This window comes from Mirounga leonina, unplaced genomic scaffold (assembly GCF_011800145.1).
Source record: "Mirounga leonina isolate KUSES-001 unplaced genomic scaffold, KU_Mleo_1.0 Mir_151, whole genome shotgun sequence".
NCBI lineage: Eukaryota > Metazoa > Chordata > Mammalia > Carnivora > Phocidae > Mirounga > Mirounga leonina.
The window spans coordinates 108,674,291-108,744,371 of record NW_023270377.1 but is presented as its reverse complement, the minus strand read 5'-3'; the positions used below and the strand labels follow the sequence as shown (position 1 = coordinate 108,744,371).

The window sequence follows — 70,081 nt, the reverse complement described above, 5'->3', positions numbered from 1 at the left end:
AGATTCTCTTTGACTGCCATTAGGAAGTTTTTCTTTGTTGGGTGCCTGGGTGGCTCAGTTAGTTAAGCATCTGCCTTCGGCTCAGGTCATGATCCCTAAGTCCAGGGACTGAGTCCCACATTGGGCTCCCTGCTCAGCAGGGAGTCTGCTTCTCCCTCTGCCCTTCACCCCACTATAGTGCTCTCTCTCTCTCACTCTCAAATAAATAAATAAATTTTTTTAAAAAGGAGTTTTTCTTTGTCTTTCATTTTCACAAGTTTAATTATGATGTGTCAACATAAATTTCTTTGACATTATCATATTTGGGGTTCACTCAGTTTCTTGAATGGGTAGGTTTATTCATTTTGCCAAATACAGTATGTTTCAGCCGTTATTTCTCCAAATACTCTTTCAGTCCCTCCCTCTTCAGCTGGACTCCAGTGATACATGACACATATGTTGGATCTTTTGTCATCATTCCACAGGTCGCTGAGGCTTTGATTTTGATTTTGTTTTTGTGTTTTTGGTTTTGTTTTCAGTCTATTTTCTCTCCCTGGTTTAGACTGGGTCAATTCTGTTGTTCTGCTGTCAAGTTCATGGATTTCCTATTTTCTGTTACCTCCACTCTACTATTGAGCCCATTAAAAGGGCTTTTTCAAATTTCCATTATTATATTTTTCAGGTATGGTTTTTATAACTTCTATTTGCTAAGATTTTCTATTTTTTAATTTGTTTCCAGAGAATCTATTATTACTTGTAGAAGCATTTTCATCATGGCTACTTTAAAACCCTTGCCAGAGGGGCACCTGGGTGTCTCAGTTGGTTAAGCATCTGATTCTTGATTTCGGCTCAGGTCATAATCTCAGGGTCATGAGATCAAGCCCTGCATGGGGCTCCATGTTGAGTGTGGAGTCTGCTTGAGATTCTCCCTCTCCCTCTCCCACTGACCCTCTCCTGTCTCTCTCTCTCTCTCTCTAAAATAAATAAATCTTAAGAAATAAAAATAATTAAAAAAATAAAATAAAACCCTTGTCAGATCATTCCAACATCTGATTCATCTTTGTGTTGGAATTAATTAATTTTCTTCTCATTTTCAAGTTGTAATCTCCCTGGTTCTTGGTATAATGCATGATTTATTATTGTATCCTTGACTATTAGGAGACATCGTGTACGATTAAACATTTAATTTTAGCAGACAGTTGCCAGTTTAGGTTCAGCATGCAGGTCCTGGCCTACTTTTGTGGTCTGTGTTTCCAATGAGAATATAATTTTCAGAACTTATGGCACTATTTTGATCTGCTTGGTTGGTCTAGTGCTGCTGGGGTTCCCGCTGATCCCTGCTGGTGCTTAAGGGACAGATGAGATTGCCTCAGGCCCAGCCAACTGATGCTCCTAGGTAGTGGAGGGATTCTCCATCCCACAGTGATGAAGGGACTTCCTAGGCTGGGCACTAGTGGGGGTAGGGTACCCCTTGCTGGTGCCACTGTTTCTGGGTAGGGGAGGGGAGTGTCAGGCCCAGGAGGGACAGAGAGCACTTCCCTTGGCCACTTATTGTTATCGGACCTCCTGGCTGAGCTTTCTGACTCACCTGTTTTCAGCATCACTGCCAGGGGAAAGAATGAGCCCACCAGGCCTCCTTACATTGCTAGCTTGAGGGCTGGGGTCCCTTCTTCTGTCAGGAGAGTTCATGAGCAGCCCTGCCGCTGTCTCAAACCAGCTTGCCTTCCTCCTCCACCTTCCAGAGTCCTCCTTTACTTGTGTCTGTGCCATTTCCAAGGTCTGTAGCTATACTTAGCAGGGAGGAGAAACGCATCTCTACCACTTTGTCCAGACCAGAAGCTGAGACATTGTTTTTTATTTCTCCATCTGCTCTGGTCTGCCTGAGAGCACCATCCCAATGTGCAACAGACAAAACCTGATTTCGCCCATCCAGTCACTCCCTTCCAATCCAATGACTGTTAAGCCTTCATTTCTTAGCTTTTGTTTGTGAAAAGTTTAAATTCACACAGAAGTAGAGAGAGTAGCATAATGACCTGCACCTGCTCTTCCCCAGCATCTACAATTAGCAGCCCATGCCCATCATGCCTCATATGCACCCCTTCATCCCTGGGGCACTTTTTAAAAGATTTTATTTATTTATTTGAGAGGGGTAAGAGAGAGAGAGAGCACAAGCAGGGGAGAGGGGCAGAGGGAGACGGAGAAGCAGACACCACACTGAGCAGGGCCCGACGCAGCGCTTAATCCCAGGACTCTGGGATCATGACCTGAGCCAAAGGCAGATGCTTAACTGACAGCCACTCAGGTGCCCACCATTAGGGCATTTTAAAGTAAATTCTGTAAGTGCCTCAGTTTGTGTCTCTAACCAAGAGCGATCCTCAAACCCTCTCTTCAGACACCCTGGTCTCTACTTGCACGGCTCAAATAAACATTTGGTCTTTCAGAATTCAAAATTCTTCAAGAGACCCCAGAGAAAGAGGGCAGGCAAGATTCACAGGCTGCAAGCTAGCTGTCGGGCATGTCAGCCGCTGCCCCGCGTGGGGAGGCTGGTCGAGCCTACTGGGCAAGCGTGGGCAGAGGCCGTGCTGCAGGCCCCAGTCCTGGCCATCACAGGAATAGCCTGCCCCCAGTGGTCCACGGGGAGCCACCCTGCCCAGCCTAGAGCCCAGTCAGGTTCTACATCCCTATTTGAAGCATCAGGAGCCTCAAAGCCCCATCTCGGCCACAAAGAAACCAAGTTTGCTCAGGAAAAGAAACAGCCCGTGCACCCTCCTGAGCATGCAGCCCACCGTATTTTATCCTGCTGGGGCTTCTCCCTGTTGGCACAGGCAGCCCAGCATAGCAGACTACACCCAGCAGTTCCGAAGGGACTAGGCCCTTACAGACACCTCTGTATTCAAGAACAGCTGCTCCCATCTTGAAAATGTTAAAAGATAAAAGATTTAGAAAATCCTTGTCTCTCAACAATGCCTGCCTTTCAAGCCTACTGGCCAGGTGCAAAGTCAGAAAGCTTCAATGTGGCATTCTGAAACTGAATATTCACTCTTGCAAGCCCAAACCGCCTGAGGCAAAGGATGCCTCCAGCAGAAGAGGGAAAAGGCAGGACCAAGAGATGCAAATGAGATGAATGTATTAACATATTTCAAGAACTGCTGTCCTGGTAAAGCTGTGATGAAGACTATCTTAGGAACACAAGCAGGAGGGTCCCAGGTGGGAATACAGAAGTCCCAAACCCTGCCAGACCAAGGAGAGTCAGGCCAGCCCGGAAGAACCGGAGAGAACCTGGTTCTCAGGTTCCCAAGGACTGAGTTGTCCAGAAGTGGGACAGTGAAGAGTCCCCTCAGCCAAGACTCTTGCCAGGCAGGGGACAGTGTAACCTTGGCCAAGCCACTTATACTTGCTCAGCCTCAGTTTCCACATCTGTGAAACGGGCGAATGATGCCCTTAGGGGAGCTGAAAGAACCAAATAAATTACAGCACAGAGGAGACCAGCAGAGGGCCTGGCCCACAGGAGGATCTAAGCTGCTGGTATTTAATACACTAATACAGTGCTCACCCCAGGTCAGCAGTATCATTAGCCCTTTATATACGTCAGCTCACTTGTCCTTACAACCCTATAAAGTAGGTCCTATTATTATCCTCTTCTTATGGATGAGGAATTCGAGGCTCAGAGAGGTTAAGTAATTTACCCTGGGCCACACAGCTGGGTAGACAGAGCAGGGATGTGAACACAGTACCCCTTAGCTCCTAACAGCCCCACTTGACTCTGTTTTTATACTGTTGAGGCTGAGATTCTCCTCCTTGAGCCCCCAGCCCAGATGAGCCTCTAGGGACCAGCAGGATGGGGGGGAAGGTGGGTCCCAATCCCCAGTGACCCCAAAGATAAAGTCAGAAACCAAACACCTCCCGGGAGGCCCTCACCCCCAAAGATAAAGTCAGGAGCCAAATACGTCCCAGGAGGCCCTCGCCCAGTCCCGGGGGTGGGGGGCACCAGGACACCGAAGGCAAGTGTCACCGTGCAAGCACTCTTCCCCAGTTTTCCCCACCGGAGCTGTAGCCTCTCCCGGCCTGGCAGGCCTCAGCGCTGGAGATGGACGCTTCTGTTCACCCTCCATTCATGCCTCCTCTCACGGCTGGCTCTGTGGCCTTGGAGAGTGACCTGGCCAGAGCCTGGCTAGGCCTGTGTCTAATTCCCACAAAAAGCTCCTCTTTAAAGGAGGGCAGTAAAAAGAGGGGAAAGAGAGAGAAATGAACAACAAGAACACAAAGGAAGGTGGTCAGTGCACAGCTGGGAGAAAGTGCCATGGCCAGCCAGGTCCACCACTGCTGGCACTGGGGGGCCGAGGGACAGCGCCGTCCAAGGCCTGGTCTCCGGGACAGACAGCCCCCTCCCCACAGTGCCACTGGGGCGGGTGGGCCACCCAAGTGGCCTCTCTGAAACCTGCGCCCTCTCCATAAAGCCACCAGTACCCCCTGCTTCTGAGCACACGTTCAGGGCCCTGACCCCACCAAAGGCCATGTGGCTCTGCCCAGGAAAGCAGCTTCTGTCAGAAAAATCAACTGACTTGTCTGCCAACTTTCATCTATCAGGATGGCAAATCTTTAATAACAGTCAAGATGAATCGAGTTAAAAAGAGCCAAGCCAGATAAGGGAGAGAGCAGGCTGCTATCTTCCAGCAAAGGGCCTCCGCAGCCGAGCAGGAAGAACACACAGGGTGAGTTTTGGAGGAGGTGCTGGGGCAGGCCTCCTCAGTGAGGGGGCCCAGTGGAACGCGGGAGGCAGAAAGAGAGGCACATGCTGTCCCTCACATAACATTCGGGTGAAGCTGCCTGGAGAGTGCTGACTCTCCGTACCTCCGCATTGCAAGGCATCAGGGCCTCTGCACGGATCTCCTTCACCCCATGTCCCGTCCCACATGGCTGAGGGGAGCCAGCGTGCAGGGCAGAGGCATCGAGCACCCAAGGTCCTGGTGGCTCATCTCAGCCTACATCACTTAACCCTCAAAGGGCCACTAGCCCCCTGGGAGTATTCCTAGTAGTACATCTTTCCAAAGTGCCCCCACTGCCCTCCCGGCGGCCCCTCCACCCCAGCTGGGTTGGGCAGAAAACACAATAGCACAAATCAGGGATGAGGTCCCACTGGGAGCTAGACTCTACACTGTCACACCTCTTACTTTTCACGCCACCCCTCCCTGTGACACAGGCTTTACCAGGCTTGACTTTGCTCTGGAATTTCTAAAGGTGTGTCCCTCTAGGAGAAGTTCCAAGTGTAAGAATGAGGACGATGCCCTCAGGATAACATTATGCCCATGCACAGCTCACTGAGCTGGCAGAACCTGCCCCTGCCTGGTTCAGGCACTGCCCTCTCAATAACCCCAATAGCAGGAATGCACCCAAGGAAGACGGGGGCTTCCCTGCTCCCTCGGTGATCCAGGTGGGGAGGGAGACCCAGAACAGGGCCTCCACTGCTGGACAAGGAGTCCACACCAGGCAACGGGCCAAGCAGACCCCTGCGCCACCCACTCACCCACTATCAGTCCTCCTGACACAGGAGGCCTGGTGTGAGTGGTTGGCCAGGGTAGACAGTCTGGGCAGGGCAGGGGCTGTGGAAGGGCCACAGCTAGATCACAAACCTCTGCTCTTGGGGGCAGGTAGAAGATCAGGGCTATGTTGTGTCCATCTAAATTGCTCAGCTTCTCATTAATCTATTGATACTCCCACCTTCTTCCCCAAAGGGCTTAAGGAGACCTTCAAATCCAGCAGAAGAGCGCATGAAGTGAGGAGGAGCTGCAAAGGCTCCTGCAGGATCCTGCTCAGGGCTGGCTGTGTTCTGCCATCCCACCACTGCCCACTGGCAAACTGGGCCACCGGGCTCAGGACAGGCACGGAGAATTAGAGACAGCTGCTCTAGGGCGCCCCTCCACAGTGCAATGCCTGGCCTGCCCAGGCCCTTCTGAAGTTCAGGGGGAGATGGGGGCAGACATGGAAGACATTTCTGGAAGACATGGTCAGGTCTCTGTGTGGGGCTGGGGTGGGAGGAACGGGGTACCTCCCAGAGCCGATGGTACTAGCCAGTGGTACTACAGGACAGGGACCTGGTCACAGGGGCGGGTCTGCTGTGAGGAGGGCGGGCTTCCTGCAGGAGGAGACCTCAGACAGGTGGGTAGGACAGGAGGAGACCGGGGCAGCGGGTACAGAGTGGGGGGGAAGACAGGAGGCACCAAGGGGCAAGCGTGGACAGCTCAGGAAAAATGGGCCTCCACAGGGGAGGGCGCCCAGGTTAAACCAGAGTGGCCACCAGTCGCCTGGCTCAGGGCCCTGGCGCCCCGCGCCCCCAGGTCCCCCTGGGCCAGCCACTGAGGTCAGCGCAGGCCGCTTGCGGCCCCACGGCCGGCCCCTCGGGCGGGTCTAATAGCAGGCGACGCTGTCCGCCGCGATCCAAAGTCCCCTTTAAAAGTTTGTCCCTAAACAAAACCCCTCTCTCCGCCCCGCCGTGGGAATAGGAGCCATCCCCGGAGGAGGCTCTGAGGACAGGCGCGGCTACCCTCCTCCACCCCTTCGGAAACAACAATGGGCGACCGGACGAAAGAGAACGAGGGAATCAAGTGTGGAAAATCCCCCAGTCTTGCAATGTCAACTGCTGGGCCCCCGGCCCGCCCGCGGCCGCTGTGCTGCCCCCGCGCGCCCTTCCACGGGACTGCACGCCCGGGAGGGAGGAGCGTCGCGGGTTGATCTCCTGGTTCTCAGATTCTGAGGACGCGTGGCGCGTAGGGAGGGAAAGCTTGCGTTTGGGTTCTGAGGCTATTTTATATTCAAAAGAAATTCCATTTCACTACCAAAGCCGAAATCGTATCGCGGCTTACACTTTCCCGGAGCAGAAGTACAGTGACTTGTTTTTATTTGATCATCGCTTCCTACCACTAGCCGTGTTCTTTTCTTCTTCTTCAACATTAAGTCAGAGATCATACATTAAAGAATTTATGAAGTGGATATTCAGAGAACAAAGATAGTCACAGCAGAAGAGCTGCAATTGCTTTTCTCTGAACTCTGAAAATACTCAGGGCTGGGCGCTGCCTCCTGCAAACAATTATCCTTCCTATATTCACATGCAATCTTAGGACTGTGGGAAACCTTTCGCTTACCCACCAGTCAAAAAGTGAGAAAACGCAGACAGCAAGGGAAGAGGACCTACTGAGTGTCAGGCCCTCAGCTGGGGGACCTCACTTGAAATCCACAACTGCCTTTTAATGTGTGTGTTTCTGCCAATTTGTCAGGGATGACACGGAGGGTTCAACATTCGTGGTATTTTGAGGAAGCCCCCAGCCTGCAAGGGTTAGCCAGAGTCTGCATTCCATCCTGGTCCCAAATGTTGACTGACTTTTAGGATCAGTGGCTCATCTGACTTGACTTTGAGATATGAGAAAATCACTACAGCCGTGGGGTCTCACAGTGCAAGAGCAGCGCTTAAATCAAAGGGGAAAACTGAGTACAATCCTGGAGGCAACTAGGAAAATTTTCTTCTTCCTAAGAGAATTCTAGGAATAAAAGATTTCCTGCCTAAATGGGGGGTTCCCTATCAGCTCTCCTGGCAAGTACAAAGCTGGATTAAATAGCCTCCCTGGGGGAAGCACCTGGGCCTCAGTTTCCCCATTGGGACAGTGAGATTGTCCCAAGATGAGACCCTAGGCCAGGCACAGATGGGTTCAGTGGCCTTTCAGTAAAACTTCAGCTCTCTCTTGAACACTCTCCACCCACATCCCTATCTGGCAGCAGAGACTCATTGGGAGCTGAGGAGTGGCTCTTCTAGACCCTCTCACTGCCCCCATTCAGCCTTGGCATCTGGTCTGGGGGAGCTGAGATGAGTACAGGAGTGAATAAGGGCTGGACTCTGAAGCCAGACAGCCCAGGATCAGAATTTTGACTATTATAAGAGTGAGAGGAGCTTGGCCCACCCTGTGGCCTCCCTGCTGGGCCCAGAATTTCAGGCCTCAAGTGATGAGGGTGCCCTTGGGGCAGGCTTTTGCTCAAGCTTTATCCACCCTGCTGTTGTGGGTCAAACAAAAGTAGCGCCCGGAGAGAGGAGACCACCAGTCGGCCATGTGACCCTCTGTTCACCCTTCTGAACCTCAGTTTTCTATTCTGTGAAATGGGTATTACAGTCTACTCCACAGGCTTGCCAATGGGATTGGAAATGACACACCTACAGGGCCTAGTACCCAGTAGTTGTGGATAAAGAGCAGCCTCAATTATGATTTACTACTTGGTAGAGGATTGTCACCTGGGTAAGGCTGCCTAGTGGTTGGACCCAGGGCGGTTCTGCCCTCCATGGCTGAGCTGCTGCCTTTAGGCCCATGAAGGGAGACTCCTCAGGCCCCAGCCAAAAAAAAGGGGGGGGGAGGGGTATCAAGTAACTACAGGCAGAGGCAGGTACCTCCAGGCATACCACTGTGCCAGCCCTCACTCCTGGCAAAAATGAATCATTACTGGAAGGTCGGGCCAAAATGCCCCCTGTGGCCTCCCTGGGCCACAGTCAGTTAAAGCAGCTTCAGTGTGGGCAGGGGCTTTGGGCCCCTGGGTCACACCCGGATTCCCCAGCTCACCCCCAGCAGCTCTACGTCACTCTGCATTGTGTTCAGGGTGCTGCACGGGGCTGTCCAGAGCTGATGTTCCTTCAGCTCCTCTTGAAAACTAAATGCTCCCCTCTTTGTCGGGTTTTGGGGTGTTGGTGGTTATGTTTCCAGTTCTCTGGGTTTGCTTCCAAGAGGGCTTTCTGGTGTGATTTATTTTTTAAAAGTTAATTGCGGTATAATTGACACAATAAGCCCTTATCACCCCTCTCCTCCCATCCCCCCGCCCGGGCATGCTTTCAGGACCCCCACAGAAGAAAACCAGGGGAGCCCCCTGCAGGGCCTGATGGGAGCATTTGAGCCCATCCCAAGTGCTATTCTGGCAGGTCATTTCACCTCTTCATGAAGGTGCCACAGCCTCTGAACACAGTCAAGGGCCAGGGCCCTGCGCTTGGAGCGTGGCCTACCCTTTGGGGTTTCCGCAAGGGCCAGGTGGGGGGCCTTCTGCTGAGCAGCCGGCACCTGGCCCAAGCTGGAAGGCGTAAGCAGGCGGTGGGCGACAGGGCACGGAAGCCCGAAGCACCCACGACGGCGCCACCAAAAACAGCACAGGCCCAGGGCTGCCAGACCCTCTGACCGACCTACCAAAGCTCGAAGTTGGAAATTTTTTGTGGACTTCCGCGATTTTAAATATTGGCCCAACTCTTTATAACTTTTTCATTGGGGTTATAATAAACATGGAAAAGAAAAATGCATACTGGCTCCTTTCAAAGAAGGTGGACTGCGTAAAGCTGGGCCCAAGGCCTCTGCGGACACCTCAGTATCTCTCCAAGGGGAGCTCCGGATCCTTGTCCCAAAGCCGTGGGGCAGAGGCATACCGATCGCGGCCGCGCGCCCCGGGCTCTGCGCCCCCAGCCCTCCCTTCTCTTCCCCTCGCCCGGGCCCCACCGCCCCCAGATCCCACCAATCGCAGCCCGCTCCTTTCGCATTTGGAACTTCAGAGCGCCCAGCGTGCAAGCTCAGTAGCTTTCCTCCGGAGAAGCGCGGAAGTGGGTATTCCATCAGCAGCCGGGACTTGGGGGGAGGGGGACCCAGGCGCCAGGGGTGCTGGTTGCTGCGCTCCCCGAGCTCTAGCCCAGAAGGGCCGCCGGCACCCCTGTTCCCCAGTTCCCCAGTCGCTCCCCTCCCCGACTCTCGGACAGAAACCAGTTTCCAGTCGGCAGCGGCCCGCCTCGGAGCGCTCTGGCCGCGGCCAGGGACCCGGGTCCTGGAGCCCAGCACCCGCCTGAGGCCCCGCGAGCTCCAGGGGGCGGAGCCGAGGATCGGCGCGGGCGGCGACGGCAAGAGGCGCCACGGGGGCGGGCCGGGGGCGGGCCGGGGCGGGGCGGCGGCGGACTGCGGAGACGCGGCGGCGCGCGGGGCGGCGCAGAGCGTTCTCGGCGCGGAGCGGAGTGGCCGGCATCGGGCCGCAGGGGGCGCGGGCCGGGGCCGGGGCCGCAGCGGAGCCGGAACCGAGCCCGGGGTCGGGCCCGGGGAGCCGGGGCCGGGCGGAGAGCAGCCATGGCGCCGCGCAGGGCCGGGGCCCGCGCCGCTGCGGGCGGCCTGGGCGCCGAGTAGCCGGGTCGGGCCGGAGCGCGGGCAGCGGCGGCGACGGAGGCAGCTGCGCCCGCGCCCCCCGCCCTCCCAGGCCCCGCGCCCCGCGCCCGGGCCGCCGGCGATGGTGACACATGCGGCGGCGGCGCGCCGGCGGCAGGACCATGGTTGAGCGCGCCAGCAAGTTCGTGCTGGTGGTGGCAGGCTCAGCGTGCTTCATGCTCATCCTGTACCAGTACGCGGGCCCGGGGCTGAGCCTGGGCGCGCCCGGCGGCCGCGCGCCGCCCGACGACCTGGACCTCTTCCCCACGCCCGACCCGCACTACGAGAAGAAGTATTACTTCCCTGTGCGCGAGCTGGAGCGCTCGCTGCGGTTCGACATGAAGGGCGACGATGTGATCGTTTTCCTGCACATCCAGAAGACCGGTGGCACCACCTTCGGCCGCCACCTCGTGCAGAACGTGCGCCTCGAGGTGCCCTGCGACTGCCGGCCCGGCCAGAAGAAGTGCACCTGCTACCGGCCCAACCGCCGCGAGACCTGGCTCTTCTCCCGCTTCTCTACGGGCTGGAGCTGCGGGCTGCACGCCGACTGGACCGAGCTCACCAACTGCGTGCCCGGCGTGCTGGACCGTCGCGACCCCGCCGCGTTGCGCACGCCCAGGTGAGCGCCCGGAGCGACGCGGTCCCAGCTAGAGGCTGCTGCCCCAGCCGTGCTCCCGCCGGGCTCCCCTGGGCCCGCTCTACCCTCCTTGCCCTCCCTGCTCCCCTCTCCTGTACTCTTGGGGCCCCCACTCGCCGCAGCCGCTCTGGACCCCCTCCCGACCTGCTGGGCGCCCGGAGCTCTCAGTTCCTCCGCTGCGGCCCGTTGTCCCCCTGCCCTCTATTCTCACCTTCTCCTCCTCCTCGCCTTTCTACTTTTCCCCCTCCACCACCCCCGCCCCCCAGGCTGCGCAGTGCCTGGGCTTCCCTTGGGTCACAGCCCACTGCCCTGGGGCCGTCACTTGCCTTGCGTCGCGGGCCAGTGTAAAATCTGGCCCGCCCCAGCTGTGGGTCCAGGCTAGCCTGGTGTCTTCGGGCGCGAAAGTGGGTTCTTTGGCGTGTGTAGCCCACCTGGAGTGTTCGCTTACCTTGGCCGCTCACACACCCGAAGCGGAAGTGAGAGAAGTGAAGTGCCTCTCCCCCTGCACCTGTGAGGCCCCCAGCCCCCCAGCCTGCCTGGAGAGGGCTGGGGAGGAGCTGCCAGGGAGGGGGGTGGGCTCTGCCTGCCGGTGTGTGCAGGTAGAACAAAGGCATGAGTGTGACCTGGGGCTGGGGGCGGGGAGGAAGCAATGCTGCCTGCCCTCACCAGTTGGGCCAGAACCGGTTGCAAGCTCCCTCCGAAAGAGGAGCAAAAGCAGACCAACGGCTAGATTGGGGGAGCTGAGTTGGTCAGGGGTACCTATTCAACCAGACACTTTCCTTGGGGGCCCCCCATTTCTGTGGAGGTTGGAGGCACAGGGCTGACCTGTGTGGGGGGCAGCTCTCCTGGGAGGCACTTTGTAACCACAACCTCAGAGGGCAGGCTGGGTTTCCAGTGCTTAAAAGTTGGATTCTTTTCTCCTGTTCATATTGGTGCTCTGGGGGCCTTCTCCCCATGATATCTGGGCTGGGACGAGCCAGGAGTGAGGTCTTCTTGCCTGTCCTTTGTTTATATTCTATATTTGTCTTAGGACTGCACTTACAGCCAGGCTGGGGGTGGGGGAGCTTATGTGAGCTGTGTAGCTGTGTTTGTTGGCATTCTTCTGGGTCAAGAGGGGGCAGGGTCTCTGGTGTGTTTGGGGGATAAAGGTTGAGGATCTGGCCAGTCCACAGTGAAATGTGGTCCATGGCATTGCTCCTCTGCTCAGCTCTTCAGTTCTCCTGTGGTCTTTCCCTGACTGTCGGGAAATTAGGGTCGTGGAGCTGGGGACAGAGGTCATCTTACTTTCCCTTGGCTGCCCCACCCCCTGCCCCCAGATGGCAGCTCGAGCCTGCAAGGTGATGTTCCAGGTCTCTTAAGTCCCCACTGGTAACAGATCTACCACCCCAAAGCCCTTGAAGCCTTGCTTCCTGTCCAGCACTTGGTCTGCTCTGCATGGGTGCGCTTTCCTGGTGTAGCACCCACCTCCCACGCCTTTGCCCCTCTGGCCAGCCACTCTATGCTAGACTAAGCCAGGTCTGGAGTTTGCAGCTGCTGGCCTACCAGGACTGTAGTCCCCCAGACCTGGGCACGGACCAACCCAAATAGGCCCGGGTGGGCACCTCCCTGCCTTTAGTAGTGGGGATGGGGGTAGGCACCATCCTGTCTGCCAGAGGGAATTAGCGTGGGAGACTCCCAGAGGGGACAGTGTGCAGAATTTGTTCTGGGGGCTGCCAAGACTGGGACACTCTCTGCAGCCTATTTCCTGAGGCTGTTTCCCTTTGGGTCACCAGGATGAAGGGCCCCCTGACCTCCATTCTCTGGAGTTTGTCCACCAGAGAAGGAGGCCCAGCCACCCTTGCAGACAAGAGCCCGGAGACCAAGTGGAGCAGACAGAGCCCCCAGGTGCTGCACGAGGGAGGCCCAGCACCCCCTCCTCAGGGTGGGTGTGTGTAGCAAGAATAGAAAATGCCGTGCCTAGTCAGCCAGATGCCTCTTGCTATGGTGGGCTGCCATCCCCTCTGCCTGGAAGTTGCTGAGCTCAGCAGCATGCAGGCCAGGTGGAGGAGGGGTTTCCAGGGTCCTCAGGAGGCCCTTCCTCTCCTGTCCACTTTGGGAGTGGGCTGTGCCATGAGGCAGGGGACAGAGCTTCATCTTCCTGTGCTGTTCTCCCCCGCCCCCTTCATTTCTGTTCCAGGTGCTAGGTAGATTGCTTTTTTAATGAGCTTCCCTGAGAGGCCAGGGTAATCTTGGCTTTGTGTGTTTATAAGCCTATCAGACTGAGGTTCACCTGCTGAGTGTTCCCCTAATCTGGGGCTGGACCAGGGTGCTTTGAAGGTCAGGATGCAGTTCTCCCACCTGCCCCAGGGACCCAGCACCTCTCTGGATGAATATTGTCAGTGGCCAGATTCCATGGGATGCCTGGTTTCGGGAGCTCCAGATGTTACCCTCGCTCTCCTTCCAGCAGACCAGGGCTTGCCCTGCCCCATGGCCCTGTGGGTGCTGGAGTGACCACCTGGCTGGGTAACTGCGGAGGGGATGGGCCTGGCTCCAAGAGCCACCCTGACAGGACCCTGGGGGTCTGGGCTTAGGGTGAGGACCTTTCCTACCTCCCTGGTCCCCTGGGCCAAGCATGTTGCAGGGTGTGAATGAATGCTTCCCTGCCATAAGGAGTGCTTCTAGAAACTCCACCAAGCCTCTCCCACTCCTGGTGCTAGTGACTCAGTGGATTGGGGGTTTCCACAGCTCCAGAACCTCCCTATCACACGGCATCAGCTTTGGGGGTTCTAAGCTGGGCAGGTGTTGAGGTCACAAACCTCAAGATGAGGAGACGTACTTTCCTGGAATACAGTTTTGCAGCTTCTAGCAGTGGTTAGTACTTCCTAAGTTGAAAGAGAGAAAAAGGTGCGTGAGCAAAGCATCAGTAGGTCCCTGTTATGGACTGTGTCCATTGAGGGGGCTGTCACACCTGCTAGCACCAGCCAGTGTGCTTGAAAGTCTCCCAGGAAGGACTGACCTTGGAGTAGGCAGCAGGCAGGTGGCCGGCCAGCTGTTGCCAAGGGCCACTTCGGTTAGTGTCTCTGCACCCCATGCTCCGTGTCACTTCATAGACTCAGAATGGCGCTCTTAACGGCCAGAATGTCTCTCCTTCCTCTCCCCATTTGCCTGAAGGGGACAGAAGAGAAGACACGGATCTGGCCTGGGTGGCCCTGGAAATGTCTCTGAAATTGTGTAGCCTTCATTTGGAGCCACCAGGGGCATTTGGGTCCCCAGTATGGCTTCCGGGAGCCCCTGTGGGCTCCCAGCATCTGTGATACTGCTGTGTAGGAGCCCTAGAATCGATGGCCTTTACCCTCCCAGTCCCCAGCCTCTTTTCTGGTCATGTATCCTCCGCTATCCTGAGTTCCTCTGTGTTCCAGAAATCTGCCAGTGCTCTCGGCTGAGCCTTTGCTACCTTCTGCCCCGGCATGCTGTCCTCTCCTCCCACTCCTCTGCTGGCTCCTCCTCTGCCTCAGCCTCAGCCCTGCTGCCCCTTCCTCCAGGAAGCCTTCCCTGGCAGCACCCTGTTGCCTTAGATGCCCTTGGCCCTCCTGACATGTCCACAGCATGTTGGCACTGGCCGGATGCTGAGTGGGTACTGCCCACATGTTGGCACCAACTAGAATGTTCTTTTCCTGGCCTCACACCCTCTCCAGGAGCTGTGCCCCTCCATGAGTCCTCTAGTGAATGAGATTCGAGTCAGCCTTGAGTGCAGTGCTGGGCCCAGCCAGGTTGGGCAGACTTAAGATTGGGGCATTTTTATAACAATTCTTTTTGCAGCACTCAACAATTTCCAACTTGCCTTCACAATTACTCTCTTACGTGTGATCAAGGGACAAAGCCCGCATTTGCTTACACTGAGGCAGATGTTACCTAGAGCATGTGACTGGAACCCATGAATGGGGCCCAGCCACCTAAGGGACCTGGATGGAGTGTCACCATGGCCTGAATCGCTTAGGGAAGCCTTGCGTGGAGATGAGGGGACTGTGAGGTCAAGATGTTCAGAATTAGATTTTCATTCATACCCAAAACAAAACACATCTTTTTAGGCAAATGCACAAGAAGGCAAACTTTCAAATAGCTTACTGACAATTATGTTAAATGGTGCTCTGGCTTGTGGAATTAGCTAATTCATGCTTTCTTTAAAGCACCAAAGACTTGCAAGACCAGGGCTTCCTGTCCTTCTAGGCCCCTCACTTGTAAAACCTGGGGCGACGCAGAGAAGGCTGGACCACTGTGCTATAGTGGGGCTGGCTCTGATCTGGGGACTGACTGCTCCCCGGTCAGAGAGCCTTTCCCAGGGGGCACAGCTCCTACCCCTGGGGCCTGTGAGGCTCCTTGTCTTTTTCTTTCTTTCTCAGTTGGTGGTGTGAGAGATTTAGCTGCTGTACTTGGGGAGTGGCAGGCGGTCAGCAGAGGCCTGGCTTTGTCATCCTTAAGGGACCCTGAGTCTTTTTCTTTCACATCTTACCCTCTTGTTGTTGTTGTGATGATTATGTGATAATTGGGAGGAAAACATAAAAGAGAAAAGAAAACTGACTATTCCTCACACATGCTTTTTTTTTTTTTTTACTATAATTGAAACCTAATGTGAATTCTCCATAAATGTTGTTACTTCTTATTAAAAACTTAATGTTTTAGTAGCTGCAGACGACCCCCCCGGGTGCGTTGTTAGTTCTGCTGTGCTGTTGAACGTGCAGATTTCCCGTTTCTGGCTCCTGTAAGTAATGCTGGAGTGGATGTCCTTGTGTGTAAATGTTTTGCCTAGCTCTCATTTCCTTTGTAAGTTCCTAGGAGTGGAATTTCTGGGTTGAAAGGTCTGAAGGTTTAAATACTGTCAGTGTAAGTGTGAAGTTACTTTTCAGAAAGTCTGTGCCTTACCATGTTGCCACGTGTGGTATTTGAGTGCCTGTTTAGTATTGAATGGTGTTGTGGGTTTGAAAAGAGTCTACTTTCTTAAATCAGCAAAATACGTTTCTCTGTGGTTTTTATCAAAAAGTCCTGCTTGAAAAAAAAAAAAAAAAAAAAAAGTCCTGCTTGGTGCAAGCACTGTCAGGGCTGGTCTAAACTTCAGGCGGTTTGGGAGCATCCAGGCCCAGTCACCCCAGTACCTGCTCATCTGGTCACGGATATCTGCTTTTCGGCCCTGCCCAGAGAGCCAGGTGCAGCTCTGCCATTTGGGGTCTGAAGGAAAGGGGTGGTGGGCTATGGGGGACCCAAATCTGAGTAAGCCAGGGTGCAGGCGGGAGGCTGGCTCTTCTCCCCCAAGCACTCAGTGGGTACTTGGAATGGGTCATCTCATTTGGCTCCACCACCCCAACGATGCAGGCGTATGACGATTGTCCCAGTTTCCCATATGAGGAAGTCAAGGCCCAGAAAAGTTGGGGAACTTGCAGAGTGTCTCAGCTTGGAGAGTCTGTCCTGAAGCCTGTGTGCCCCACCAGCCCTCTGCTGCACCAGCTCCCCCCGCCCCCAGCCGGGAAGACTGTCTGTGGGTGAGAACAATAGCCAACCGTTCAGGCAGACCAGCCAGGTTCAGCACATGCAGCTTCCAAGACCCTGGGCAGACCGGGACAATTTCACGTGCAGGCCTGTGTCACTGCTTTACTGGGAAACATCTGGCGGCCTTCACCGGAGTAGCAGTAAGACAAGAATCAGGCCACATCCTCCTGGCTCTGGCAAGGTAGTGCCTGCAGGGTTTGCCGATGTGTGCGCTTCTGGCTGCCATCTGCGGCAGCGAGCAGGGGCCTCCAGCGCTGTCTGGCCGGTGCCCCCCCCCCCCCCCATGCTGCCACTCCCATGTGATCGGCTTGTCCCCAGGTGGTCCTGAGGGCCTGCAGCCACCAGCCCACCACCTGGCCCTGTAGGAGGGGCTGTGTGATTCCGGCTGGGACACGATTCCGCTGGTCTGTGGAGAGTTCGAGAAACGGGAAGGGCACTCAGGCTCTCTCCTGAGAAGGTGGTTTCTGAGTACTTCTCAGCAATTGTTTATAACCACGTGGATCCTTCTTATTGGCAACCCTGCTCCCCTTTTCCTTGAGGCCTGTAGCTCAGCCTCACTTGCCGGCACTCACAGATGAGGAGATGTGTCTACAGGAACGTTTCTGTCTCTCCAGACCCTTGTTCTTGCCTCTTCCAGAACTCCATTGGCTCTTTTTCTTCCTGTTAAGATTTTGCTCTCTGTTTGGGTTGCCAGGGCCCCTGGGGTGAGATGCGGTCCCAGCTACAAAGATACAGAGGCCCAGGCACTGGTGTCTAGGCTGTCCCGGAATGTAGGCCTGTCACTTTCGGGCTGTGGTCTGATTTCTCTGTTCTCCCAAGGTTCCCGGTGTAGCTGTGTCCCAAGTCCCTAGCTTGCAGGGCTGGTTATTCTGGAAGTGTGGCGTGCACATAGACACACACCGGAGAGTTAGCATGCTGATCCCAGGCCGCCCACCCACCATGGGCAGCTGTTAGAGGACATCAGGACCAGCCAGGTGGCGGTGGGCGTAGGCTGCCCAGCCACTGAAGACCACACACATCCTGCCCCAGCCTGGGCCTGGGGCCTGTTTTCCTCGACGGGGGAGCAGAAAGCAGCCGCGGCAGCCCATCTCTCCCACGTCACCCGCTGCCCCTGGCCAGGCTCCAGCCAGCTCTGGGTGCTAGGAGCTCTGCTTTGGAGGCACAGCCCTGAAGGTCAGCGAGCATCCCTTCCCTGCAGTGCTGTCTGCTTCTGCCTCACTTGAGGCTCCCTCCAGAGCGCCTGGACCGCTTGCAGGCCCCACCCCCACCCCAGCTGCTGGTCCTTCATTCGTTTAACCAACCATCCTGGGTCTGGGGCCTCTGTTCACCAGGGCTGCCTGTGGGCACTGACATGCCCAAGTTCCACAGGAGCTCATGGGCCGTCTCTATGTAGACGGGGCTCTGAGGCCCCAGTGAGGACAGAGAGACAGGTGGGACTCGACTTTGGGTTCCATCCAGAGGGTCCAGGCAGCAGCTCGGGGCCTCCACAAGGAAGCAGAGAAGGAGAGAGGAACCCCCTGGGCAGCCTTTCTCACCTTAGGTCTGAGCCTGTTTCCCCATCTCAAAAGTGGGGTATGGAGTTTGTCATTTGGTTCTCTAGAGGAACCAGTGACTCGTTATCCATGACTTCCGGGACTGCGTAGTTCTTCCAGCCCCAGATTGTGTTTGGGTCTTAAAGGAGCCGCTCTCTAACCCCTTAGAATTCTGTGATCTGAGGAGGAGCACAGGCCTCATGGCCCAGGAGCGGGGCCCAGGCCCTCGGGTGTAAAGCGGGCTGTCAGTGGCTTGCCACGGCCCAGCGGGAGGCTGGCTGTGGGGACGGGGCGGGGGCTTCAGTGAGAGGCAGCCCCCGACAGCTGTGCATCTGGCCTGGCTCTGAGGGCCGCACGTGGCCCGCACAGCTGCCTCCGTGTCTTTTCACAGGGAACGTCAAAAGGCCCAACGGGGGGTGGGGGGGGAAATCACAGCAAATTAGTAATTGTCTAGAAAGATAGTAACTAGAGAGATTAAAAGTCTGGAGCTAATTGTTTATAAAGCTGTAGAGTTGAAGGGGGTCAGTGGGCAGGCAGGAGCTGGGGACTCTGGTGTCTCTGGAGACGGCCCCGATGCACCAGGGTGGACATTTGAACGTCTGAGCTCTTGAGTCACAGCCGTCTGGGACTGGATATGCCTGGAACTCTCTGAGCCTTGTTGCCCTTGCCTGCCTGGGTGTAGCAGGAGGCGTTGGACAAGCCAGACCCCAGCAGGTAGCCAGCTCCATAAGCTTCTCTCTGCCCACCGGGGCCTGGAGGGACAAAGGCCATCCACAGGCAGCCCAGCAGCGAAGAAGCCAGCAGGAGGAAACGGCTCAAAGCAGGTGGGAGAGCAGGAACAGCGGGTGGTCAGGGTGGACAGCAGAGCAAGGGTGGGGGCCCAGGCTTGGAGCCGGACCCAGCTGGGTCGAATCCTGACTCTGCCAGTCACAAGCTCTGTGACCTCGGTTTCCCCATCTGTAAAATGGGCACACTGATAGTGCCTGCCTCAGAGTTGGAACTGTGCCTGGTGCTGGAGACTTTTTTGCAAGAGGCCACAGTGCATCCCCTCTCTGTGTGGACAGGGAAGGGCCCTTCAGGGCCCGCTAGGCATTTGGCACCTGTTGTGGTCAGCTTGAGAGCCAGCAGGGGGCTTCCTTACAGCACCCGAAGTCTGGGTAGCTAGGGTCCCATTATGTGGGACATCCACCAAGCATCACTGGCCTTCCAACATGACAACCTGAGATGCGAGATGTGCCATGCTTTGGCCATGGGGGTGTCCTGCTCACCCCGGGCTTTGGCATTGGGGACCACCCTGTTCCTTCCCATCAGGGGCTTCGCTGTGCTTCCTCCCTGGATGTCAAGAAAGCCCTGGGCTGTGCTCACCCTCCCACAGGTGTTGATGTGTGATGTGGCAGGCTCGTGTTTTCACTTGGTGATGGCCGTGGTCTGTGCTGCCAATCCCTCTGTCCTCACCACGAGTTTAACACAGGGGCACCAAGGCAGCCTGCTGTGGCTCCCCTCTGCCACCCCGCCCCCCTCACCACTGTGTGCGTTTCATGGTTTTCGGCCCCCTTTTTTAGATTTCCACCTCAGACACATATCCCTTAAACAGCACCCAGCACTGTTGACGCACTCTCCAGAACCTGCATCAGACTGTACTTGACCTTCTGCAACTTGCTTTCTTCACTCAGCCTTGTTGTTGAGATTTATCCACATTGGTCCATGACATGCATATTTAATTCGTTGACCGCTGGACTTAACATCAAGTTTGTCTAGACGCATCTCTTTTCCTCCCGTGCTTTGTTCCAAGAGCAGACAGGAGTAGCGTCTCACAGACCAGGTGGCAGTGGCCAGGCCTGGCCTCCCGTCCTCGTGTGTCCCTAGGAGTGGGCTGGGGGGCAGGTGGTCCATGACTGGTGCTCTCCAGTCTGGCTCCTCAGACTCCCAACACCGTGCCTGAGGTTCATCCCCCACACCGTGCCGGCGTGCCCCCACCGTGTGGCCTGTAAGACACGGTCATCTTTGTCAGGCCAGCAGCTGTGAGATGGACCGCTGTGGTCTTAGCGCCTGACCCTGTGGCTGGTGAGACAGGCATCCCGTTACCAGGTTGCCGCCACTGAGGTTCCCCCTGCCACTTACCTGTTTGTGTCTCTGGGCTGCTTAGTGCCCTGAGGGTGGTGTGTCCTCCTCGCGTCTCCTGGTACCAAGTTCTGTGGGTGCCGTGCTTGCCAGGCCTCTCCTCCCTACTGTCCTTCCACCCTGCAAGTCATCCTGAGCGTTTTTGGTTTACTGATGCCTGTGCCGGTGTGGGCCAGGCGGGCCCACAAGGTCTCCTTCCTCCAGCCGATGGCACCGAGTGCACGTGCAGGGGATGGAGGGGGTGAGCCCCTGTGGGACCCCACGTGGTTGGAGCTCAGCCAGAAGACTGAGTAGATAGACAGATGGCTGACTAACCAGCTGTCCTTCCTACAGGAGGAACACCCCCAGGGCCTTCCTTGGAAGTCCTCAGCAGCACCAGGCAGCCACTGCCTGAGCCCAGCCCAGAAGGCCAAACAAGTCCGCGGTCCTCCTGCTTGTCGTCTCGCACCCATAGATCCTGGTTGTTGGGGCCCCTGTGAGACTGGATTGGGAAAAGGATCCTGCACTCAAAACCAGAGCCTGGAACCCACTGCTCTGAGGTCACAGGAGCCTCCTTCCCGCCCAGTGGAAACCTAGGCAGGGCTTCCCCAGAGCAAGGCCTGTGTCACTCCCCAGCCTGGCCAAGGAGCCAGACACCACTGCCTTGGCCCCAGTCTGGTGCCTGGTCCCTGTCTGCTGCAGCCACACCCCAGGGCTGCCCCTGCATGGCCCTTCTCTGTGGATGAGGTTCCTGCACCCTCATCCCCCACCCACTCTTAGCCCCACGTGGCCCCAGCCCAGTATGTGCAGCATTTGCTTCCAGACCACATCCCCAGTTGGCCCATACATCGCTGCCCATCTGAGAATTAGCTCCTGCCACCACAGGGCTCATGGGGCCCCAAGAACAAACGTGGGCAGCGGGTGGGCATCTCCCCTCTGAGTTATGAGCTTGAGAGCCTCACGTATAAATACTGACTTTTCTGGAGCACTGGTGTCCTTGGGAGAGGAGGACCAGCAAACATTGAGTTTGGCGTTTGCATCCCAGCAGCAAGAGGTGGCATGGGGTGTCGTCTTAGAGCAGTGAGGCCGGCTGAGGCCCCGTGACCTTTTCTCTGGAATCCTGCTCCCCATTCCCCGTGGGGGAAACTTTGCACCAGTAGGCAGAGGCCCTCCAGCCAGACAGCACCTAATGGCGGGGGGTTTGTGTGAAGTGAAGGTGCTGTGCCACATGCACCCCGCTTACAGGACAAGCAGGTGTCCTCGCCCGGAGGGCACAGGTCAGGGGCAGAGTGACTGTCCTGACCACCACGCTCGCCCATGGCCAGGCCATCCTTGCTCACGCCTCTCTCTCAGGGGCCCCACTTGACCGATGAGAAAACCGGGGCTCAGAGAGCCTGAGTAACTTGTCACTTGGCCAAGGTGGGATTCACACACAGGCCTCTGGCTCCGGGGCTTCCCGTTAACCCCTCCCCAGGGTCCCCACCTGGAGGGCGAGAGCCAGGCATCTCCTGGGCACAGGGTTCAAGCCCAGCACTCTGCCTGCCGTGCTGAAGGGTAACAGGACTGCTTCAAGGGTGGGCTTTCCCAGGAGCCCAAGATGGTACAGTGGGGATCAAGGGCAGGTGGAACAGAGGAAGGGCAGAGCACATGGCTTCCCAGGGGAGTTTGCTGTGAGGAGAGGCCCTGCCCAGGCAGGCACAAAGCCGGGGAGGCGGTGGGCCACTGCTGAGGGCGCTCCTGCCCTACCTGGACAGCCGAGGCCTCACCCATGCAGCCTCAAACCCTTGCCACAGCCCTCCCTCCTGCCCAGCCCACGGCAGCCCTCTGGGACCCCTCGTCCCAAAGAGGGGTGGCCACAGCTCCAGGCACAGCCCCCCCGCCTGTCCTGTGTTCCTTCGTGGCCGGCAGGCAGGCGGGCAAGCAGATCTGGGCAGCTTGTTCTACTCGTACAAGTCCAGACAGAAGGCTGCTTGCCGGCCCACCATCTGAACCCTGGAAGTTCAGGGCCTACCGAGTCCTGCTCTAACCCATTCGACACAAGCATTCAGGAAGCCGTCTTGTGAGGGAAAGTTTGTTCCTTCGCTTTCCTGGAAGCTAGGCTGACAGTATGCCCAGTGGAAAACGCCGTTTTTATCAAGTAAAAAGTGGTCAGGTTTTAGCCAAGTGGAAACAAGAAGGGTGGTGGGATGGATGTGGGGCTGTTCAGAGCAGAAGCAGATGCCTGTCCTCGAGCAGTTGAGTGGGCGGGGAACCCAATGGGCATCAGGCAGGGCTTCACCCAGAGGCACAAAATGCACACCAGGCCAGCAGAATCCCAGAATATGAGAGCTTTGCAAAGAGGCCCTGGTGTCCTTCTGGCTCATGGGCCCTCTCTCACCTCATGGAGGTGAGATGCACAGAAGACTCGAGAAGCAGAGACCAGCAGCCAGTGCCTTGGGCTCCCTCACACGCCACCACGTCTGTCTGGAGGACGGGCACTGTCCATGCGGCCCAGTCTGAACCACAGAGCAGTTCCGCATTTGGCAGGGGCTCCCCACAGACCAAAGAACCCCACCTGGCTAGGGGAGATGGGCCTTGTGTGGCGCGGCAAGGTTGAGCAGGCTCCTGTCGTCCCTCTCACCAGCCCTCCGTTCTCTGCGTGCTCCCCAGCCTGAGCCCTGCCGTCTCCAGCCACTGTGTCCGTCCACCCGCCAGGCCAGAGGCAGCCTGTGGTGGGGCTAGGGCTGCAGACAGGGTTGACTTCACGGCCCTTCCAGTGTGCCACAAATGGGATGGCCAGGTTGGGGTGGCGCTGCAGCCCAGCCAGCCTCCTGCAGAACAGTGCCCTGGCCATTCAAGACACCGTGTGAGCTGTTCCGGGTCATTTCCAGAGGAAGTGCTCCCCGGGAGGATCAGTGGCTTACCAGAGAGCCTAGGGATGATGGCCTTCTCTGGCCTCCTTCAGCTCTGAGCCCCGGCCAGGCCACACAGCCAGCTGGTGTAGGAGCCTGAGCCTTGTGGGCCGGCAGCTGTTGCCTGCTGAGGTAACAGGAAATCCCGACCGTAACCAGCCTGGGCTTTGTGCATGGAGCCTTGTGAGTTGTTTTAATTCATTCAGTAGGTTTTTCCTGAGCCCTCGTTCCGTGCAGTCTTGAGAGGGGTACCAACATCAGATGGAGATCGTGGTCCTCGCCTTTCTCCGCCAGGGCTGCCCAGCTGTGTCTGACAGGCAGCCCAGAAGCAGGAGGGCCCAGGGGTCTTGGCAGTAGGCACATCCCATGGCTTGCACTGTCAGCTCCCTCCAGTTCACAGGGGCAACGTGAGGGTCTTGACCCCCTCGGGTGGCGTTTCTGCTGTCCATCTGTCAGGCCAGATGCAGGTTTTCTCCAGGTTATACCAAGTTAGGGTCCTTTGACATCTTGCTCTGGCTTTAATCAGGATGCATCCTGAACCCCCACTCACCCTGCCAGCGACTTGGCACCGGCCTGCAGGGACCGAGGGGCAGGCACTGTCCAGGTCACTGGGAGGTGGCTCCACTCTTCTCCCGTCACAGAGGCCGAAGCAGAGGTTCAGGGAGTCCACGTGACTCACCAAAGGTCACGTGGCTTAGGTAGCAGACCCGGGACTTGAACTCAGGTGTCCTGGAGCCCCATCTGGGCCCTAATCATACCCATGGCTGCAGCTGCTTGGCAGTTGTCATTGTAGAGCGTCCTCAGAGAGGGAGAGACAGGATGGGCTCGGGTGCTGCCCCTTATTGAGGGCAGACCATTGTGGGAACGCACCCAGCCTCCTGGGCAGAGTCAGAGGTCACCCATAGCTCACCTGGTCGATCTCACAAGCGGCAAAGAGGAAGCTCAAGGCTATGGAAAATTTTGTGGTAGATCTGGAAGCCATGTTTTAAATATTTATCTGCAGGGTTTTTTCCTAGAGCAGTAGTACACGCTATAGGTGGGACCTGGCCGGGGAGTCTCAGGCCTGGGACCAGGCATTCTGCCCTTGCGCCGCCTCTCTGAGTCTGTGGGATGCAGCAGCACCAGCTGAGAGTGCAGGGCCTGGCTGAAAGCCTCCGCACTGGGCCGGGCAGTGTGCAGCGAGGGGTCAGGAGGGCCGGCAGCCTTCTGTGTTCCCAGCGCCCGACTGGTTTCCAGGTGCCGGCAGGCGTTCCCGAGGGACAGGGCTGGCTTTGTGGCTCAGGCAGGAATGTTTTCTCTTTGGAGCTTGACGTTAGCTAGCAAGAGGACCCTGAGGTCAGGAGAAGCCCATTCATCTCCCTCCTCTGCACAGATTATGTTCACAACCAGCAGCCACTGGCTGATAACCACAGCATCTCCCTGGGCTCCCAACCCCCTCCCACCCTCATGCCTGCCATGCACATCACCCAGGAGAAGAGGTGACAGGCACGTGCTCCCGCGGCAGGTGCCTTGGCCTTTCTCGTGGCCCGTGCCGCACATCACTGCTGATCACAGGCCATCCTCTGCCCCCCAGGGCCGCAGCCTCAGGCTGGGGCTGCGTTCATGGGGGCCTGGGGGACACCGGCCCCTCCCCAGGAGGGAGAGCGGCTGACCACGACCGCACGAGGCACCACCCTCACATAGCCACACAACGGCTGCACACCCACACTCACACACGCTCCGGGCAGGAGCTCGAGCTGGGGAGCCAGCAGTGACTCAGAAACATCCTGGAACAAGAATTCCTTTTTTCCTTGTGAGTGGTGGGCACTTGGGGACGTTTCCTCCCGTTTGAAATTCCTTCCCGCTAGCCCCCTTTAAGAGCTGAGAGATTTTTCCACTCCGTGGCTGGGCCATCCCTCCGTCCCCACCCCCTCAGAGCAGGCCAGGACTTTAAGGAAGTGTCTTTTCAAGGGAGATTTGCTGCCGTTGCAGAGGGGTGGAGGGGCAGCCTGGAACGAAGGCAGGCCACCCCTCAGGTGCCCTGCCCGAACAGAGAGGTGGGAGGGCCGGGCTTTGCGGGAGGCTCTGTCGGGGGTCAAAGACCAGACTCCTCAGCCAGCTGGACCTTGGGGCTCACTTCCTCCTTCCTGCCCTCCCAGGAGAAGGGGCTCTGGCTATGACAGTGACAGCCATCCTTGCTTCTTAGGCAGGCATGACGGGCGGGGTCCAGTGGGTGCTCTCTGTGGCTGCCATCACCACTGTCCTTACCACACCTGAGACACGGTGGTTGTGCTCCCATGGGCAAGGACCCCCAGGCCAGGACAGGGTAAGAGGCTGTGCTGCGTTGGTGGGCTGAAGCTGGAGTTGCCGTGGCTGCCTGGGTCTCATTCCTGGGGTGGCCTCCTGGAGTGAGCGCGGGGGCCCCTGGCACTGAGGGGGCCTGGGAGCATGTATGTGACTACGGGGCTGAGGGCATAGGTGACTCTGCCAGGCAGGAAACCAGGCTCCGGTCATGGAGCCTGCCCTGTGCACCTGCATCAGCCTGTCACCCCTCCATCCCCCCAGGTATTTTTCAGGTCTGCTTGAAGAAATAAATACAAACAGGTAACTGGACAGATAGTTGGGTCTGAAGGCCCAGCTACGTCTCCCTTCCCCACTGGAAGAAGGGGACAGGGTGACTAGAGACAGGCCTGGGGCAGGGGCTGTAGAGCTCCAGCCACAGGAGCGGCTCAGCTGCTAGGCCAGCAGCCCCAGAGACACCCCACACCACCAGCCCCCAGCGAGGCCCACGCCCACTACCCCCACATACAGCCCCCCAGGTAGACACACCCACTGCCCCCCACATCCCCCTACCCAGTAGACACACACCCACCACCCCCAACATGGCCCCCCACAGTTAGACGCACACATATACACCACCACACGTCAGGTAGACCAGAGGTTCAGGGTCAGGAGGGCAGGCATCTCCAGGACACCACATCTCCCCACATGGCACGCAATGCTGGGAAAGGCCCTGCAGTGAGGCCAGTGTGCCCCATCCCTGCCAGGTTCTAGCAGGGTGGTGGTCTTTGTCCTGGGCAACAGTCTCTACTTTATCAATCCCCAGTGTTAGCCCAGGGACCTGAGGGACTTGGGGGACTGCCAAGTTGGGTTGGGGACCAAGGTCCCAGCTTCCCAACCCAGGAGCCTTCCTGTGCTCTTCCTCTTGCCTACACCAGCCACGCCCTCGGTGCATGCCTTGTGTGCCTTTGATTCTGTGCAGAAATTTGGGGTTGAAATCTAAAAGTCCCCCATTTTGCATAAGGCGTAGGAGAGAGCCGAATGAGGTTGGCAGAGCGGGACGTAACTCATCCAGACCAGGGCCTGACATCTCCCACTGTCCCAACCTGGGCCTCAAAAGAGAAACCTGATGTTGGTTGGATGGGAGGAAGGGGACCAGTGGTCCCTAGCCCCAAGATGCGGTGTAGGCTTTTTGCCTGCTGGGGGCTGGCGTTTTTGCTGTTGACCTCGTTTCTCTGCCTGGCAGATGGACAGTGTTTGCAGGGCTGAGCATGGGTGAGGGGCCATGAGCTGCTTTCCACCACACCTGTTGGCCTCTGTCCCACCAACAGCTGGAGTCCTTCAAGGCAGGCTGGGCCACCATGATTCACTTATGTGTCCTCGCCCTTTGCTGAGGACCTGGCACAGATTAGGTCTTGACCTTCAGAGACAGCCCTTCTTAAGCCCCACTGTGCTCCTCACCAGTGTGTGACCTCAGGCAAGGGTGACCTGTCTGTGCCTCAGTTCCCTCATCTGTCAAATGGGGCTGGTATGGATGATGCAGCCTGCTGGGGTGCCTGGAACCCAGGGGAAGGGTCCTAGGTAAGAGAGCTGTTCATTCGTCTTCCGTAAGATGTCTGGTTTGGGATAAGATTGAATTTGCAATTTTTGTAGTTGGTAGTGCTTCTTGCAGTTTGTTGAGAGCTGGGACAAAGGGCTCTGGTCCTGCAGCCAAGGGCCAGACCAGAGCCTTCCAGAGCCTGTTCATTCATTTCATTCATTTCATTCATTCACAGGACAGGGGAGCAGAGCACCACCTCAGGGTTGTTAGGGGTGTGAGGTCCCCTCAGCCAGTGGACTTCGGGTCACCAGTATCACATGTGATGTGAGGCGTGGTACAGAGGCTGAAGAGGGGGCTGTGTGCTCCCTTGTCCTCACAGTGAGGGATGGGTGCTTGCTGAACTCCTGCTCTGTCCAGTTAAAGAACAGAAACGGGGTTCTCAGGTCACACCCGAGTCCTGGGCTGGGTCTGTGTGCATTTCTGCCCCATCCAAAGCCAAGCCTGGTGCTCTGGGTCTTCTCTTTGGTCCTGTCATTCCCCAGGAGAGCTGAGGAAGTACCCCCCCACAACACACTCCCGCTGGGGGCAGGTTTCACTGCGTGGACTCCCCTTTGTCACGCAGTCACTGAGGGTCCCTTGGGGTGACTATACCCAGAGAAATGGCTTCTCTCCTGAGAAGCCTGCCGTGGTTTTGTTCTTGAGGACTTGCCTGGCCCAGGGCTGGCTGCAGATGCCCCATCATGGAAGAGCCTTTTTTTTTTTTTTGATTGTGTTCATATATGCATAACATAAAATTTACCATTCTAACCATTTTTTAGAAGTGCACAGTTCAGTGGTTTTAAATTCATTCCCATTGTTGTACCACTATCACCACCATCCATCTCCAGAACTTTTCCATCTTCCCAGCTGAAACTGTGCCCATTAGACACTAACTTCCTAGTGACCCCTCCTCCAGCCCTTGGCAACCACCGTCTACTCTCTGCGTCTGTGAATCTGATGACTGCATACCTCCCATAAGCGGAATCTACAGGATCTGCCTTTTTGTGGCTGGCTTATTTCACTTAGCGTCACTTTGTCAAGATTTATCCACGTTGTAGCACGTGTCAGGGTTTCCTTACTTTTCAAGGCTGGTCAGTACGCGGTTGGATGCATGGACCACATATTACTTACCCACGCGTCTGCGGATAGACACTTGGGTTGTCTCAACCTGTCGCTGTCATAGGTCGTGCTGCCGTCAACATAGGTGCACACATTTCTGTTCAAGCCTCTGCTTGCACTTCTTTTGGGTGTATAGCTGGAAGTGGGATCGCTGGGTTATATGGTAATTTGATGTCTCACTTCTTGAGGACCTGCCGTACTATTTATATTCCCAGCAGGAATGCTTCAGGAGGCCGCTTTCTGCACCGGAGCAAGTTGGGCAGAGAGCCCTGACTTGGGGCCTCCGGGGAGGAGTCTGACAAAGTCCGGGCCAGACTCTGGGCCCAGAAGTTGGGGAAGGCAGAGGCACAGGACAGCTCTTAGTGGAGTTTGGGACAGGTGTTTAGCAGAGGGGACGGGGTAGGTCCCCACCCTTGGGCCCACTGGCCACTAGGCAGAGCTGAGGAGGGGCCGCTGTCACAGTTGGCTTGTCCCTGCAGTGGTCTCAGGTGGACCCCCCACTGGGCCCAGCCCACTGCCACTGCCACCGCCTGAGAGGTCTAACGTGGCCGTGCAGCTTCTGCCCGGCTCAGCATGGCCACAGACCCCTGCTCATGGAGCCCTCGCTTCCATGTAGCTTCCTGCCACAGAGGGTTGATTGTCAGTTCTCAGCGCCCGTGGGCAGCCCTGAAAATGTCTGCACTCAGGTGTATGAGGTGCCGCCTTTCACCAGTGGCCTGAGGCCACACACACGTGGGCTCTGCATGCCAGGCCCCTTTGACGTCCTCTCCACCTGTCTGTCCTGTAGGCCCTGTGCAAGCCAACCTGCAGGAGGCTGGGGGTGCATGCCGAGTTCTCACGGCCTCAGAAACCCTGGATTTATGAGGGAGCCCTGCATAGGGTCATTTATGGCTCTGGAGGCTCCCAGGTCTCAGGCGGTAAGAGACTTAGTGCTTCTCTCCTGGGTGCGGGGGCTCCTGATGACAGGCAGGATGCTTATGACCCAGCTGATGCCGCCTGCTGGCCTGCCACCTTTACATGGCTGTGTTTCCTGATTCCCACCGAGGTTGGTGTCAGCTCGGGGACAGTGCAGGGGCTTTTGCCTCTGGGGACACTGCTCGGCAAATGAGGCCCCAGATGCACAGAGGGGAGCCTTCTCAGCTGGCAGGAAGGGCCACAGTAGCCCCCTGGAGGGGTGGAGGCCACCACCCTGCTGCTAACCTTCTAGACACTCTGTGGGCTGTGTGCTTATTCCCCCACTTTGAGAAGTTTTAGGAGTATGTCGGGGTACGTGTTCCCACCTCTGAGTCCCCCGTGGGGCCTGGTGAGGCCACCCCTCCCTGTGGACTTCACCACAGAGCCCCAGGCGGGACCAGCTGTGGCTCACAGAAGGTGTGTGCACCAGGAGGGCATGCACTGGGGCCTTCATGCGTGCTCCAGCGTGTCCTGACCCATACGCCATCTCGCCAGGCCTTCCTCTCCCGGGTCCCCTGGGTACCATGTGTGCCCTCAGGCTGTGGCCTCAGCAAGCAGAGGAGCCATCCCTAGGCCCCTCGGGGCCCATGGTTTGCTGCCGCGCCCTCCTCAGCAGAGAGAGGCCCCTGCCCTAGTGGGGGCGGAGCTGTGGCTTCTGGGAAGTCCGGAAGCTGCCCTGCTGACCTCCCCAGCTCTGTGCGAGGAAATTGGCTGATAGGTGGGTGGCAGCCACCACTGCCTGCTTTTCCTCTTGGTTTTATGGAGCAAATGCCTGCCCTTTTGTCAGTCTTAGTCCAAGACTTAGCGCCTTGGCTTTTCTCTGAGTCTTCGCTCTGCCCAGGCCCCAGGTGGCCCTAGAGCCAGTGGGGGACAGGATGGGAGGGGAAGAAACCACGTTGTGTGACATGCCCGTGGCTGAGAGGTGGGCCAGGGCAGGAGTGTCTGAGAGGAAAGAAAAGGGGAGAAGGAGGTTCGCTGAAACCGGACTGGGACAAACAGTGCTTTTTGACAGGAGGCCGATGTGCAGGGGGCATTGGAAGGAGAGGAGAGCAGCTCCGCCGGGACCGTGAAGACAGAAACCCACAGGCCTTGCACAGCCACACAAAGGACCCCACACCTGGGCCTGGGCCTGGGCCAGCACCCAGGGCAGCCTCGGGGGCTCATTTGCAGCAGGAGTTGGAACGGAGTTGGAGGGGCAGGCATAGGGCGGGGCAGGTGGGTGAGGAGAACACAGGGCCAGACAGGAGGAAGGTACCCAGGGGAGGGAGGCCAGCCTGGACTCCGAGCCCTAAGGAGCTCCACTCTGCTGGGGGCCTGGCAGGCAGAGGGAAACCGTTGGCCGCACCCGATGGCTGCAGCTGCGCGACCCCCCCCTTGATGTGTTAGCCCTTGCTCCCAAGGGGGTGATGTGGGGCTGATCAGGCACCCGTGGCACAGGCTGGGACCTGGTCGTGGAAGGGGTGTGTGTCTTCAGATAACTCCTGGGACCCCTAGAGCCCCACAGAAGTGCTGAGAGGGCCTGCGTTCAGCTGCACCAGGCTCAGCGGCAGTAGGGGTGGCTCTCCCTGGACCCACCCTGAGCTCCCGGCCAGCCAGGCCCACGAGGAATTCCACCAACAGGCCTCAGCCATGGGCTTTGCCCACTCTGAAGCCTGGGGAGACACACGTGTCCAGCTGGGAACCTTGGTGGGAGGGTGTGGCCAGGGGGAGGAGAGAGTGGGGCCCTCCCTCCAGGGCATGGCCACTCTGTGCTGCAGCCCCTTGGTCTTGTCTGTGGATGCCCTGGGGTATGTGACTTTCCGTGCTCAGGGCCCTGCAGTGTCCCGCTCACTAGGTCCAGGCTATGACCCTCCTTCCCTGGCTCCCACACACTGGCATACCCCCAGTCTCTGAGCCTGGGAGGGAGGTTCCCATAGTTCTCTCTGCTGCCAGCAATGGGGAGGCAGGGCGGGCACCGTGTGGGTGCTGGGGACCTGTCATTACCAGAGAGGAGGAGCACCAGTGACCAGGGGCATTCGTGTGGACAGCAGAAGCCCTTCCACAGCCCCGCTGGGAGGCTGCCTGTTTCAGAATCTCCTGCAGTGCACGCACCCTCCTGCGTGAGTCAAGCCATCTTTTCCAGCTGGAGCCCGTCAGCTGACGGCACCCCACCTGCCCCCTGAGCCGGCCCCCCATGTGCCCACTGAGTCACTGGCACTCCTCCTCGCACCACGTGCCCTAGCCTTCAGCCCTTGGAGGACCCTGACTCTTCTTCAGACGCTGCTCCTTTCGCTTCATTGTCTCCACCCACGTGCTGGGCCCAATCCCTGCAAGGTGGCCCGGACTCAGTGCCCACAGCCAGGAGAACTCTGGCCCTTTCCTGCAGGTGCCTCCCCCACCCCCGACCCTGCACCATCCTCCCCTGTCACCCCCATCACCATGCCCCAGAAAGCCCGGCTCATGGGCATTTCCTGCCTGCTTCTCATGGGAAGCAAGGTTTCTGAGCTTCTGGGCACAGAACACACTTTCCCCTCCAGTTCAGGACTTGAGCCCTGGCTTGTTTCTGTGTCCAGGCTGGTATGGGCTGAGGCCTGTTCTTTCCTTGTCTGCACATGGTATGGGTGTCCCTGCCCCATGGGCTACCGGGTTTCCTTAAATCCCAGCCTAGGAGCCTGTCCTAGCCAGTGTCCTACTGGGCTTGGACTCCAAGAAGGGATGGGCAGGTGGGGCACCTGGGTGGCTTAGTGGGTTAAGCGTCTGACTCTTGATTTTGATTCAGGTCATGATCTCCCAGGGTCATGAGATCGAGCCCCACATCAGGCTCCACGCTCAACAGGGAGTCTGCTTGAGATTCTATCCCTCTCCTTCTGCCCCCCCACCAGCTCTCTCGAGTGCACACTCCTTCTCTCCTCTCTTTCTCTCTCTCTCAAATAATAAATCTTTTTTAAAAAGTGGGGGGGGATAGGCAGAGCCTCTGGAAACAGTCCCTGTCAGGCCCCTTGTCCCACCCCTTTCACCCAAGCTGATTCCTGTGCTAGTGGGAGGGCCTGGGGCTTATGTGGGTCTGCCCCTGCTCTCCTCTCCCAGCCTCCTCCCCCACCTGGCTCCCTCCACCCCGGACGAGGTCTGGCTCCTCCACCAGGAGGGCAGGGGTCTTCTCTTGGGATCAAGGAGCTTGGCAGGGTTTCACCCAGGTGGGGCTCAGGAGGACTGTGCATTTGGAGGACCCTGAGCAGTGAGAGTTGGACAGAGGAAAGGGAGGATCAAGAACCATTTTCAAGGAGATGAGCCTGTGGGCCCCTGGCTAACTGAGATAAAAGTGTGAGCGGGGCCCAGGGCCATTTGTGTTCTGGGCCCTGGGGCAAAGCTGTTATAGCACATGTCCTTTCAGGGATGGTTTTCCTGCAGGTCTGTCCAGAGGCCTTTCTAGGGATCCTGCTTGCCACCTGTTTCCTGAGCATACCCACACGTCCCACAGACGGAGAAGGGTCCAGCTAATGTAAAGCAGCAAAGGCTGGTGCCATGAAACAGGGAAACAGGCTTAGAGAGGCCCTGGCCCCACATCCTGCCTCCATGTGGGCCCTCCCAATCTGCTTTGCTCCAGGAAGGCATCGGCCTCTGGAGACCCCATGTCATACAGCCAGGGGTTCCCCCTCGGGGCTGAGGCCAGCTAAGCTCACTCGGAAGCAGGCACTCTGGCTGACGCACCTGCTGAGCTCACCTGGTGCCTGGGGCCCTTCCTGCCAGACACCTGGCCCCCGGGAGGCTGGGAGCAGGGAGGATGCCAGCTGATGAGGCCGCTGCCTCTTGCCACTCATCCAGTGGTGTGGCTGCCCCAAACCTCCAGAACCTGCAGACCTCTGAGAGCAAGCCAGACCTTTTCCTGTCAGACCCTCTGGGACTCGGGACAAGGGCCCTGGATAGGGGAAGTAGGTCCCTCCTGCAGTTGGGACTCTGAGGGTGAAGCCCCCAGCCCAGTGCCTGCACATAGGTGTTTAGCAAAGATGAGATGGACAGACAGGCTCCATTTTGTCATTTTATTGTATGAGGTGAGACACCCCCCCCCCATACAGAACGGGGCGTGGGCATTTTCACCCCGTTCCCGTCTTAGAGGGAATGCATCTGACTCTTCCCTGAGGACTGTGTTGCTTCTAGTTTACTTTGTATGCTTTATCGGGTTAAGAGAAATCTCATCCTATTGCTACATTACTGAGAGGTTTTTTGGGTTTTTTTTTTTAAGATTTTATTTATTTATTTGACAGAGAGAGACACAGCGAGAGAGGGAACACAAGCAGGCACCAGAGAGAAGCAGGCTCCCTGCTGAGCGGGGAGCCTGATGCGGGGCTCGATCCTAGGACCCTGGGAACCTGACCTGAGCCGAAGGCAGATGCTTAACGACTGAGCCACCCAGGCGCCCCTCATTACTGAGAGTTTTATCAGGAATAGGTGTTTCATGTTAGCAAACGTCTTTTATCCATTTGTCCAGATCTATGATCTATTGGTATGATCAATCTCATTTAGGAATTTTTTGGCATTAACCCATCCTTGCATACCTGGGGTAATGTGACTTGGTCATAGTGTGGTATCTTCCATGTGTTTTGCTGGATAGGATTTAGTAAGATTTCTGTGTGGGTTTTTTACATCTGCATTGTGAATGAAAAGGGCTGTAATTTTCCTGTCTTCTCCTGTGTTTGTCTGATTTTGGTGCTGGGGTAATGTTGGCCTCTTAGAATGGGTTGGGCGGGGTTCCCTTCTTTCCCATTGTCTAGAAGCGTTTGTGTAAAGTTAGATAATCTGTTATTTAAAAATTTGGTAGAAATTGGGACGCCTGGGTGGCTCAGATGGTTAAGCGTCTGCCTTCGGCTCAGGTCACGATCCCAGGGTCCTGGGATCGAGTCCCGCATCAGGCTCCCTGCTAGGCGGGGAGCCTGCTTCTCCCTCTGCCGCTGCCTCTCTCTATCTCTCTCTCTGACTCTCATGAATAAATAAAAAAATTTAAAAATAAAAAAAATTAAAAATTTGGTAGAAATAGCCTGGCATTTTCTTTGTAGGAGTTTCTTCCCCCCACACCCACCACCTTTTTATTTTGAAAAATGAACCTACAAAGTAGTAAAGCCTTCGACCTTAGGCCAGACACACGAATGTTACTGTTTTGGCATTGGGGCACCCGCGCTCGTGCACATGAGCTCTCTTGCTCCGCGTACCGGCATGTGTCTGTGTACGTACGTGCTTACGCGTACACGTGTAGGTATACCTATATGCATGTCTGCTTTTTCTTTCTTTTTGGCAGAATAATTCCAAAGTAAGCTGCAGACATTTCTCAGTACTTGACTACTCGTAGGAGGATTTTTAACTACTGTTGTGATTTTTTTGTTGTTAAGGTGAAGGGCTACTTACACTTTATATATTTGACTGATGGCTTTTCTCTCTCTCTCTTGCATGTTCTCCTGGTGCCCCCACCCACGGTTGGCAAGAGCAGGTGAGTCCATTGTGGCTGTTTGTTCTCTAGAGGCCTTTCTCTCCTTTCCTCATGGCTGGGTCCAGGGGCCCTGGAATGGGCTACCTATCAGGGCCACACAGCTGCTAAGTGGCAGAGCCTTTGGCAAGTTAAAAGACCACACACTCGGTACCCTGTGCCTTGCCCAGCTCCTCTCAGAGACCATGCATCTGGGATTGCTTAGTGGTGTGGATGCCCCTGGTAGCTAGGAGACTGGCAGAAGAAGCTCTCCTGAGCCTCAGTTTGCCCATCTACAGAGGGGGTCTAATGGTGGTACCTACCCCAGAGGTTGTAGGAGCAAAGCTAGTGAGTGCCCTCTAGGCCCCACTCCTCACACCAAGCATCAGCCTCTCTTCTCCCACCCCCATAGAAGCACTTGATGGAGGGGGCCATGGTTCGAGACAGGTTGGTGTCCCCAGCCCCCAGGATTAAGGGTCGCTGCTGAGATGGCAGCTCTCCCAACACATCAGCCGGAGGTGGCCACCTTCCCTGGGAGAGCAGAGCTGGGTCAGCAGGGACCACAGGGTGGAAGAAAGAAAGTGGGACACTGCAGTTAATTTGGGCCTCAAATGAGTCTGTTTAGCGTGTGCTCTGTCTGGGAAAGAATAGTTTGCGTTCAGAGAACACACAAAGCTTCATCATTCCCTGGCACACTGTGTGCTTGTGCAGGTGAGGGGTGCATGTGGAAAAGGGAGTGTCCGCCCGCTCCTGTCCATTCAGAGGCTCTGTGGGGTCAGCGGGTTGAGCCTCAAGGAAGTCCCAGTGGTCCTCAGACCAGCTCCGGCCCTCCTGACCCCTAGAAAAGCAGACAGCAGGTAGTCTCATGGCTTCGGAGACGTCCTAGTGGCTGCTGGGGAGGCCCAGAGCTTCCCAGGCATCTGACTCTGCACCTCCTGTGAGAAAAATCAGATTGTATCAGGTATATAAAAGGCTTTTACTCTTTGTATCTTGTTTGTTTCATAATACACGCCTGTTCATATAAAATAGCAAAAATAGGAGAAAAGTGAAACGCAGAAGAAAAAGCACTAGGCCCTGGGACCAGCCCCCTTTGCATTTGCATTTCATCTGTGCTAGGTTTATGTGTTTTCCAGAATGGCATCAAGTTGTAACACGGGCTCTGATGGGGTGCTTTTGCTCATCATGCACACATGTATGCTCCCGTGTTACTGCAGAGTCCCCAGAAGGGCCGCGTGGCCCGGTTGCCATGGAGCTGCTGGGTGCAGGTATCAAGCTGTGTGCCCCTGAGCTCGAGTTAAGCCCTGAGCTGTTTGTAGCCTGGCAGGGACGGTGCCCACCAAGCTGTATCGTGCTGCATGGGCCTTCCGTGCTCGGACTTAGCTGTAGGAGCTATCTTGGCACAGAGTCCCAGAAGCTGCTATTATTGCCTGGTGAATGGCAGGAGCAGGTTCAGCCCACACGCGTGCTGCCCAGCCTGGCGGGGCCCAGCACTGCCTCCTGCCTCCCTCGTGGGCCCCCGCCTCATCCTCCTTGGGTCCCCGCCTCATCCTCCTTGGGTCCAGGAGGCCGTGGCAGGTCTACAGGTCCGGGCTGTGTGGATGTGGGGAAAGAGCCTCAGCAAAGGTCTGGAAGCTGCAAGAGCAAGCCCATGAGTCCGGCTGGGATTCAAGCTGATGACAAGCAGAGGCCGAGGCTCTGGAGGCAGGTCTCGGGCTGAGTCAGCAAGCACACGGCCCCATCCAGGGAAGGAGTAGGGCACAGTCACCTTCCCTTTACCCCGAGGTGTGAGTGTGTGTGTTCAGGCAGAAGTCTCACCTGCTGGGTGTCAGAAGCCAGGAAGTGCCAGGCAGGCAGGCGTGAGTTATGAAGGGGCAGCCACCGTGCACCGTGAGCAGTGCGGTGGGGTCCGGAGGCCTGGCTGGGGTCACCTGCTGGTCAGCCCCGACTTCGCTGGAGCACTGCCCAGGAGGGCAAAAGGAGACGTGAGGAGGTGGCTCTCACCCCCGAGGCAGAGTACCACTTGTGCTGCTCAGGCAAGAGTCCAGGGCTGGGGCTGACCCGAGCCGTGACTGGCTGGGGGATAGCAGGCAGTCTCCCACGATGCCATCAGCCAGTCCTTTGCTCATGGGAGAAGAGCTCTCCGGAAAGGTCCACACTTGGTTTGGTGGAGAGCAGCCCCAAGCCTGGCCTTGCTGGGAGGCCGTGCCCCCCCCCCCCCCGCCAGGGCGAGCCTTCCAGAGCCCCGAGCAGCCACAGCCTTTCTGGTCACCTGCTAGGAGAGGCACTTGTGGGCCTGGCACCCCAGCCCTCACTGTCCAGCCCCCGGACACCTCCGGTGTCAGTGCTGTCGGGGGAACGGCTCCCCAGCAAGAGGCCTGCTGGGGGTCTCCTGCGCCCTCACTGTGCACAGTGGCACGTAGCCCTGCACGTAGCTGGCAAGTGCATCTCCAGGGAAAGCAGCCCTAACCAGACTTCCTCGGCAGAGCACCCCCAGCCGCAGGTCCTAGATGTGTCCCCTGAGATGCTTTTACAGGGAAGGGGGATCATCCCTGGTCAAGAATGGAGAGTGACTAACACACAGGCTGGAGCCAGGAGGGCCCCTCATGGCACCCCAGCCCTGACGTAGGACCTTCTCGCAATCTGTGGCAGCTCAGGTGTGGTGGGTGTGGCACCCCACAGAGCATGTTGGCCTGATGGTTAAGTCACCTCCTGTCCCCCAGGCCTCCCAGGGGCCTGGTGAGAGGCCCACGGGATCACAAAGGTCAGAGGCCTTGGGGAAAAAAGCTTGGGCTTCCCCAGGCATGGGGCCCCACTCCCTGGTCAGTTGCCCCAAGGAAGAAGGCGAAGGCTTCAGACTCCAGGATGCACTGCTCTGGGGTCCAACCAGGGGCATGGTGCCTGCCCAGCCAGTGCCTCAGATTCTCTGTGCCACAGAGCCAGGGGGCTGAGGTCACCTGCTCTACTTTCCTAAAGCTTGGCTAACCTTATTTGTAAACGAGGGAATATTTTCCTCTGCTACAGATGTTGTCAGGCGAGGAGGAAGGGGCTGTTGAGGTATTTCCTAAGCCCAAACTAACCCACTTGTTTTTCTTCACATTTTGTCAACAACTTGGAATTTCTGAACAGAAATTTTATTTTTCCCACTGTTTAATAACAGTGTCCTTCCCTTACTGAAATCACGAACTCCCCTCTGCATTTGTGCGGTGCCCTCCCCATCCCACCTCCTCTTCCTCTGGAGATTTGTCAGGAATGCTTGCTCCTCCCTGTCCAGATGTCACACCTCAGAGGCCCCATCAGACCCGGAGCTGGGATTAGGCACCCACCCTTTCCACTCCAGGCACTGGCCACTCTTCCAGCCCTTCCAGTGCTACAGGAGGGCAGAGCTGTACTCGTCCTGTATGCGGCAGGTGCTCCTTTGAAGGAAAAAAGAAGAAGACCGAGGGGACCATGGAGCCCAGGACGGGGTGCTGAGCCCTGAGGCAGAAAGGTGAGGTCACCAGGCTCCCACCTCTTGTACCTGCCTGCACTCTGTGCATCTGCCTGGGGCTCGAGGCTCCTCACCATCCCGGCTGTAACGCTCTTTTACCAACAGCCTTTTTACCAGGCCTTTACAGGAGGTTGGGAGGTCCAGGAGGTGGTAGGTAAGGCTCAGAGGGGTCTTCACTCTCCCCAGGCCTCATAGTAGGGGAGAGAGCCAGCAGAGTCTGATACTGGAGCAGCTCCCTCCATGAGGATGCCTCTGACCAAATCAACCTGAATGCAGAGAGCTCCATCTCACCCCAGTCTCCCCTTGACATTCCCAGCCTCCTAACCAGGAAGCCTACCTGGGGGCACACGATGAAGAGAAGGGGTAGGGGCTGTCAGCTCCCAGTACCACTCCCTGTGGGGAGCAGGACCTCACTCAGCTTGAGCCGGCAGCAGGCAAGAACTGGCAGTCAGGGGTGCCCATGTGCTTAGAGGAGTCAGTGCACGCACCTGCAGGCAGGGGATGCCTGAGGAAGGTCCTGGAAGGAGGATGCTTGCTGGAAGGCCCCGTCCTCAGTTTCCACTGGTCCTTGGTCAGACAGCCCCTGTCACCCTGGCCTGCTGACACCCCCACACAAGAGCTCTGCTTCTGTGTCCTTTCGTTCTGACAACTCCTCCTAAACAGTAAGGGCCCAGCACCAAACTGAGGTGTGCAAACCAGCCCCTGGGGTGTGGGGCGTGCACAGCGTGGGGAGCCATACCACCACTCCCCTACACACCCTGCCTGTCTTCAAGACCTTTGATCCCAGAGACCCTGGAAGTTGGTGGGAGCAAGGTTGGAGAGGCCTGTCTGGAACTGTGAGCCCACGTGGCTCATGTACCCTGGGCACACTTAGGGCCTCTAGCTGGGCCCTCTTCCTCCATCCAGTGGGGGCTCCTCGGGGCACGGACTTCTCCCTGGGAGCTGGACTGTGTGACAGCAATGGGGAAGGCGTGGGGACTCATGGCAGCCCTGCCCCTGCCCTGTGAGAGTCACGCCCGCTGCTCCCTGCCTCTGCCCTATGAGAGTCACGCCCGCCACCCATGCATCCCGCAGCCCTGGAGGGACAGGTCTCCCCACCCACCAGGCTTCCTGGCAGGGGACCCAGTACAGCTCCCTGCCTGTGGCAGTGTCACATCTGGCTGGCCTCAGGCAGGAGGAGCTGGAGGGCCCTGCAGGACCGGCGGAGAGCAAGGTACTGCCCGGGCCGGACCAAAGTCCAGGGCTTCGGCTCTGTCTGCTCCCCGTGACCAGCGCCCCAGGGAAACCGTGTCAGGAGGACAGTCACAGCGGCCGTGTGAAGCGTAGCGCTCCGTGTCGGTGCATCCTAGCTGCTGGTCTGGATAGGTATTTTTCTTTACGAAGACTGCTCTGACTCTCAATGAGCTCACTGTACTTTAAAGGAAAGGGATTGGAAATTGTGTTCATAGTTTACTTTAAAAACTACCACCGCTCCTGGCCTATGGTTTGGTGAGTGGTCAGCAGGTGGCTGGGGGCCAGCCTTGCCGGGCGACATGTGCATGCCTTCTGGGGGCGGGGCTCTGTGGGGAAGCAGTTCTCATCAGGCACTTACGGTCTGGGCCCAGGTGGGCCTGGGCTCGAACTCTAGCACCACCAGCAGCCAGCTCGGTGGCTAGGTTTGCTGTTTAACCTCTGTGGGCCTGGTTTCCTCATCTGTAAAGTGGGAATACTTCCTTCCACCGGATGTCTCTGAGTGTCCAGGATGACCATGGTAAAGCACTGAGGTTCACCAAATTAATTAATTCAGTCGTTACTGAGCCCTTGACACCCCGGGCCCCACCCCAGACCTGGCTGGCCCCACCCCAGACCTGGCTGGCCCCACCCCAGGAGCTTACCCTCTGATCACGCCCCAGTCCTTATGCTTTGGCCCTGAATAGATGGATTAGGTTCAGAGACCAAAATAGAGTAGCCATTTATTCCCCTCCCTTTGAAAAGGAGCCCAGTGTAGGCAGGCCCGAGTGATGGTGCAGCCACAGGAAGCACCAAGAACCCAGGTTCTGTCAGTCCCACCATCCCCAAAGAGTAGGGCTTCTGCCTCATGATCCAAGATAACTGCTGGCGCTCTGCAGGCACATCCACATTCCAGCCACCAGGAGAACAGGGGGAGGAAGCTGTCTCCACACACATCCAGATGGCCAGACTTAGTCACACAGCCACACCTGGCTATAAAACATTTCCTGGGCTTCTTCCTCCTCGGCACTTCCTTGCTGTTTCCTAAGCCTGAGGAGTCACCTGAGGGCCCATGTGAGTGCTGCTCCCTGTAGCCAGACTCCCTTCCCACTGGAGGAATTCAGCTCATGGGGTGAGGCAAGGAGGCCCTCCTCACTTTGCCAGAGGTGGGTGTGGCAGGCCAGCCTAGTGTGCTGCGCCCCCTGCTGGCGGGGCACGGCAAGGCACGTGGGTGGAGGCCCTGCTGCTCAGGCCCTGCCCAAGCACAGCTCAGCCTTCAGGGGCCCGGTGGTCTTGGGCCAGTCTTTTATCTCTCTGCACAAGCCACCCCCACCCCCCATCCTCTCCAGCTGCCCCCACAGGTCACTGTGTGGTCGATGAGGGGCTCGGTCAGACTTCGCTTACCCCAGAGCTCCCATTCTGGTGTTTCGCCAAGGGTTGTGTCAGCCGAGGGCTCTACCTGTCCTGGGAGGAGGGGTGGAAAGTGGCCACGCCTGCACTCACAGCCCCTGATCACAGACCCAGGTATTTCTGGAAGCAGAGTCAGTTGATCACAGCTGCTCTGTGGACACGTTACCTAAGAAAGGGATGGCCTTACGCAGGCATTTTCTACCATGCATTCGGAGAGGGGGCTCCCCAGCCTGCCACTGCCAGCTCAGCATTTGGTGATTTAGGTTTCTGCTGCAGGTGCCACGTGGGGCCTGCTCCCGCGGCACTGGGTGTGGTGCGGGGAGGTAAGTCATGGCCAGAGCCAGTGGACAGTCCGTTCGCTGTGTCAGGTGCTGGTTCACTCTTGTACTGCCTAGGAACTGGCCCATCTCCTCCTGTCCATCCTCCCACTGCCCATGCCAGCACTGAGAGGGCCTCACCTCTCCCTCCCACTCTGCTCCCTCTCCCTTCGGCCTGCACTGCTCACCAGCCAGGCCCTGTTGAGGATGCACATGAGGATCCTGGCTCAGAGAGGAAGGGTGACCCAGCTGACAGCCAGCCACCCAGCTGCTCCCCCTGGGGAGCTGCACCTGTGGGCCTCTTCCTGTCACAGGAAGGAGGCGGCCACCGGCCCCACAAAGGGCAATCTCGGGGAATCAGAGCTAAAAATCAGACTTGCATTTTTGTAAGGCAGTAAATCCCCCATCTGGATTCGGTGCTTGGTCATTTTACTGCATGAGCTCCATTCCCCAGAGCTGGCCTGGTGTACAAGCCGCCCTTTCCAAGTCCAGCAGGCCAGTGAGAACAGCAGGACTGGGCTGCTGGGTGCTGTCAGGCATGGGTCCTGGGCCACCAGCACCTGGCCTACAGTCAGCAGCAAGCAGTCCTGCTGGGGCTCAGCTCAGTGAGCTAACCACAGCAGGTCAGGCTCCCTGCTCCAGCCACCCTGAAGGTTGTCATTTCCTTCCTGTAATGTGGACCTGGGCCTTGGTGAGGGTGCCGGCTGCCCTGCCCTGCAATGCCCCACAGGCCCTGGGGTGAGACAGTAATCAGAGCAAGACTTTGGGGAGGCAGGGCTCCCAGCACACCAGCCCCAGCCAGCCCGTGAGCAAGGGCTGGAGTACTCGGGTCAGCTCTCACCCACCCGGGCAAGCTCTCCTCAGTCCTCCCTCTGAATTCCCAGATACTTCTCAGAGTAGATCCTGGCCTCATGGTGTGGCCTCTGTCCCCACGAATAGGGATTCCTGGACCCTGAGAGGCCAAAGTACACACTTGGGGGTGGAAGGGGGTGTGAGTACCCCTCACGGAGCTTCCCTGGCCACTCTGGGACCCCCCCCCAAAGGTCAACCTTAGGGGGAAAAAGGAGCTGGTCCTCCAGGGGCTCTTCTTGTGACCCATGGCATTAATTTTCTTCCAGTGTCTATGTATCCAGAAGTAATAACAGTAGTATGTCTTTTTTTTTTTTTTCTCTTTCAAAAACTTTGTAATTCTGGCTGTAAATGACAGTGTCCTCACTCGCAATTAGGGAGCTACACCTCTGTTGTCACTGGTTAGACAAATCTGCCTTTATTTCAGGGTGTGAGTTTAGAGACTGGTGGGTTGGACCCTCGTTCACAAAACTCCTGCTGCACGAGCCTGCAGCCCAGGAAGGTGAGCGGCAGCATGCCCGCGCCTCTGAGATGCCAGCCAGCTCGCTTGTTGTCACAGACGATGAACAGCGCAAAACTGACCCTTTCCTGTGGCCTCTCCATGCACCAGCACCCCATACCAGGCAGCAGAGATGTTTTTATAATGCCTGTTCCTTTATTTCAGTTATTTCAACAGTGTGCACTCATTGTAGACAATACAGAAATGTATAAAAATGCTGAAGTAGGGACACCTGGATAGCTGAGTCAGTTAAGCGTCTGCCTTCGGCTCAGGTCATGATCCCTGGGTCCTGGGATTGAGCACCGCATCGAGCTCCTTGCTACGCAGGGAGCCTGCTTCTCCCTCTGTCTGCCGCTCCCCCTGCTTGTGTTTGCCCTCTGTTTCACTCTTCTCCTGTCTCTCTGACAAAGAAATAAAAAATCTTAAAATGTTAAAGTAACCCATTTGGGCATATGGGTATTCCCTAGACTTTCAACTTTGCTGTGAGTTTGAAAATGTTTATAATAAAATGTTAGCAAGAATCCATAACCTCACCATCCTAAAGCAGCCCCTTAATCATACACTTGCCTGCTGGGTGGCGATCACAGAGTGCAGCTCGGGGGTCGGCAGGGGCTCTTCCACACATCTTCGCCTACGAGCAGCTCTGTTCTGGCAGTCTGTGGTAGGTGTCTACGATCTCCTCCCCGCCTGGCTTCCACGTCTCCTGGGTAGCCAACACGCAGCCAACATTCTGGAACAGCTTTGCCACATCCCAGCCCTTCTTGTTAGGGCACAAAGCTAAAGCCCAACCAGCTCTTCACCCAGCCACAGAATCCTGTGCATTCACCCAGCTCGGGGCTTCTCTCTGCCTGAGCCAGGTTCAAAGTCTGGTTTCTGGTCAGAGCCCTGGGCTGCCAGGGGAGGGTAGGGAGTGGGTGGGTTCAGGCATGGGGTTCAGATCAAACCCACACTCTCGGGGCAGGAAAGGGAAAGTGAAGCTGCCTCTGGCCACTGGTGTCACCTGTGGGAGGGGCAAGGGGGCAGGTGCGGGCTCTGGTCTTAGACCATTCATTCACCTCACCCCTGCGAGCCCAGTTGTCACATAATTGATAAAGTTTGAGCTATACAGAGACGGTGGTGGGCTGACTTAGCTGATGCCCACGGGCAGGTGGGAGGGGGAGGAGCTCCTGAGGACAGTGAGAAGGTGCCATCTCCCTGATCCGAGCCCCAGAGCTGAGCAGGAGCCGCCTCTCGGCTGTCACCCACTTGCCCACCACCTTCTCCTCCAGGAAGGAACTCAGAGCTCATTCGCCGCACCTTGCAGAATTTTTCCAGAGACTGTTATGTTGTCAACAAAGCAGGGCTCCCAGACAGCAGGGATAGAGTTGTCCTGTAAAAACTCTGACTTAAAACTTCAGAGCCGGCCACTGCGTGACAGCAGTGTTTGGACTCAGGAACAAGACACATTCCTTGCCCACTAGGATCTTACACGATTGTGAGATGCGCTAAACCAGTGCACACGAAAATGTCAGAGCAGCTGAGTGCACAGAAAGCATTAAACCTAAGTAATCAAACACAAGAATGCATGGTACAGGCAATAAATCCTGTGAGCTGTCAGGAGTGATTGCAGCCCATGCAGACTAGAATTACGTCACAGCATAAAATTTCTTTGAAATCCCACGTTTTATCTTTGAAATCCATGTGAATGCTGCACCCCATGCCGTTACCCATCTGAGCTGGTTTTCCTATCAAATGAACAAGACCCCTCTTGGTCTGGCCTTGCCTGCACCTTGAGCCTCCACTGCCCCCCTCAAGTCACAATAGGCTGTGCCCCCACCATCTCCGAGAAGCCCCTCTGACCCTGCCCCATTTGGGAGGAATACCCTCCGCCCTCCCCCCATTTGTCGCCTCCCACTGTCCTTGTGGGTCCCACCCAGCCCAGAGCACTTGGACACTGAATAACTGAGAGCCATAGCCCCCCTCTAAGCCTGAAACTTGTCCTCTGTGAAAGGGGAGAAAGGCCTGCCCAACCCCCCACCCCCCGGGGCCGTGCCTGGCATGCTGTGAGCCTCAGTGACCATGGCTGCCGTTGCTGGTGTGAGGGACCTGGGGGCGTTGCCAGTTTGTGTCCTTTGCCATGCAGGGCACTAACTGGATGAGTGGTGGTGAGCACCCCCTGTGCCTCAGGCTTCAGGGGAGAAGATGTGGGCAGGGCTTCCTCGTCACCCCTCCAGTTCCAGTATGTGCCTTGTTTGGCAGTGTCCCAGCCACAGGTAGGACAGTCTGGGCTGGGCCGTGCACTGGGCAACTTTCCGGGCCTGTCCCAGGGCAGAGCAGGCAGATGTGCTCCACAGAGACCTGTCCTGGAGGTCAGGGTCCCATGGACACCCACTTAGGCCAGGACATGGTTTAGGGCTGTGCTCAGAGAAGGTGCCAGAAGCTTGCCACCCCAAAATAGCATCATTTGCCAACCAAGTCACTAAACAGGGTCCCTGCATTGGGACTGGCAGTGCTGACGGGGAGCCCCCAGAGTGGAGCTGACCCTGTTTGCACCCCAAGGCCCTCCTGGGTGGGAAGCCAACCACCAGCTGGATGCTCCATCTTCAGAGAATTGCGGTTCCTTCTTAGAGAGGCCACAGAGCAGCCTGCTCACTGATGCCTGATTAGCTCACGAGCCAAAGCTGATGCCCATAGGGGGTGCCCTACTCGCTGTGGCAGTGTTAACAAGTAGAAACGGAGGGGGGGGTTGCAGGCAGAGGGAGCATGGGAGCAAAAGTAGAGGGGACTGGTGCACTTTGGAGAACTGAGGCTCCTTGTTTGACAGAAATGATAGTTCACCTGCAAGGCCTGCTAAGGAGAATCTTGGTTTGGTTTGTAAAACTTTTTTTAACTGTTACTCATCACAAAGTGTTTTATAAACATACAGAGGCATTTGCATAATGTTTGCAAGAAGTAAAACGTAACATAACCCTCACCCCCCCATTGCCTGCCTTAAGGGAGTGGTTGATGCCCTGGAAGCCGCCAGGTACTAGTGCCAACCCAGCACCCGCCTGACCCAGCACACACCGAGGCCGACTTCTGCCTTGAATTCGTGTGTGTATCACCTCCTCACCTTTTTTTTAAAAATAATTTCAACATCTATGTATGTATCACTAAATAGTACTTTCTGTGGCTGTGTTTATATTTGGAAATGATAAATAGTATCATCATACTCTGTGGAATTTTCTTAATTTGCTTTTTCTTCAACTGACCCGAGCTGTTGTAACTAGAGTTCATCTGCGTTGCTGAGCAGTATTCCAGCGGAAGAATATACCACTGCTTACGCACACACGCCACTGTAGCAGACGTTTGGGGCGGTCGCGGGCAGGGCAGCCACGGACAGTCTTACCCACACCTCCCGGTGAGGAATCATGGGTCACAGGGTACGTGTGCCTTCAGCCTTCAGTGAAGACAGTCCATAACAACTGTCCCTTAAGCAATTGTTCACAGTTGGCATTGGCCCGCTTCTGGTTTGCCTGTCTAGTGGGTATCACTAGAGGCTCAATGTGCCATTTCCTCAGTGACTGATGAAGGGGAGCATCTTTCCATACGCTTTTTTGGCCAGTTTACTCATTGTTGTATTTTTAATGTTTTAGTTAAAATAGTCTACATACAGGCTTCAAGACAAATCATTCCAGGAGGCTTATAGTAAAAACCAACAGATCTGCTTTTCCTTTCCATCCTCCCCAAATTATCACTTGCAGCTCTTCGGTATTCTTCATGTACTTACTTCCATATTTCTAAATAATTTATCATCCTCTTTCTTGATTTATTGATTTAAACATTATCTGTTTGCTTTTTATTTTGGTAGATGAAGATTAAATGTTCTTAAGCCTTTGCACATCCTTCTCCATACCCCACCCAGCCTCCACGTAGAGTAAAAAGCTCAAGTTTTTATTAAATCAATAGTCACTGTTTACATTATGATGTCTCTAAAAGCATTGTTTACTTCCTTTGCCTAATAGAATGCTTTATTTTCTTTTTTTATATTACTTCTTGTTTTTTCCTGGAATTAATGATAGCCCTATTTTTTTTTTACTTGCTTTGTTTTTTATCTTCATAACATAGTTTTTTCCATGTGAATTTTTTTCCACAAATATTCTGATGCAGCAGGTAATCTGTCCATGCCCCTTTTTTCCTGGAACCCCTGCCCTTCTGCTCCTGGGAGGCCCAGTGGGATGCACAATTGACACCCTCGATCTCTCTCCTGGGTTGGAGTTCCTGTCTCCCATGCAAAATTCTTTGTTGTTATTGTTTACTAAATAAGATACCTAGTCCAATATCTTTCTAAAACAAGATTTATGGAAAATAAATGTCCTGAGTTTTTGCATGTCTGAAATGTCTCCAACCTCCCCTCACATTTGCTTGATAGCTTGGTGGGGTCTGACATGTCACTGGTCATTTTCCCTCAGCATTCTGAAGCCGTGGCTTCATTGATTTGTAGCATATGTTATTGCTACAGAGAAAGTGGGTCCCTTTATGACAACGAGTCCTCTTTATGTATTCCGTTTCTCTGTCCAGGTGCTGCATGGGTCATCTCTTTAATCCTGGGTCTGGTCCCCACATTCACTTGCTGGGCACGTGGGGAGCCATTTCAGGCTAAATGAATTATATACTCCAATTCTCATTATTTCCTCATCTCCCCTCTGCCTCCTCACTCCCCTCTTTCTGGAAACCTTGTCGGTTGGCACTTCGACCACCTGAATGGACAGATCCTGCTGGAGAGTGATAGGCAGAAAGCCCCCTGTTTTAGGGGGACCCCAGATGTCAGTGCAGGAAGAACTGTGCTCTGGGGCAGGGTCTAGATTAGCCTGGTGGCAGCTCTCTGGGCACGGGAGGGCAGGTGCTGGGGACAACAGTGAGAGTGCAGACTGTTGTTTGGCCCCTGCCCAGTTCTTCATATCCCTGAGTCATGAGCCCCTTGGCACCTTCATAGAATGTACATCAGGTCACATCTTGGGCAGGAAGCTGCCTGATGTGGTGTGTGGTCGGGCATCTGGGGTGGTTCTTCTGGCCCACACCACACTCTGCCCTCTGTTCACTTCTGGACAGGGCCCCTATTCCCTCTTCCATCAGACAATAAACCAGAACATAAACAGCCAGTGTGTCTGGTGGTGTGTATAACGGGCAGGGAGGGCAGAGTGAGGGAGACAGGAGCAGGGCTCCTGGGCAGAGGACGGCCTGTAGCCAGAGGTGCCTGCTGTGTCACGGCAGCAGTGAGCGAGGACCAGGGCGGACAAGGTGGAGGTGGGCATCGGGCTCATGAGTTCCTTAGGTGGCCAACAGACTATGGGTGTATGCACCTGAAGGGGCTCCTGCATTGCCCAGACGAGAGCTGGAGCCTGGGGCTGCTGGCCCCTTGAGCAGGTTCCAGAGTCTGCCTGAGCCCTTTTTTTCCACCATAAGCAATGTCTGGGGGGGATAGAATCGGGGGGGGGGGCATTCCCCAGGGCATGGCAATGTCCTGCACGGAGAAGGTGCCACATAGCCATCCTGATGCCCTTCCCAGTCACTGTAGCATGGGTGAGCCCCTGTTCCTGCCCAACTGGGCCAGCATCCAGGGATGCAGCGAGGAGAGAAGGCACTCTGCTTAACACGCACGTGGTGCCCAGGGTGCTGTGGGGTCAACGTGAGCCCCAGAGGCTCAGGGGGAGTCAGCTTCTCAGGCTTCACCAGGGACCACAAACAGGAAGCTCCAAGGACCAGAAGACTCATCTGCATCTTCTGGAACCTGCCAGACACACCAGCGCCTACTGTACCCTTGGAGACCCCTCAGTGACCCCACCCATGGGCCCTTAAGCCTTCAAACACCCTGGCAGCCCAGCTATCTAACCAGGCACAGGGCAGCTCGCACCACAGCTTGAGGAAGCAGCCTGAACTCGTCCTGCCTATTGATTTGCTGTGTGACCCTGGGCGAGTCACACACCCTCGTGGGCTGGGAGCAGAGGGACTTGAAAAGCAGGCTGGCCTGCCTCCGTGGACAGGACTCCCACCAGTCCTGGCTGTCCAGATGGCAGCTGTAGGTCACTGGGTAACCGTTACCTCGATGGCCAACATCAATACAACAGGAGAGACTCACAGCCAAGGGCTTCGGGGACGGCCACACCTGGTCTCCCCAGGACCCAGAGGCACCAGCGGTGGGAGGGCTGATGGCCCTGTTCCCACCACAGGGACCCGTGAGGGTGTGGGAGCAGCGAGGGCTCTGCCAGGCCTGCCCCCATCGTGGGACACAGGACCTTAGCCTGAAGACCGTGGGGGCACACGCTGGGAGGGGAGCCCGTGCTCTGTGTGCCCGGTGTGTTCTTGCCCTCAGAAGTCACCTTGGGGCATGTTGAACTCCAGCTGGCCTTGGCTGGCACCAAGTAGACAAGCCTCTCTGTCAGTTGACACCTCAAACTCTGGTTTTCTGTGTTCAGGAGGAACTACCAGGCTGGCCCATTTCCATGTGAGTGATCAGGGCCCCCCAGGCCTCCAGGAGTGGAGGAAGTCCCGGTAACCCTCAGCCTGCCCTTGGGGCCTAAGGGCACATGCAGGACCCGGCAGGGCAGGCAGCAGACACCTGCACATGGGGCTGTGTTTGTTCATAGGTGTGTTTCTGGGTGCATCCCTGTGTGTCCATCTGTCTTGGCCTCTTCAGAAGCACTTGACATGGTCAGGATTTATAAATGTCTTCTACTTCATTCCTAAAAAGTTGACCCTTAAATGAACTGACCTTTCTTGTCCTGGCCACATTTAGGGGCTTTCTCACCGAACCAGGGTCTGCAGAGGAGAGGCCACCCACCCGACCCCAGTGCTGAAGCTGCTGGGGACCTCCAGGCAGCGGCATAACCTCTCAGGCTTGGTGTCCCCCACTGGGGGCTGAGGTGCTGTGTGAGGTGACCTCCTTGAGGCGCCTTCTGTCTTGTATCCTCTGACCATCTCAGTCTCGACCCTGGGGAGTCATGTTGGCCCTGCTGAGCACACACACAGGAGCCAGCTTCCTTCCTGCCCACTCCCTCCCCTGAGGGAGGCTCTGGTCAAGTGAGCTGAGAGGTCAGTGTGAAGTTACTGCTGGGACAGTGGCCCACGGAGGTGGCACCAGCTGAGGTCTGAAGGATGAGCCGAAGTCAGCTGATGAAGCAGAGAGGGAAGAGAACACAGCTTGTGCCAAGGCCCTGGGGTTTCTCCCCAGGAGCCAGGGAGAGGGTCAAAAGGAGGTCCGCTGGTCACAGAGGGCCTAGGAGGGTGCAGGTGGCCCTTTGTGCATCTGCCAAGGGCAGCAAGAGCCCCCGAAGTGTGTCCCGCAGGAGCTGGGGTCAGATGGATGCAGGGCTCCCCACACTGTGGGAGCTGGAGCACCTGAAGCAAGCGGTCAGTGCCGAGGCTGGGGCCCGGTACGTGGGGAGGGCGCTTCCAGTGCAAACAAGGGCCCGAGGCGGCAATCACAGAGCAGACCCCAGGCCTCAGAGAGGAGTTGGTGGTCAGGATGCCCGCTGTCCTGCCCTCCACTCTCTGCTGAGGAAGATGCCCCTGACCCCCACTGCCCAGGTGCTCTCCACTGTCTGCCTTGTCCCCGGGGTGACCCAGTACCAGCCAATGGGAGCAACAGGGAACGTCAGGTGGCCGACTGCTGCCCTGTCTCCTCAGCAGTCTGCATAGAAGGACCAGTCTTTCCCTCTGCTGCCCCCCACCCCCATCCCGGAGCCTTTGGCAGGCTACGCCTGGCTCTGCTTGGGGGATCCTGAGGCCCCTAATGAAGGTGCTTCAGACCCACCCCCCTGCAGTTTTCTAGCTGCTCCCCTCTCAGCCTGGGGTGACCTGCAGTTGTACCCCACCACCTTTGCTTTTGCCAGTTGCCATGCCCACCCCCCAGGGCCCCCTGGGAGTTGTGTAGTCAGATCCGCACACTGCCAGCAGGCCCCTCGAGGTGCTTTGTGCCCCTGTAGCTCTCGCAGGGGGCAGTGTGAGGGCGGGGAAATTATTGGGTGCTCTTCATTGGGCCTCAGTGAGGAGGGGCAGTGTGGATGCACTCTCACACTGCTGTCTGGGGCAGAGGGGGCAGTTCCTTCCGGGAGCTTCCCCGCCCCAGGAGTGGCACTCCTTGGCCTGGGACTGCTCCCACCGGGCACAGGCCGCCGGTTCTCCCAGCCCAGGAGGAGAGGCTTCCAGGAATGACCTGTCTGGGGTGGACCCACCCACTCCAGGCCTGTCACAGGAACATCTGGCAGCCGCCCCACTGTCCGCTGTGTCCTGGTGCCATCAGGCCAGTCATCCTGCTGGGCAGGGACATGCCTGTCATACAGGGAGTCATTTCTCCCATGGTGTAGATGCCCCTTCCATACAGCGCAGGGAGGTGGCATCTGGAGGGACGCCTGACTTCCTGGCGTGGAAGCAGTTCCTGGGGCACAAGAATAAATGGTGGGTCCTGGGTTGGGTGGTCTACTGGCGCCCCTGCCCCACTGGAGCAGGGGTGGAGTGGGCCTGCTGGAGGCCCTGACCAGGTCTGCACGTGCAGCCTGGGACTGTGAGTGACTTCTGCCGAGTGGCCCCTTGAACAGCACCTAGCCGGCCACTGTGAGCAGCTCTTTAAACCACTGGTTCCAGGTGGCATCGGCTCTGGGGCCCCCTACTCTGCCCCACCGCAGGGCAAAGACAGGTTGTCCCTCCTGAGGAGTGAGCAGACAGGAGGGCGGCCTTGGGGCTCAGGAGAAGACCCTGGACCCAGGGTTCAGGAGGCACTGAGGCCAGGCGCTACAGGATGACACCGTGATGGTCACGGCTGACAGACACAAGGGTGACTGTGTACCCTTTGCAGGTTAGGTCACCTCTCCGATCCTGGGTTTCTCACCCAGAAGTGGCTGTTTGGAGGACATAATGGTGGGTCCCCCAGGATACACCCAAAGCAGTCAGATTTGTGCCCTTACCTTACCCCCGTCCCCATCTCATTACAGGAAGTTCTACTACATCACCCTGCTGCGAGACCCCGTGTCCCGCTACCTGAGCGAGTGGCGGCACGTGCAGCGGGGGGCCACGTGGAAGACGTCGCTGCACATGTGTGACGGGCGCACGCCCACGCCCGAGGAGCTGCCGCCCTGCTATGAGGGCACAGACTGGTCGGGCTGCACACTGCAGGAGTTCATGGACTGCCCCTACAACCTGGCCAACAACCGCCAGGTGCGCATGCTGGCCGACCTGAGCCTGGTGGGCTGCTACAACCTGTCCTTCATCCCCGAGGGCAAGCGGGCCCAGCTGCTACTGGAGAGCGCCAAGAAGAACCTGCGGGGCATGGCCTTCTTCGGCCTGACGGAGTTCCAGCGCAAGACGCAGTACCTGTTCGAGCGGACGTTCAACCTCAAGTTCATCCGGCCCTTCATGCAGTACAACAGCACGCGGGCGGGCGGCGTGGAGGTGGACGAGGACACCATCCGGCGCATTGAGGAGCTCAACGACCTGGACATGCAGCTCTACGACTACGCCAAGGACCTCTTCCAGCAGCGCTACCAGTACAAGCGGCAGCTGGAGCGCAGGGAGCAGCGCCTCAAGAGCCGGGAGGAGCGCCTGCTGCACCGGGCCAAGGAGGCGCTGCCGCGGGAGGATGCCGAGGAGCCGGGCCGAGTGCCCACGGAGGACTACATGAGCCACATCATCGAGAAGTGGTAGTGGTGGCCGGCCGGGGGGGGGGGGGTGGGGGCGGGGGGCGGGAGAGGGGAGGTGAAGTGAGACAGACAGACCACCCCACCCTAGAACTCTGGTGGGAAGGGGGTCCCAGATGCGCTCTCCAGAAGGTAGATGCGTGCTGAACAAGGATGAGGGAGTGGGACGTGGCGCCGGCGGGGCTGGTTCTCACGGTTCCCTCCCAGACCAGGGCTGTGAGGAATCAACCAGTGCGACTCCCCCCAGGCCGGAGGAGAGTGTGCTTAGGGACGCCCCAGGCAGGGGCCAGGGGCAGGTCGCGTCCCCGTTTTCCTGGCCTCAGCTCACTCACAGCGGCCGGAGGTCTGAAGACAAGAAAAAGAGAGTGGAGATGAGACTCGCCCCGCCAGGAGTGCATCCTACCCCCACCATGCACCCCTGCTTGCTCTCTCACCACCACAGGCCAGCAACGGCCTGACACCAGCTCCAGGCGCCTTCCCAGGCTCAGGCCACCCAGGCAGTCCCTTGGCCTCTGGTGGCCCTGGTGTCCCTGGGCCTGAGTGAACCCCTTCCCTGGGCACACAGGCAGCCCCTTGAGGTGTCCTCAGGAATGGAGCTCCTAGCTCACCCATCTTCAACGGTCAGGGCCCACCTTGCCTGAAGCCGAGAAGACTAGTCCTTCCCCTGGGAAGCCCACTCTCTCTCGGGCCCAAGGTCGAAGTGCACAGTCTGGCTTCATGCTTTGGGTCAGGAGATCAAAGCACACCATCTGGGGCCCCTCCCCCCCATTTCCCTTAGTCCTCAGGCTGAGGAGGGCTGCAGGGAGATGGGCCCACATGCACTACCCCCATTCTGTGGGCAAAGTGCATCCCAGGAGTGGGAAGGCTGTGTCCAAGGATGCTGCCACCTGTGTCCAAGCCTCCCCCCTCAACTGGCCTTTGGGGGTGACCACCTAGCCAGACCAGCTAGACAGGAGGAGAGTTTCCCCCGCCCCATTTACCTTTCTGACCCTCTGAGATTTGGTAGACTGTCCCTGGCCCCGGGCTCATCGCTTGGACATTTATTCAGGGTTCATACCCCACTGTTCCCACAACCCCATGTGCAAAAGTACAATCAAGCCTCCATTGGCCAGAGCACAGCAGACTGCACCTGCTGCCCATGAACCATATCTTGGGGCCGTGGTGGTTCTGTATGGCCAGGAGAGGGGACTCAGACCCTCAGATTCTCAACTAGAGTTGGAAGAAATGCTCTCGGTGGCTCCCTAGCACCCACATGCACGGCCCTTCCCACCCCAGCCTCTCCCTGTATTTCCCTTTGACCACCCCCTGCCCACAAGCTGGTCAGGCCCTGTCCTGGCAGCCCTGCAGATTGGAGAAGCCATGTTCCATATCCGTTGTAGACACTTCCCCCCCTGCCCTATCCCTCTTGTGCTCCAGGAGGCCAGGCCACTGTCTCCTCTGGGGGTGCTCTCCCCACATGAGGCCCAAGACCTGGGCTCTGGGAGCAGAGTGTGAGTCCCACACCCAAGGTGGAAGAGTGCCCTGTCTCTCCAGGAGAGGACCCACACGGGCCTGCAGGCCCAAGGGCAGTGAGGGCCAGGGCTGGCCTGCTGGAGGGCAGCAGCCTCGTGGGCAGATTCTACCGGGGTAGAATTCTCCTCCCTGCCCCAGGTTCTCTTCAGCCATCACAGCTGTCCCACCACAGAGGCGTGGAAGCAAGGAAACTTCCATAGCACAGGAAATGCTAATGTGCTGTCAAATGAGGTGGCCCCCCAGGAAGAAGCAGCCTTTAGTCTTTGCCTGCCTGGCATAGGGATGGTGCCCATACCTCCTGCTTCCTACACCGACCACTTCATCTTGTAGTCCAAGGGCAGTGGTCAGCAGCCTGCGATGGGCACCATGCCAGCCCAGCCCGGGACTACCCCGCAGAGTGGGTGCGTCATGCTGAGCAGGCGAGCGTCCAGGTGATTTAGTGGTTCTTTCAAGGGGTAGTGAAGGTCAGCTTGGGGGATCTGTTCTAACACTTATCCTTTGGGATGGACATGCTCCAGGGAGGAGGGCGGGACGCGTTCATGAGAATTCTGGGGTCTTGCACAAGCACGTCAGGTGCTGGAGGCTTGCTGTGGCCTCCATCAGGAGGTGGTCAATTCCAGGGCATACATGGAAAGCTCGGCCCTGTTCTGCCCCAGTCCCTGGGCACCCGGCCCTCCTCGAGGTGGGCTTCCTGTGTGTGCAGGCTTGAGTGTAAGATCTGTTTTGTACATATTGGAATGTTTTAACTTATGATCCGTTGTCCCAGTTCACACGGAAACACGGGTCTCTCCTTGGTTTCTTTGCTGCCTCTGGAAAGTGGTCCCGTCTGGGGCCAGCACCCAGGCCAAGGTGCCCGGAGACAGCACCAGCTGCCAGTGCCCCTAGGCCCCTCAAGTCTCCAGTCCAGCACTTCGGCTCAGGCCACCTGCGTAGAGGTGAAGGTTCCTCGTGCCTGCAGCATCTCCGACGCTGCCACCCGCTGGGGCCCCACAGAAGGGGTGCCCTGCCCAGGGCCCAGAGGACAGAGGCAACACGCAGGGAGCAAACAGCCCACTCCCCACACAGACCTGCAACGGCCCCTTCCGGAGGAGAACCAGGGATGGCAGAACTGTCCAAGCAATGAGTCTGTGACATTTTTGGGAACTGGAAGTGTTTAACTTGAACCCAGGAGTGTTTAAAGCTTTATTTATTTATAGCTTCTTATTAAAAAAAAAAAATGTTGAGAAGAAATCTTTTGGTTATTCATACAAGACAAACAAGTTGGTGATGGAAAAGCAAGTCATAATCATCTAATTGTTTTTGTCTAGGTCAGGAATGAATGTTAGCAGATGAAATAAACCTTTGACAAGGAGCACAGGTGTGCTGTGGTCTGTGGTGACAATCATCCGCCCAACGCGGCATGGCCGGACCTTCGGGGTTTGATTGTCAAAGTGAGCATCCGAGCACAGGGCTGGTGGCGGCGGCGGGGGCCTCCCTCGAGTGCAGGCAGCCCAGGAAGGAGGCATTCACACACTTTCTCACTTATGCAGTGCTTTGTGAAAGGCACCTGTTGTCACCACAAAGCCCGGTTTAGTAATCATCTGCTGTAGCACTTGAACACAGGGCCCCAGCTCAAAGTAAGGCTGAGTAATGCAGACACCGTGTGCTTCTCGGTGACCTCTTTCTCCTCAACTTTTAATATGGAAAGACTGCCAACGACAAAGCAAAAGAATAGCTCGTGGTCACCCACCAACCCTTAGCCTAGATTTGCCTGAATTAACATTCTGTCAGGTTTCACTGTCCTGCACTCACACTTGCTCTCTCTGTACACACATGCATACACGAGTCCACACAAACACGCGTGTACACATTCACACATACACTCAGATGCACGGTTTTCCGAAATATTTGAAAATAAGTTGCAGTCCTCAGAATACTTCTAACCACATCAGCGTGTAGCTCCTGAGAAATGACATTTTGCTATAAAACTCAACCCCATTCTCATCTCCCCAAATTTACTGTATGTTAGCAATATCAGCTAACATACAGTCCGTGTCTACATTTCCCTGTTACCCCACAACGTCCTCAGGCCATACTTGTGAGCCGAGGGCTGTGCTATCCTGCTGCTCTGGTCTCCTTTCCCCTAGCCCACACCCCTTTCCCGCCCCGCACTGCCCACTTTTTCCCTTTCTTAGCGCTGACATTTTAACATAGACCAGTTGTCTCTTAAAACATCTGAGTAAGTCGGGTTGTCTTCTCATGATCAGATTCCGTCCAACACTGGGCCACAAATGCCACTCAGGGGAGATTGTTCTGGCCACTAACTCGGATAGATTTTAGTTCTCTGATGAGACAGGGAGAGCCCTTGCTTAACTTCCCAGTCTTGATATGACCACAGGGCTGATAAAAGCAGTCAGCTCGTTGCCTTTTCTTCGGGGGAAATGGATCTGTTCTGCTCAGAGTGGGGAGCTAGCCATTGCTGGATGGTGCTAGGGCCAGGGGCCCGAGTGCACCAACTTTGCATTTCCATGCGGGTCCTGGGAGACCCAGCAGGCTGAGTCAGTCCCCAGTGACTGCACATGCAAGACCCCAGGAGAGCTATGTTGGAACTAGTGGTTTGGACCTCAAGCCTTCCTCCCCCTCCCAGATTCTGTATCTGGACACTCCTCTCTCGTCCTGTCCACATAGGGGGAGGAACTGGGAGGAAGGGCAGGGTGGCCTCATAGAGGAGCCCCTGAACAGCTGAGGGGCGGAGCAGAAGCCTAGGAGAGGGGGGTCACCGCTGGTCCCCACAGCAGTCCCAGGGCACAAAGGTGGCCGCTGCCTGGTTGCTAGAGTCCTCCCACGTGGGGGGAGAAGGGGAGGGGCAGACACAGCTGACCCTTAAAACCCCAACCTTCAGATCCAAACAGAGTGTTCTTGATCATGTGAATCTGTGAGGGAGCGTCTCTTTAGAAAGAGAGTCCCACAAGGGAGGCCTTCCAGGTGGAACCCCAGTGTGGAAAGACCTGTGTGGCACGCCAGCCACACCCCCATGGCCCCCACACCCCCGGCTTTGGCCTCCCTGAATATTTCATCTGGAGCCTGCAGCCTGATTCCCCCAACACAGGATGGAAGTGTCCTCCCCTTTCCCGCGGTGCCACTGCGCTCTGCGGGGCCAGGGTCCTGATGAGACAAAGACAAAGTCAGTCCTGAGGATACCTCCCCTCAAGGACAAGACTTTTCATCTTCCTACTTCTGTTTACATTAGAGGTGTCTGGGTGGCCCCACCGGTTAAGCGTCCAACTCCTAATTTTGGCTCAGGTCATGATCTCAGGGTGATGGGATCGAGCCCCGAGTGGGGCTCACGATGGGCATGGAGCCTGCTTAAGATCCTCTCTCTTCTTCTCCCTCTGCCCTTCCCCCCTCCCCCCTTTGCACAGCTCTCTCGCTCTCTCAAAAAAATAAAAATAAAGTTGGAGGCCCCTTTCAAACCTTCCTGAGACTGAGGTGGGGAGGCTCCTGGGTCCTGCCCAGCCCCTCACCCCCTCCCTGCACTCAGCAGTAGCCTCCCCTGTGCCACCCAGCAGGTGGATGCCATCCTCCCATTGTGCGCCCCGCCCCTCCCGCGCTACTGGGCAAACTCGAGTCTGACCGAGCTCCTCTGATCTCTGGGTTTGGACCAGACCCCCTCCCCATCATGGCCAGGCCACCCGGTCCCATCCAGCCCACCACTGCTTCCCCCACTGTCCCCTCTCCACACCCGACACTCCTACCGGGACCAACAGCTGCCACTTCCTGGGGTGGGCCTGCGACTAACTTGCTTTCCCTGGATCCTCACCCCAAAAACCTTCTAGCAGGCACTTGTCCTCATACAGTGCTCTCTGGTTCCAATTCTGTCTTCCTGGAGGAAAGTAGCCTCTACTCACCCCACCTGGGCATGGTACCCTTTTTGGTGGCACAGGAAGGAGCCCATCTTCCACCCCCCACACTCCCCGCCCAGAGCACACAGGCTCCCTGGGTGCTGAGGACCAACCGCAAGGGAAGGCAGCCCACAGTCCCCTCCTGGGAACACACACCTGGTCTCGGGGACCTCCAAGCCTAGGTGGCCTCCAGCGGAAGCCGTGTGTATCGATGTCGTGGGGACTCTTTGCCCACATCCCCTTCTGGCTGACCAGCCCCCTCCCCACAAGCTCCTGTCCTAGTGCACTGGGGTGGGCACCCAGCCCCCCTGACAAGGCCTAGCTGGAAGGGCTTCACCTCCGTGGCCCAGGAGACCGCCCCCTACGAGGAGCTGGTCTTGGCTCCTCTCCCTGCTGTGGCAAGAAGAAACCTACAGCCTGTTGTCAGATCGGGGTTCAGATTCCGACTAGACCACCGACCTGCCTTCAGCACCTCTCTGTGGAATGAGAAGGAGGAGCTGGACCCGGGCAGGGCACATCGCAGACTGGGTCTTCCTCTCCTGCTCCAGCTCTGACCCCGAACAAGCCTCGGGGGAGGGCACACAGACTCCTGATCCTTCCCACCACCAGCTCGATCACACCCTCTGTGCCGCCCACCATCGAGCAAAGCCACACGGGCCCCAGCCTATGGGCACACCATGGTTCCTCAAAGGACCATGACAATTTTCCAGGTCCCCTGCCTGCCTGCCCTATCCATCCCCACCTGATCAGCACCATCTTGTTTCCCGCTCCTAGAAGTTGGGTGGGTCACCCAGCCCTCCTTCTCTCCCTGCCACACCTGCTGGGCCTCCCACTTCCCTCCATTCCCAGTGCAGCCCACCCAGTCCTGGGGCATCCTCGGCTGTGGCTCTAGGCTCCACGAGGGACCTGGACTCCTGGGCAGGCCCAGGGGAGGAATTTACATGGCACTGCCCACACGTGCCCCAAAACATGCCCTTTGTAAAGAAACTGCTCACATCCTGACTTCAACTCTCCAGTCCCTCTGACATGGGTTTAATTTTTTTTTTTTTTATTTGTTCAAGTTAACAGTCTCTACTAGTTAGAAATGGTGTGTTAGGACTCTCCCTGTCCTCCCCTGCCTCCCCTCCTCTCTGGACGACATCAGGGCCCAGAGGACGCTCCTATCCCCCAGTGATGGGTGGCAGGGTACTCACACATGTTCCCCCCCCTTCGCTGACCCCCCAGCCACCTTGTCAAGAAGGCCATCAGGTCCTGCTTAGGACCTCCAGCCTCTGTCCTCACCAGCTCCATTGCAGGGTGTCCAGGACAGTGAGGACTCGGGGTCTAACTTCATGTCTTGGGTGAGGCACAGAGATCCCTCCCGAGAGCCAGTCTGTCCCTTCTGATGATCTGCTGATGAGCCCCCACCTCAGCTCTCCCGGCGCTGCCACCCCTCTCTCCAGCCCCTCCCCATGCTGAGGGGACCCCCACCCCCAGGGCAGGCAGGGTTCTTGTTACCCTCCCACCAGCCACAGGAGGCCTGCTTTCTGTCCACATTTGCCAACTACCATTTCTACTCCACTGCAGCAGCCCCATCCTGCAAATGCACGGCTCCGAGGTCCCAAACAGGCTGGGGGATTGTCCCTCTTCCTGCCTCGCTCTCAGCCCATCCATGTTGTTTCCAGTGCCTGGCCCTGGTGAAGGTGGTGGACGGAGCCCCAGGGTGCCTTCCCCTTCCTCTCTTCCTGAGTCGTCCCACCCCAGGGCCCCCAGCTTCCCACCCTCCCTCCTGATGGGCTTGTCCTCACCAGCCCCATCCTCCTGCCCCACTCTGTAGCTCATCAGAACCCTGGAGTCTTCTCTGTGAAAGGAAGCCTAGGGAAAGAAGCTACTTTTCTTTCTCAAACAAAAAGCCAAGCTTTCAAGACGCAGGCTCTCCAGGACTCGAGGGAGCCAGCCTGGAGCCTTGTGGCTGGGGCCAGGCAGTGCTGCTTTGTTCTCGATGGTGCCTGCCCTTCCCCAGGAGCCACGAGGCCGGATTCAGGGTCCCGGGAGCTCAGGACAGCATTGTTTGTGAGGAGCCAAACATTTCAGCTTAGCAGTTCCACACTGCCATCTCCAGGGAGTGGCCTGCCGTGTGACAAAGCTGCACACACGAGGGCTGCTCTGAGGGCCCCTGGCAAGAAGGGCCTCCAGGGGAACAAGGCTTCCAGAGCAACCAGACCTGCCTGTCTCACTCACATTGTTCTTGCCGAGCACGCTGAGAGGTGTTGCTTGGGAAGTGGCCTGGAGTCCCTGCCTGTTTGCAGCCGGCACTTCATGCAGGAAGTGGATTTTAAACTCGGGCGTCGCAGGAGAGCCTGCCAGCTATCCCTTGATACCTTTCCTCCCCTCCTTCCGTAGCGATAGAACCTTCACGGATCAATGGGACCACAGCCAGCCAGCAACTACACTCCCCAGCCCCTCACAACAAGATGTGGCTACACCACTAAACTCTGGCCAACAGTGTGCAAGAGATGGCACTTGCAGCTTCAGGACACAATCCTGAAAGAGGAGCAGTGGACCTTCCTTCCTTCCTGACAATGGCTAGGATAAGGATGTGATGGCTGGAGGTGAAGCAGCCATTTTGGACCATGAAGTAGAAGCCTCATGTTGAGGATGGTTGAGCACCAGGATAGGTCCCTGATGATTGTGGAACCACCCTACCAGCTTTGGGCCGCCTACCTCAAAACACATAAGAGAGAAATAAACGTGTACCTTGCTTAAGCTGCTGCTTGGATCTTCTGTCTCTCTTAGTAAACTTAATCCTAACGACAATGAGCTACATGGCATGGCCACTAAAGATGGTATTTCTGCAAAGGCAACACAGCTGAAGGCTGCAGCCCAAGTAACAACACCTCCATTCCAGCAATTGCTGGGGAGGTGCTGTTTTAAGACTGCCCACCTGCTGCTCTTGGCTCACACACATGCTGGGGGACGTGGGGAAGGGCTCTTTCCCAGGTATCCTTTTGTCCCTTCTGAATTTTGAAAACATGAATAAATTACCTGATCAAAACCAGATGGCTGAAAATTAAAACTAAAGCAAAATGGAAGACAAGAGGTAAACTCATGACAGTGATTTTCTCAGAGTTCACAGAACACAGAGAGAGTGGGATTCAGTCTAGAGGAATATGGGAACTTCAACTTAATCTAGAACATTTTACATATTATAAGGTGAAAACAAGGTAGAAAGAGGAACAGCAACTGTCATTTCTGGGTACGTGGGGGTTTGTCATGTTATGCTTTGTACTTTTCTGTATGGTTTTATGTTTTTCAAAATGAAACCATCATGGTAAAAAGCCTGCATGTGAGCCAAATGCAGACACTCGGGCTGCCATTCAGGCTCCAAGCCCCCAAAACAGGAGGGGACACCGGCCGACAGCCTGGACCAGGGTCTCCCAGGTTCTGATGTGGGGCTCAAGGATGTGGGACTTTGCAAACACCTGTTTCACATCATTTTGCTGGAATAATCAGAGAGTAATCCTGACCAAGTCTGTCTTTTCTTTCTTTCTTTCTTTCTTTCTTTCTTTCTTTCTTTCTTTCTTTCTTTCTTTCTTTCTTTCTTTCTTTCTTTCTTTCTTTTTCTTTTTCTTTCTTTGAGAGAGAGAGCAAGAGAGTGAGAGAAAAGCACGTGTGCACGAGTGTGGGGGAAGGGCAGAGAGAGAAGGAGGAGCAGACTCCCTGCTGAGCAGGGAGCCGGATGCAGGACTCCATCCCAGGACCCTGGGATCATGACCTGAGCTGAAGACAGATGCTTAACCAACTGAGCCACCCAGGCGCCCCTGACCAAGTCTTGATTTTCCCTTCATTCTTGAAAGATATTTTCGCTGGGTCTAGGATTCTGAGCTGATAGCTCTTTCTCTTTGTGCTTGAAAAATATTATAACACTACCTCCTGGCCCGTCGACTCCTGATGAGAAACCCACTGTCATTCGAATGGTTTTTTCCCTATAGGTAATGTGTTGGTTTTCTCTGACTGCTTTTAAGATTTTTTTCGTTGTCTTTAGTTTTAAAAAATTTAATGATGATGTCTCTTGGAGTGAATTTCCTTGTGCTTATCCTGTTGGGCATTCACTCAGCTTCTGGAATCTGCAGTTTTAGGTCTCTTGACAAATTTGCAAGGTTTTACAGCCATTATCTCAAGTATTTAGTGCGCCCCATCTTCTTTCTTCTCTCCTTCCAGAACTCAAATGACATTAATGTAAGATCTTCTGTTATAGTCCCTTAGGTCCTGAGGCTCTGTTATTTTTTTTCCCCAGTCTGCTTTTTCTCTCTGTTGTTCAGATTGGGTCATTTCTATTGTCTGTCTTCCCGTTCACTGATTCTTTCCTCTGTCTCTTCCATTCTGCTACTGAGTCCATCCACTGAGCTCTGTATTTTGGTTATTGTATCTTCAGTTCTGAAATTTCCACTTGGTTCTTCTTTATATCTTGTGTTCTTTGTCAAGACTTTGTTTTTTAATGTCTTTCAAGAGAGTTTGTAACTGTTCACTGAGCATTTTTGTCATAGTTTCTTAAAAAATCTTGACAAGTAATCTCTGTCATCTTGGTGTTGCCATCTACTAATCGTCTTTTTTCACTCAGCTTAAGATTTTCCTGGTTCTTGGTATGACAAATGATTTTCTATTGAAACCTGGACATTTTTATATTATAAAACTCCGGACCTTATTTTAACTTTCTGTTCTAGCTGATTTTCACAAACACTGCACTAGCAGGGAAATAAGGGGTGCTGCCTCATTACTGCCAGGTGTAGGTAGAAATTCAGTTTCCCCATTTGGCCTCTCTTGACACGTGATGAGGAGGCTCCTCATTACTAACACTCTCAGGGTGCTTTTAACAGCCAATGGTGATAAAAGTCCTGGCTCCCTATTTGGCTTTCTCTGACCCCACTCTGGTAGGGACGTTGGGGCCTTGTTATAGTCTAGGATCCTCACTTGGCCTTTGCCGTTGGAGGTAGGCATGGGGCCACAGATTTTCCTGTTGTGTTTGGCTGGAGTAGAGTGGCTAATGCCTGAGTTTTCTGTTCTTCTGGGCTGCTCTTTTACTGGTCTTTTGGCTAAGAGAGATTTGTTGTCCATGCCCATTGGCATTTCTGGGATGCTGGCTGTTTCTGATCCAATTCTGGGACACAGGAGGCAAAAACAAAACCTAGGGACTCACTACCATTTCATTCCTTAGGCCTCAAGATCCCTAGCTGGTCCATCTTCCTTTCTCTGCTTTCAGGGTCTAGATATGATAGATAGATGATAGGTAGATAGATAATAGGGGCGCCTGGGTGCCTCTTGATTTTGGCTCAGGTCTGATTTCAGGGTCATAAGATCAAGCCCCATGTCAGGCTCCCCACTCAGCAGGGAGTCTGCTTGGGATTCTCTCTGTACCTCTGCCTCTGGCCCCCACTCCCCTTGCTCATGCATGCTCACTTGCTCTCTCTCCCTCAAATAAATAAATCTTTTTTTTAAAGATAGATGATATAAATCATAGATAGATTATATATTATATATAAAATATCTCTATCTCTATAAAATATTTAGGGTTTTTAGTTTTTCTTGGCAGAAGGAATGGGGAGAAATATGTCTGCTCCATATTCCCAGAAACAGAAGTTCCCTATCTAGAAGTATTTTATTTTAACCAAGCTGCCTTTGGACATGGTTGTTCTCAACCCAGGACTGGCATCAACCTTTCCTTCAATCAACTTAAGGGAGGCTCCATGCCGATAGACCTCAGGCATGGTCATGGAGAAAGTTGGGGTGAGAACAAAACGATGACCATATCAAGCCCTCAGTGCCCCCCCAACCCTGGCAGCAAGTATCGGCTGGAACAGCCTGGCCTCTGGCCCCAGCCCTCCTGACACTGCTTCTGACTTCCCGGCCAGAGGGAGGACTGACAGGCCTCACAGGCCAGCACCATCTGTCTGAGGGCCTGGCGAGAAGCCAGACCACCACCGTCCTTTCCCCTGGTTCTTGTTTTCAGCTCCTTTAAGGGACCTGGTTCTTGGAAGGCCACACTGTGAGCTATATGCAGCCAGTTTCTCAAGTGGGGGCTTGGCCTCCCTTCGGGGCTGGGCCACTGTGGGGCTGTAAGGCCTCATCAGACAGGGTAGAGTGAGGGGAAGGCACTGAGTCAGGTCGTGGGGTGCTGAGGGCTCATGCGGCAGCCCCACCTCTGCTCCCATCCCAGCAGATCAGGAAGGAAGGGGCTCTGGGGGTGTGCCCCACTGCCCTCAGGCAATCCTACACACTCACCTGTGGCCATCCCTGGGGCCCTAAGCTTCCCGGCCTAGTAACCTGTGCAGAAACCAGAGCTCCAGCTCCTCTACTTAGCAGCTTTGGGGCAGACTCTTATTTCACTGAGCTTGCATTTCTGCTATAAAAGGACCGTCAGATTTGACTTCAGAAGCAAGCAGCCGGCAGCTGCTACTTGCCTGTGACACGGCGTCTCTAGCAGGAGAAGGAAGGGACAGACGTCCTGGGGTCCCAGGGGCAGTGACCTCTACATGCCCTCCCTCACTTCCCCATTCACATACTGGAGCTTCCTGGGATCACCTCCCGGAGCTGCTGCTTGCAGTTGAATCCCTGATCCAGGTCTGCTTCTAGGGAACACAAACCTGAAGACCCTGAGTCCAGGGCAGCCAGAAACCCTCCTTCCATGTTGCCTCTCCCTTGATGGGGCCCCAACGGGGCAAAGGGGAGGAAAGCCAGCCCACCTCACACACTCAGCCTGGGGGTCAGGCCTGCAGGGCAGCCAGAGGTCTGGTGCTGCCAACACTGACCTCCACGTGCTAGTCCAGAAAGAGCCTCTGGGACCATTCTGCTCATAGCCATGTTTCAAAAGTTCCCTCTCCATCCCAGCTTATTCAGGCCCCATCTCAGGAAGGAAAGAAAGGGTAGAGGGTAACAGGTGGGGCAAAACAAGCCTGGTTATGCCCACTAGAAAAAGCTACTCCCCGGCCAGCCCAGCCAGGGCAGATGTCCCTCATGGAAGGGCGAGCCACAGCCATGGAGTCTATGCTATGCACATGCAGTGCTAGATCTGGTACATGTTCTATGTGTTATATGCTATGCGTTATGTGCTACGTGTTACTTGCTGTGCGTATGATGCAATGTACATTATGTGCTATAAATGCCTGCATAGTATGTGTCACATGCTCCGTGCGCCATATGTTGTGTATGTGGAATGCTATGTGTATTGTATGTGATGCGTGTTATATACCGTGTGTAGCATATAGCACGTACTCTCTTATGTGTCACATGCTATACATACTATATGCTATGTATGTTACGTGCTGTAATATTACTCACTGTTACATACTATACATGTGCACACGCTATATGTCACGTGCTATGCGTATCTTACACTGTGTGTGTTACATGTTATGTGTGTTGCATGCTATAAGTTATATGTCCTATGTGTTACATGCAACTCTTTGCAGACACTGGCCGGCTGAGTCCAGTCCAGGAGGAGATGGTGGCTGTGGCAGGCTGAGCCCTCTCCAGCTCTGAGCTCCCTCTACTCCCAACTATACCCACCAAGGTGCTGCTGCAAGATCCCAGCCAGGCCCAGAGCCTCTTAGCTGTGCTGAATGATGACAGCATGGCCCACAGCAAAGGACCTTTGTTCTTTTTCATATCGGTGACATTTGAATGTTCCGTAATCTCTTTACCCACTCTGCTGTTGTTGGACATTGGGCTGTTTCTAATTTTTAGCTATTTATAAAACAGTTGTTATTAAGTTGCTTATGTTTTAATTTCTCTTGGGTAAATACCCAAGAGTAGAATTTCTGGGCCACATAAAAGGACATTTTGACTTTATAATAAATTTGCCCTGTTTCAAAGTGTTTGAACTAATTTACCATCACATGCTGTTTCCCATTGTTCCCTAACGTGGCCAACCTTTGTTCATCAATCTGTTCCATTTTAGTCATTCTACTGGTTAAATAAAGGCATCTCAGGTGGTTTTTAATTTTTATTACCCAGATAACTGATGATGTTAAGTATCTTTTCATATGCTTATGGGCCATCTGGATATCTTCTTTTGTGAAATGTGTCTTTTGCTCATTTTTTAAAAATTGGGTTGTTTGTCTTTTTCTTATTAATTTATAGGAACTCTTTATATATTCTTGATAGAAATCCTTTGTCAGATGTATGTATTCTGAATGTCTTCTCCCAGTCTTTGGCTTGGCTGTTTATTCTCTTGATGAACTCTTTTGATGAAAAGAAGTTCTCAATTTTAATAAAACCTAAATTATTAATTTTTTGTTTCTTTTGGCTAGTATTTTGGGTCTTTTTGTCCAAATAAATATAAGCATGAATGATATATAATACTTCTAGGAAGCCTCTTTAAAAGGGCTAGGGCATGCTCTTCACCTTTCTTTTTCCTATCCTGCTGCCTGGAGCACATATGTGATGGTTGGTGCACTAGCATCCATCTTAGACAATGAGGTGGTCTTGGGAATGGAAGCCACATGATAAAGGAGCCTGGGACATCATGAGGACACCAACTAGCCCTAAAACCATCTACTTCCAGACTTCCTTTATACGAGACAAAAACGCACTTCTGTCTTGCAAAAGCCTCTTTTGACTGATACATAAAGAAAGATCAATTAGCAAACCCACTAATTATTCGTCTGCTTTCACTTTAGTTTCAGAATTTCTCTAAATCAGCAAGTCTTCATCCTCATCATCCATCAGAGTCACATAGTAAGCTTATAACAGTGGGAATGCCCATGATTCAGTTTAGGCCTGAGTGGGAGGCCCAGGCACCCTGTTTTTCAAACAGGATGTAAATCTCACCAGGGGGTGTCTCCATGGGCTGTCAAGGTTGTGAAAATTGGTGCTTGAAATCCGTGCTTTATTCTTGGCTTGAAAGTGTGAGCGTTATGATCTAAACAGCTGCACTTTGGCCTCTGGTGAGAAATGGACCAATACTTCACAAGTTATATGAAGTAGAATTGAACTCTTAAGTTCTAACACGTGCTTTGAAATACAGGCAAAGCCTGCCAGCCGGCCAAACAAAGTAGCTTATTTAGAGAGTATATGCAGTGGGGAGCAGTGGAGCACCCAGGTCAGGAACCTGAAGGTCTTGGCTCCCAGAGGAAAGACTTTGGGCCAATTATGTGAGCCTCAGTTTCCTCCTGTGAACTGTGAGTCTATTAGAAATAATAACTGCCTGGTGCCCAGATTATTGGGAGGAAAAAATAAGACAGATGATGGACTTCAAAGGGCCAATACACAGGCATGTTCCTGACATCTCTGTACTGCGGGCAAGGAGGGATTCTGTTCAGCCATACAGCATGTTGATGGACCCCATGCACAGTCGTGCTCCCTTCAGAACTTGGTGTGGGGCCACCAGATCTAGGCCCAGCTCCCCTGGCACCTGGAACAATGGTCTCTATCATCTTTTGGACTCAGAGAATCAAGTGAAAGCTGTTGATCTTCTCCCTGGAAAATGCAAAAGGCACAGACGTGCATCCCCACAAAATATGCACACAACCTCAGTGCTCAACGTCACCAGGAAGCCCACCATGGACTTAAAGTGAGAACACATGTTCTATCATGTCACCTCCACTCAGGACCAGAGAGAGAGAGTGGCCACTCCAGGCAGTGCGACAAGCTGTTCACAAAGGTGAGGGAGAGAATAAGTCCTCAGAACGGGGATTGCTCATGGATACCTTAGGGCAGGTGTCCCCCCGCCTCACCTCTAACAGGAGGCAGCTCTCCACCTTTGGTGCCTATTATAGACTGAATTATGTGCCCCTCCAAATTCATATGTAGAAACCCTAACTCCCAAGTGACTGTATTTGGAAATAGGGCCTTCACAGAGGTAATTTAAGGTCAAATGAGGTCATGAGGGTGGGGCCCTAATCCAGGAGGACTGGTGTTCTTACAAGAAGAGGAGGTGACACGGAGTGCCTGGGTGGCTCAGTTGGCTAAGTGTCTGACTCTTGATTTTGGCTCAGGCCATGATCTCAGGGTTGTGAGATCTAAGCCCCCATTGGGCTCTGAGCTGGGCATGGAGCCTGCTTAAGATTCTCTCTCTCTCCTTCTCTCTCTCTGCTCCCCCCGCATCTCCCCATCTCTAAAAAGAAGAAGAAGGAGGAGGAGGAGGAGGAGGAGAGGAAGAAGGAGAGAAGGAAGAAGAAGAGGGAAGAGGAGGAGGAGGTAACACCAGGGATGTGTGACCACAGAGAAAAGACCAAATGAGAATACACTCAAAAGGTGGCCATCTATAAGCCAAGGAGAGAGGCCTCAGAAGAAACAACCCTGCCAACACTTGATCTTGGACTTCTGGCCTCCAGAATTATGAAAAATAAATTTCTGTTGTTTAAGCTGCCCAATCTGTGGTATTTATTCTGGCGGCCAAGCAGACTGAGACAGTGCCCACGCAGCCTGGGGTTTGCTCCGGACGTTGGGATGGGGCTGGTGCGCGGGCAAGTGAAGGGTCCACAGAGCACAGCTTCACTGGCCCAGCTCCCTCAAGCACTGCCAGTCCCAAACCATGCCCCTCTCCCCCAATTCCATTCACAACACCTGCTCATCTCCCAACCCTCTGGGTCCAATCCGGGTGCCATCATTTCTTCTCCGGTTTTATTCCATTTTTTTAAGATTTTATGTATTTATTTGACAGAGAGAGAGAGAGCGAGCACAAGCAGGGGGAATGGCAGGCAGAGGGAGAGGGAGAAGCAGGCTCCCTGCTGAGCAGGGAGCCCGATGCGGGGCCCAATCCCAGGATCCCAGGATCATGACCTGAACCAAAGGCAAACACTTAACTGACTGAGCCACCCAGGCGCCCCTTCTCTGGTTTTAGAAGGTAGATTTACTTAACAGCTTTCACCAAGAAGGAAATTATAATCCCATTGTGGAAATAAACAAAGACCACCCAAATGAGAACAGGCAAAGACGATTTACTCAGAGTTTGCTATGCGTTTTGGCTCTGCCAGCCACCATCACATGCGTTTGGGCAGAGACTCAAAGGCAGCCAGAGAAGGACGTGAGAAAAATTTATAGTGGAGCCAACGTCAGGCTTCAGGTGCACCCTGGCGCAAAAGCTGAGGGTTGAATCTGGGTAGTGGGGGTATGGGTGTTAGTTGAACTATTTTTTCAACTTTTCTAACTTTATACACATTAGAACATCTTCAGAAGTTGGGGGAAAATGCTGGATCTGCAGTTTTACTGAAACAGAACACTGACCAGCAGTTGCAGAACATGAGTCACCAGCTTGAATCGAAAAACCTACAACATTTGTATTTCCGTGTCTACATCTTTGTTTTTACAGAGAAGTGCCCAAGCATCGGGGGGCGTCATCTGTGGCCTGTCCACGCTGAGAGCCCTACCACTGCACTGCACAGGGCCACCCTGCTTCCCGGCCCTTACATATTCCCACACACTCTACCAAAACCCACAGGCAGCTTCCTGTGCTGAGGCCAGTGCTCAGCGCTCAGGCTTCCTGGCCCTGGGCCCCCTCCCCACACACATACTCACCCTCCCTTTTGGGTGGAACTGGCCTCCACTCCTACGAAAGGCGCTCACTCCATCTCCAGCCACAGCCGCCCCACCGCACTCCAGGGCAGCCAACTCACCCCTCACGTCCCCCCCACCACAGAGCTCCTTGGCCCCAGGTCAGGATGGCCACACAGGGCCAAGTGCTAATGAAGCATCTTGATTGGTGTTTCTCTCTAAGTGAATTAATCAATCAAACAATCTGCATCTAACTTCAAAGCACATATAATCCCTCTCAGCCCCAACACCAGCACCCTGGTCCCCCAAGCCATGTCACAAGCCTCCTCCTTGGGCTCTGGCTACCCTCTGGAACCCTCCCTCTGTCCTCCACACACCAGCCATGCTGGTGATTTCTCTGCTCAAGAGCCTCCAAGGGCTCTCAGAGGAAAAGCAAAGTATTAAGCATGGCTCTCAAAGCCATATGTCAGCAAACTACAGCCCAGGAGCCAAATCTGGCCCTCAGCCTGTTTTTATAAATGGAACACAGCCACACACACTCGCTCACGATTATCTGTGGCTGCTCTCCTGTTACCACAGTTCATCTGGGGCTGCCCTAGATGTCGCCGGGAAGACACTCAAGTGGTCCCACGGATGAGCCCACTTAGAAAGCAGCCAAAGCCCACAGCCAACAGCCAGCACCACCTTGGAATGTGGGTGCTCCACCGGCGAGCCTTCAGATGCGTGGGGCCCCAGCTGACATCTGACAGCAAGTGCAAACTGCCCAGCTGAGCCTTTCCGCAGAGCCTGACCCCCCAGACTCGCTGAGCATAATACGTGGCTGTTGTGTGCCAATGCCACGACATCCACAACTGAGCTGCTTGTGATCCCGTTCCGCCTTCTTTGTACGGTAAATACACCTTCAATTTCATAAAAACATCTGTTTTTCCTTGATAATACATATGGACAGCTATACATATGTATAGATAGCGGGTTTTGGTTAGTTTGCTTCACCAAGTGGGATCTTGTTTCACACATCGTGCATCTTGATTTTCTCACTCAATATCTTCCACAAATCCCTCAGGAATCTCCCGCCCCACCGGCTTAACGTTCTAGGTGCAGGTGACTGTAATGTGCTCGGCCATCTCTGGCAGACGGGCAGTCCCTTTGCTCTACTTTGGGGATAATGGTGCCCTCCCTGTGCACCCAGCTTCATCCATGACTGTTGCCATGGCTGGGCCGGAAGACAGATGGACTTTTAATTTTAACACATGCTACCTAAATGCTTTCCACATAGCCTGATGTCTAACCTCTGGAAGGCTGAGCTCTTACTCGCTGTGGACACAGGGCCCCCAGGTGTAGAGGGCTGTCACCAGCTACACGGGGTCAGCATGCTCCAGCTCCGAACATATTCAGCACGGCTCTGTGTGGAGCCTCAGACAAATCCATGTCCCATGGCTTCTCAGACCCAGCTAAACTTCCTCAGCTGATCAGCACCACTAAGTGTAGATAAAAATCACAACCCAATTCCCCTGTGGAGAAGAAACACTGCCTATCAGTGCCTGGTGGACAAGAACCTTGGGGCCGCCACCCCTGCTCCCTACTCCCCACCCCAC

The 70,081-nt window shown here is 55.6% G+C and overlaps 1 protein-coding gene across 1 annotated transcript; it reads left to right on the top strand.

Annotated features, from left to right (window-relative positions):
* Nucleotides 1–10,068: 10,068 nt before the first annotated feature.
* HS6ST1 (heparan sulfate 6-O-sulfotransferase 1) lies at nt 10,069–51,643 on the top strand. Its single transcript, XM_035008300.1, has 2 exons — nt 10,069–10,797; nt 50,923–51,643. Exons 1-2 carry the CDS (start codon nt 10,271–10,273, stop codon nt 51,629–51,631), a joined length of 1,236 nt encoding a protein of 411 aa, XP_034864191.1. The 5' UTR covers nt 10,069–10,270; the 3' UTR covers nt 51,632–51,643.
* The last annotated feature ends 18,438 nt before the right edge of the window (nt 51,644–70,081 follow it).

Bases quoted from the DNA above. Each gene is read 5' to 3' on its own strand.
- HS6ST1 (XM_035008300.1), top strand. From the start codon at position 10,271: ATGCGGCGGCGGCGCGCCGGCGGCAGGACCATGGTTGAGCGCGCCAGC. The intron at 10,798-50,922 runs GTGAGCGCCCGG...ATCTCATTACAG, and splicing joins GCCGCGTTGCGCACGCCCAG to GAAGTTCTACTACATCACCC.